Raw genomic sequence first — 72,089 nt, forward strand, 5'->3', positions numbered from 1 at the left:
ATGTCAAGATGGATATTATATTATGCATCTATCAATTGTGTGTTTTGTGTGTTTATATAATATTTTATAGTATCTTGTTAAATGGATTGTCCGAAAGTCATAATCTCAATCAAGCAATTGCATTATTTAAGCAAATGGTTGGCCAAAGAATTCAACCTAATACATGCATGTATACCATACTTCTCAATGGTTTGTGTAAAGGTAGTAGATTAAATGAAGCGTCAATGGCCATCCTTTAGATGTCCAAGCATATACTGCAATGATCCAAGGACTCTATAAAGAGGGATTGTTTTATGAGGCAAAGGCATTGCTTTATAAAATGAAAGAGAATGAGTACCCATCTGATTTTGTTACCTTTAATACGATAATTGGACCTATTTTGGAAAAGGGTGAGAATGATAAGGTGAAAGATCTTTTGCATGAAATGTTCACTAGAGGTTAAGGTTAGATACATTGCTCCAGATTTATTTTCTTGTTGGCAGTCACTTTTGTGGTGATATTTGTTGTAATATTTAACAATTTTGTCTCTCTTAAGTAAGCTTTGTAAGATTGTTATGTTCAATGCTTTGAGGACATAATGCTCTCATTACTCATAACTTCTCTCTTAAATTTTTTGCCTATGTATCCAACAGCACTTTATTTGATTTTGTCAAGAAAATCTAAAGCATATTTGTCTTCTTGTCTCTTTTCTTTTCCTTTTTTCTTGTTGCTTGCAAGGGTGATGTTTAATTAGTAGAAAATTTGACCCGGTTTTTTTTTGTTTTTTCCTTTTTCTTGTCATTGTTATTTTCTTTCAGGGTGTTGATTAATTTGAATGAGTGTTGTTTATTTTTTGCCCATGCATCCAGCAGCACTTTATTTGATATTGTCATTGCTATTTGACATTGGTGTACTGATTGATCCTGGTTGATTTTTTTTTCTCTGTGCATAATTTTTAGGCTTTGTATCAATGTATCCCCTAAAAGTCCTCCAACCGAGTCGTTTTCGGAGTCAGCTCTAGACTTGGAGCACGGTAGTAATGAAAATTGATGGCTCATGTTAGCGGTATCTGACATGGCTTGCTTTACAGCTTGTGAGGTTGCTTCGCGGGGTAAAACTCTAAACATGGATTTTTATGCTCCCTATAATAAACATCTTTGTTGCTTTACAGGCTTCACGTGAGTTTTGATTCTGTTTCGGACATTTCTTTTGTTCCGGATTTCAAGTTCAAATTTTAAGTTTCGGATTTCAATTCCCATCTCATCATCTGTCTCTTGATTTTTCTTCTCTCAACACCAATGGTTACAGACATAGTACTGGCTTGAAAACAAGTTTACACCATTTCTTCTGCAAAAACATATCTTTCTACCGCAAGACGACCGTCCTGCAAGATTGTAAATAAATTGAGTACTTTAACATTGATCATTAGGTAAGGGTTATTCTGGACCTTATATGAGGACATTTATTTCTTTTGGAGAATTTCCTACTGAACACAGTTCCTGACAAACTTGAAGCATTCTATGGTTTGATATGACAAACTATATCTTGACTCAACCTGATGATATCGCATATAGATTATATTCCTTCCTTTGTTCTTCCTTTGGAACTATATCAGGTACCAGAGTTCTTGAATGGCTAAAACTTGATTGCATGACTTGCTGTGAATTTATGCCTTTTCTTTATTTATTTGAGTTTAATGGTTACATTCCATTTTTGTTCTTCCTCGGGAACTAAATCAGGTGCCTAAGTTCTTGGATGGCAAAAACGTGATTGCATGAGTTTTTGTGCATTGAAATTATATTATTTTTTTTTATCAGTGTTCATTTGTTTTAAAAACTCCGCCTATGTTTATAGCCGGTCCCAAGCCCGGGTAAAGGAGGAGGGTTGTGTTAAGCCATCAACAGCCAATGTAAAACTTTGTTGAATCTATCATGAACATGGACAATAGACATTATAATGTTAATGCTAGGTCGTTGCCCGTAAGTAACGCGCTACATGGCTTGAGTACAGTGATAAGTGAGTTAGAGCTGCTGCATCGGCGCCCGGATGTAGTGTTAAATGAGCAAGGGCTACTGCGTCATTCTGGACGCACGCGGCTAAAGAAGTTAGTCCATGAGAGCAAAATTAGATTTGGTACTTGGAATGTTGGGACATTGAATTGTAAATCTGTAGAGGTTGTCGAGGTTATGATTCAAAGGAAAATCAATATCCTTTGCCTGCAAGAAACAAAATAGCGTGGAGAAGAAGCTAAGGATATTCAAGGTTTCAAACTTTGGTATATAGGAAAAGTAAGTGCACGCAATGGAGTAGGCATCATTATAGATAAGGAGTGGAAGAAGAATGTTGTAGAAGTTAGCAGAATTGGAGATAGAATTATTTCCTTAAAAATGATAATTGGACGTGAGACTATTAATATTGTTAGCGCTTATGCGTCGCAAGTCGGGACAGAAGCCAGTCTTAAGGAATTATTTTAGGAGGATCTGGAGGGGTTGATTCGACACATACCACAGAGTGAAAAGATTTTTATTAAAGGAGACTTTAATGGGCATGTCGGGAGGGAAGCTGGTCAGTATGCGAGGGTGCATGGTGGTTTTGGTTTTGGAGAGCTAAACAATGAAGGACAAACTCTTTTTGATTTTTCATTGGCGTATGATTTTAAGATTGCCAACACTTGTTTCAAGAAGAGAGATGAGCATCTCATCACTTACAAAAGTGGAGCCTCAAGGTCACAGATTGATTTTCTTTTGGTTAGGAACATAGATAGAAGACTTTGTAAAAATTGCAAGGTGATCCCCGGAGATGCTGTAACAACACAACATAGGGTCCTAGTCCTTGATGTGTGTATTATGAGTAAAATCCAAAAACATCGACAAGTAGTAGCATCAAGGATTAGGTGGTGGCAATTAAAAGGTGAGAAGCAAGATATTTTCAAGTGAAATCTTTTGAATAAAGGAATTTAGGAATCTCAGGGAAGTTCTAACATCATGTGAGAGGATATGGCTAAAAAGATACGGGAGGTTGCAAAAGTAGTTTTGGGAGAATCAAAAGGTTCTGGTCTGAGAGATAAGGAGTCTTGGTGGTGGAATAATAGTGTACAGGACAAAATCAAGTATAAGAAGAACTGTTTTAAAGCCATACATTTGTGTAACAATGAGGAAAATTGGGAGAGGTATCGTATGGCTAAGAAGGAAACTAAGAGAGCTGTGAGTGAAGCTTGTTCTAAAGCTTTTGAAGAATTTTATAAGAGCCTTAAGATGAAGGAAGGAGAGCAAAATATTTATAAGATTGCCAAGAGTAGGGAAAGAAAATCAAGAGATCTAGAACAGGTAAGCTGTATTAAGGATGAAGAGGGAAGAACTTTAGTTACAGATGATAAAATTAAAAATAGATGGGAGACTTACTTTTCTAAACTTTTCAATGATGGAGAAGGTTCATCTAGTAACTTGGAGGATTTAGTAACTGGTGAAGGAGAACAAAATTTGTCATTCTACTGAATAATACATGATAAGGAGGTAAAAGAAGCTCTTAAGAAAAATGGCAAATGGTAGAGCCAACGGACCTGATTGTATATCTATCGAAGTGTGAAAATGTTTAGGTGAAGAAAGGGTGAAATGGTTAACTAAGTTATTTAATGTGATTCTACGGTCCAAGAAAATGCCTGATGAGTGGAAGAGAAGTATATTAATTCCTATTTATAAAAATAAAGGAGATATTCAGAATTGTACTAACTATAGAGGGATTAAGCTCATGAGCCACACAATGAAATTATGGGAGAAAGTAATTGAGCATAGGTTGAGATTGGAGACAAGTATTTCTGAGAATCAGTTTGGTTTTATGCCAGGTAGATCAACTACAGAGGCGATTTATCGACTAAGGGGATTAATGGAAAAATATCGTTGTAAAGATAAAGATCTACACATGGTTTTTATTGATTTGGAAAAAGCTTATGACCGTATACCAAGAGAAGTGCTTTGGAAAGTGTTAGAAAAAAAGGGAGTACAGATTGCTTATATTAAAGCCATACAAGATATGTATGAGGGGGCAAAAACTAGTATAAGAACGCCTAGTGGTCAAGCAAAGGATTTTCTTATAAAGATTGGACTACATCAGGAATCATCTCTGAGTCCTTATTTGTTCAACTTGATCTTAAATGTTTTGACAAAACATATTCAAGGGGAAATTATGAAATGTATGCTCTTCGCGGATGATATAGTTCTTATAGCAGAGACAAAAGAAGAGGTTAATTGCAAACTTGAGTTATGAAGGAGGACATTGGAGTCGAAAGGTTTTCGTCTGAGTAGAAATAAGACAGAATATTTATATTGTAAATTTGGTAAAAGACTATTCGACAATAATTTGGAAGTGAAATTGGGAGATCAAATTATACCTCAAGTAGAAAAGTTTAGATATTTGGAAGCCATTATTCAAAATGATGGCGAAATCAGTGGAGATATTTCACATAGAATTCAAGCTGGGTGGTTTAATTGGAGAAAAGCTAAAGGAGTTATTTGTGACCGTAAGGTGCCTAATAAATATCGTACTGCTATCAGACCGGCAATGTTATATAGTAGTGAATGCTGGGCTCTAACAAGACAGCAAGAGCAATAAGTTGGAGTAGCAGAGATGAGAATGTTACGATGGATGTGCGGACATACACGTAAAGATAAAATTCAAAATGAGCACGTACGCGAAAAAGTGAGGGTGGCACCTATTGAGGAAAAAATGGTAGAAAATCGGTTGAGATGGTTTGGGCATGTACAAAGAAGACCAAGGGAGGCACCAGTGAGAAGAATGGAACATATAACTTTGAGTCCGATTAAGAGAGGTTGAGCAAGGCCTAAGAGAACACTCTTGGAAGTTATTGAACGCGATCTGTTAATTAATAATATTTCTAAAAGCTTAATAAATGATAGAGCACAATGGCGTCTTGCAATCTATGTAGCCGACCCCACCTAGTAGGATAAAGGCTTGTTGTTGTTGTTTGTTGTTGTTGTTTTCATTTGTTTTAAAGTTAGATGCTGCCATTCGTGAGTCAAGAAGATTCATATCATTTCAAGATCAAAGCTCTCACTTTGTATTTGCATGTCCATAGGTGAGATATGCCCCAACTGTTTTGTCCTTGGTGAGCAATTATATTTTTGAAAGAATTTGAAAGATCTTGAATTTTGTGGACTGAAAAAATGTTGGGCTCATATATCCGTGTATACTAAATAATAATTTCAATAACAAAATCATGTCCTACTTGTATCTCAAAGGTGAGATCTCATTGTTTTAGTTCCCATATGAACCCTATCAGTTACATAAGCACACATATTGCTACAGAGATAGTACAAAAGAGTTGTTATCCACAAAGAATTATTCATTTACTTTGTTTTCCTTCGCCAAAGTACTTTTTCATTACATGGTAACTGATTTCTTTGAAGTTACTTTCATATGTCACTTTGTTTTCCTCTTCCAATGTTATGAATTGTCATCATGTTCCTCCATACAAGTTATCTTAGCAGTTTTCCACTTTGGAAGGCTAAGCGAACATATGCTTTTAACTGGTAAACTCTGTTTAGAAAATGAATCATATATGACACTTTGATGAGTGATACAATGCAGAAGGATTGTTAATATTAGAACAATATTCATCGACTTCTTTTCGCATGTCATCTGTTTTTTTGTCTCTCCCACGTTGGTTATGTATGAATATATGAATTGCATTAGATGCTTTGCATATAGTTTAAGGGCTAGTTTGGTTGCAGGAAAGGATAGGAATGAAATAGAATAAAGAAATAAAGATAAAAATAAAAATATCAAAATGTGAAGGGAAAATAAGTCAATTATGTAAAGGATAATTTAGTTCATGAGATTTGGAGTAATAGTTTATAAAATTTGTGTTGGGTGTGATGATTCTTACATTTGTTATATGTAATATTATTAGGTTTTATCATAATTACCATATTAGGGCATGTAATTTAGTTCATTTGTCTTTATTCCTTTATTCCATTCCATTATAATCATTTCCAACAACGAAACAGGTCCTGAATTATTTGAGTGCTGAAGTATGATAGGCATTGACTACACAATCGACTTGAATACTGTGGGTTTTCCTTTTGACCGAAGTGAGCTTATAGTTAAGTTCATGTAAACTGATATAGTGCTCCTTTTGTTCACTTAGTCATTTTAGAACCATAAATCCTAGAGAATGCCTATTAAAGTAAAAGATGTTTCTGTACGTTACTGCCTGTAAATATTTTTAAAGGAAATCTGCTTAAATGGTTTTGCTCGGTGCATGAATATTTAGCAAGAGGTGGTGATTCATGTTTTAAGTTATACTACCAATCTACCATGAAGTTAAATTTTAGTCCTGCCAGAAGTTAGAGGAATTTCTGCTTCCAGTTTAATACAATGGCAAAGCACATGAAAAAAAAAAAAAAGCAGTTTTTCATCAAGCCTCAACAGTACTTCAATTGTCATGTAGATAGTAATTACCCAAAATTTGACAAAATTAGTTAAGTCTAATTTTGTTTCAGTCTATTGTGCTTGTTCAGTAAGAAATGGGAGAGCAAGAAAATTAGAGTAGACTTGTTTTTTTTTTCCTCCAATCTTTATTTTCAAAATATAGGGAGATTTTGGAGAGAAAACACTACTTCCAAATTTATCATCAATTACTTTTTTCTATTTCCTACCCTTGCATCTATCAATTTTATTGTATTCGGTTGTAGCTTGAAATTTATATTGTTGTATTTCAAATAATTCTGGAAATAAAATTTTGAAATAAGATAAAATAATTTGCAATTATATTTTTATTCTATTAGTAATATATAATGTAAATCATATAAATAATATGCTGAAATATTAATTTTTATTATATATAAATATTTTTTAGAAATGATAAGGTCGTTATATATATATATATATATATATTAGAAGAATAACAAGCACATCTCTATGGATTACAAGTATCATTTTCTTCAAATACTACAATTTTAGAAAGCCACATAAGATTTTATTTATAAAATTATTTTTAATTCATGAACATAATTTATTTTTATTCCATTATTTCAATAACTTCTTAACTCATATCTAATAATTTTCTAATCCCACGATTTCTCTTTTAGATATGGTTAGTTATCTAGTATTCTATCATTTTAATAACTTTATTGCTCTACAATTTAGTTTGTAATTTTTTTTAATTTATGCATATAATTAAATTTAAATATGGATAGTTATTTAGATTATTCATTATAGTAACTTGTTAACCCATAATCTAATAATTTTCTAACCCTACAATTCCTCTTTTTTATATGATTAGCTATTTAGTATTCTATCGTTCTAATAACTTTCTTCCTCTACAATTTGGTTTGTGATTTTTTTAATTCATGCATATAATTAAATTTAAATATGAATAGTTATTTAAATTATTCTATAATTCTAATAACTTTTTAGATCCATGATTCACATAGAATTTGGTGAGAATATATATATATATATACATACATATAATAGATAAATAAGAAATAATTTTTCAAGTTTGACACGCATGAGTTTTTTTAAAATATTACAATTCTACACTATCCACATCATTATTAATTTTTAAAAATATTTTTTTCTAATTTATGAGATTGTAATTTGAAAATGTAACTTCTTTCCCATGATCTCAAAATTTCAAATATAATTTCTCAACTAATTCACAATTTAAATTTTATTTTAAAAATTCTATCCTTAATATTCTCTCTCATGATCTCGAATATAACTTTTCGAATATTTTAATTTTATGAATAATTTTGAATTGATATAATAATTTTATGAATAATAATTTAAGTGATTTTATTGCAAATTAAGTCATATAAATAAACAAATAAAAAGTGAATTATAAATGTATGAATTAAAAAAATAATTACATTAAATTCTTTATATGTTATTAATTAATATAATTCTTATTTATAATTTAATTAAATATATATATGATTTATGAATTGAGTAATTAATTGATAATTTTCTAACCCTACGATTTCTCTTTTAGATATGGTTAGTTATATAGTATTCTATCATTCTAATAACTTTCTTGCTATACAATTTAATTTGTAATTTTTTATTCATGCATATAATTAAATTTAAATATGGATAGTTATTTTCATGATTCAAGTAGAATTTGGTGAGAATATATATATATATATATATATAATAGATAAATAAGAAACACTTTTTCAAGTTTGACTTGTATGAGTTTTTTAAAAATATTATAATTCTATCCTATCCATGTCGCTAATAATTTTTAAAAATAAATTTTTCTAATTTATAACATTGTAATTTAAAAATGTAACTTCTCTTCTATGATCTCAAATATAATTTTCCAACTAATTCACAATTTAAAATTTTATTTTTAAAAATTTTATCCATGATATACTCTCTCATGGTCTCAAATATAACTTTTTGAATATTTTCATTTCATGAATAATTTTGAATTGTATAATAATTTTATGAACAATAATTTAAATGATTTTATTGAAAATTAAATCGTATAAATAACCAAATAAAAACTGAATTATAAATGTATGAATTAATAAAATAATTACATTAAATTATTTATATGTTATTAATTAATATAATTCTCATTTATAATTTAATTAGATATATATGATTTATGAATTAAGTAATCAATGGATATTGAGTTAAATTCTAATATTTAAATTAAATATAATAACATAAATTCTCAATATTTTAATGTGTCACCTCGTGCAAACATGTCAAGGATAAAATGAAATTCTTATTTATAAAAATTATATTATTATATTTAATTTAAACAATGAATCAGTAGTAATTATTACTTAACCATTATAAAAATAAAAATATATTTTTTAGAAGGTTGAGCACATAACAAGTGTGTTTCTGTTGTTGAATGCTCCAAAGTAAACAATTTATAACACTCTGAAAATTATATTTTTGTTTTTGGTTCTGTTTGGCACTTCTTTTTTTCTTTTTGGATTTCAAGTTCAAATTTTAAATTTCACATTTCAATTCTCATTTCATTATCCGTCTCTTGATTTTTCTTCTCTCAACACCAATGGTTACAGACATAATGCAGGCTTGAAAACAAGTTCACACCATTTCTTCTGCAAAAACATATTTTTCTGCAGCAAGATGACAGTCCTGCCAGGCTTCTAAAAAGGTGTGTGTATTGTAAATTGTTCAATTGATTGTAAATAAATTGAATACTTCAACATTCATCATTAGACAAGGGTTATTCTGGACCATATATGAGGACATTCATTTCTTTTGGAAAATTTCCTGCTGAATAAAGTTCATGACAAACTTGAAGCATTCTATGGTTGGATAAGATGGCAAACTATATCTTGACTCAACCTGGTGATATTGCATTAAAGGTTATATTCCTTTCTTTGTTCAAAGTTTTTGAATGGTTAAAAATTGATTGCATGACTTGCTGTGAATTTATAACTTATTTTTTTATCATTTTAATGGTTACATTCCATGTCTTGTGCTTCCTCAGTAGCTAAATCAAGTACCTAAGTTCTGGATGGCAAAAATGTGATTGCATGTGTTGTTGTGCATTGTTTTAGTTCCCATATATCCGTGTATACTAAATGATAACTACGATAACAAAACTCATCCCCTACCTCTATCTCAAAGGTGAGATCTCATTGTTTTAGTTCCCATATGAATTCTTTGGTTACATAAGCACACAGATTGGTAGATAGATAGTACAAAAGAGTTGTTCATAAAGAATTATTCATTTATTTTTTCTTTCTCCAAAGTACCTCTTCATTACATAGGAACCGATTTCTTTAAAGTTACTTTCATATGTCACTTTGTTTTCCTCTTCCTACTTTTTAAAGTGTCATCATGTTCCTCCATACAGGTTCTCTTAGCGGTTTTCCACTTTGGAATGCTAATCGAACATATGCTTTTAACTGGCAAACTCTGTAGAAAACGAATCATATATGACACGTTGATGAGTGATAAAATGTAGAAGGATTGTTGATATTAGAACAACATTCATCGGCTTCTTTTCACATGTCATCCGTATTTTCGGCTCTCCCACGTTGATTATGCATCAATATATTAATTGCATTAGATGCTTTGCTTACAGTTTAAGGGCTTGTTTGATTGTGGGAAAGGATAGGAATGAAATAAAATAAAGAAATAAAAATAAAAATAAAATTATCAAAATGTGAAGGGGAAATGAGTCAATAATGTTCATGAGAAGAGGGGATAATTTAATTCATGAGATTTGGAGTTATTATTTATAAAATTTGTAGAAGGTGTGGTGATTCTTACTTTTGTTGTATGTAATATTGAATTTTATCATACTTATCATATTGGGAACTGTAATTTAGTTTATTTGTCTTTTCGATTATAATCCTTTCCAGCAACAATAAATTATTTGAGTACTAAAGTATAATAGATATTGACTACAAAATCAACTTGAATAATGTGGGTTTTCCTTTTGATCCAAATGAGCTTATAGTTCAGTTCATTTAGTCATTTTTGAACCATAAACCCTAGAGAATGTCTATTAAACAAAAGATGTTACTGTATGTTACTGCCTGCAAAGATTAATGGTTTTGCTCGGTGCATGAATATTTAGCAAAAGGTCGTAATTCATTTTTTAAGCTACGCTACTATGAAGTCAAATTTTTGTCCTGCATGCCAGAAGTTAGAGGAATTACTGCTACCAATTTAATGCAATACCAAAGCACATGGGAAAAAAAAAAGTTTTGCATCAAGCCTCAACAGTATTTCAATTGCCATATAGGCATTATTCACCGAAAATTTGATAAAAGTAGTTAAGTCTATTTTAGTTAAAATTAATTTTAAATGTACAAATTATCAGAAAAAGTACTCCCTTAGTTAAAAAAAATAAAGCATTTTTAATTGAATTTTACTCCCTAGTAAAGTAGTTACTTACTTTTAAATTAATCTTATCTTTTTATATTTATTCCTATTAAATATCTTATAATAATTATAAAGTCAACATCAACAGTGGCATTTTTGAAAAAAAGGCAATGATTACATTTCAAAATATTAAAAATGTATTGAACATTTAATTTTTAAAAAAATGCCTCACATTTTTGAACGGAGGAAGTATTATTTTTTAAAAATTTAAATATTAATTTCAGGTATACAATATTATTAAATTTATTAAAATATGCTTGCTAATTATAATATTATTAATTTTTAGTCTAAGGATCTACTTTACTATTATTATTTATTTCCCATCTATTGAAGTAGAATACATAAACGTTTTATAAGAAGCATTTTCTTTTATAATATAAATATTGATAAATTTATATATAATATTATTAAATATCTTAAATTTTATTTAACGAATAATATTATATATATATTTATAATAGTAATCATTTAATATTTATATGATAGGGGCAAAAGATGCCGCGCCTCCATGACCTATGCGAGGAAGGTTTTCTAAATGACGCAAGATAGGGTTAGTTTAGTTCCCCACTGGGGGATATATTTAATAATTTCACATTTCTAATCAAATAATAAAGGCTCAACAACTAGAATTGAAAATTGAAAGCAAGTCAAATTAGCTTATGTCTAAATGGAGTTTCTGGATCAAAAATGATTTTTCAAAACAGGAGTGTTTGGATATTTTTTGTCAAATTCATGGTTTGGGTTGATATAATTGATTATCTAAGCTTATCCAAACTGGCACAATATTGTTGACCATCTACTTCCAAATTAATTTTGAAGTCCACGTTTGTTTGTTTTTTTTCAAACTTTTCTCTGACAAAATAGGAAGATTTTGGAGGGAAAATGCTACTTCCGAATTTATGCTTAAACATTCTTATATTTCCCATCCTTTTCACCTACCAATTTTATTGTACTCGGTTGTTGTTTAAATTTTAGATTATTGTATTTTTAATAATTCTAAAAATAAAATTTAAAATGAGATAAATAATTTGCAATTATACTTTCATTCCTTTAGTAATATATATTGTAAATTATATAAATAATATGTTAAAACATTGATTTTTATTATATATAAATATTTTTTACAAATAGTAAGGTTGTTATTTTCAGTATGATATTGAATTTTTCCTTTCTCCTAGTTTTATCTTGCTTTGCTAGATTAATCAGAAAATTATAGGATTTCTTTATTATCTGTTTTTAGAACACTTTGAAAGTATTTTTTTTCATCTATTTTGTAGATAAAATACTTAAAGTTTTGAAAAATTAAAGATGCTAGAATATATTTTTTTTAGTGTTTTGTTACTTTTTGTTTTGTAATTGATGGGACTTGCTGCATAGCCCTCAAACTAATTGTAGAAGTAATCTAAATGTAATATTTAGGCCAACCCAAGGTCTTCTCATAAGGAGGTGATCTAAGCTTGTTAGGGAAGTAAACTAGGTGAATAAATTACCTAAATGATTGGAGTTGTTAACTAATTACCTAATAAATTAAACTTGAAACCTAACCTAAAGTGTGTGATGAACTTTTTATGGAAGTAGGTACCTAGTATTACATTGGGATTTAAATCATGACCAATGTGCAAGTAAGTGTGCTCTAATTCTCCTTCCCTTTCCTACCAAATTTAATAACTATTAGGAAGACTATCTCTAGCAACTCTACCTCCTCAAGTAATATCCTTAAGCCTAGGACTTTAGTGCTCAATTCAATTACTTAAGTTAGTGTTAAGTATTGGTTAGGTGTTTAGTGATTAGAATAGCTAAGTGATTCGGTCAAAAGTCCCTGTAACCTCTAAGATTATGGTTGACCACTAGTAAAGCTAACACACACCTTCCAAGATTATGATAAAGCATATGGAAGGTAAAAACATCAATGAAAATACAAGATTATGCAATTCTCATCAATAGCCAAAATACAAACCACATATCCAAACCAATCCATTAATAAATCAATCTCCATACTAATAGATGAACTTAAGATTGTGGTTGCAAGCCAATAATATCATAATTTAAGATTATGGTCTTATAATATTAAGTAAATGGAGAAAGACTAAGAGAAAGGAAAATGTTACATAAATTGAAAATCAAAATGATTCATCAAGTCTTCATCCTCATCTAAACACCAAGGGAACCTTAGCCTTCAAGCTCTATTGAAGTCTTCTTCAAGTTCTTGCTTTGATCAAAAGGCTCCATGATTTCAAGTAGAGATTAGGGCTTTTGATGGAAGATGAAATGATAGGAATGTGTAGAGAATGATGAGAGGAGAAGAATGATGATGGTTTTGTGAGGATCCAATGGCTAGATGTGAAGATGGAATGGGAGAATTCTATAAAGAAGGAGGAGAAAATGAAGAACTGTAAGAACTAGAAAGAGAAAATAAAATATGAAATGAAGATGATTGTGAATGAGTTGAGTCTGATTCCTTATGTGAAGTGAATGAAATTTATGTTAGGAAATCAGATGTGGCTTCTAAAATAATTCAAAATAAAGTTCAAAAGCTTGAATGAGCTTCACACTTAACACATATGTCCCTAGGTGGCATCTTCTTATTAGTTGGGTGGTAATTCTTATGTTAATATGAATAATTACATGCTTTACACTTAGAAAATTAGATCTATCCCAACCATTCAGCCTTACCTCATGGCACATATGATCTCCTAAGTCATCTTGCATTTCCGTGAACGATTGATGCAAGTTCAAGTGCACATGTGTCACATGTTACATCATAAACAAAATTTAATTAAATAAATGTATATGACATAATAATTCATATCTTAACACATTAAATTAATTATTTATATTGGTAAAAATAATAAAATACAAATCAAGGGCTGCCACACGTGAAAACACCATGCATACACACATACACTAAACCTTAATTAGGTCAATAAAATTAACATCTTTAAATTGTATTTTTAATTAATATCTCTCAAACCAAATTAAATTTTTAAAATCTAATTTCATATTCATTCCCTTGGGCATAAAACACAATGTATCCAACATTAATCCAAATTTTCATAAAAATTATATTTTTTGACCAAAATATCCCTAGTGCACAATTTTGCTCCTTGGGTGATTCTTTTTTTTTTCTTTTAAAACCATGAATGCACCAAAATGAAGAATATAACATGTAAAACAGGTCCTAAATGAATGCATAAATTGTGTAAATAATGTGCCTTATCAGCAATATTGAATAAAAAGCAAAAAAATTATATTTTATTAATGACACTTTTTTTGTTTGATGCCTATATGTTAGATGTCTCAATTTTTCATTAGTTCTGTTATGGAAAAGGAAGCACAAGAAACTTTTGTTTCCTCATTTTTCTTTGATAAGCTCTTTGGTGGATTCACAACTTCCAATTCAATACTAGTCTATCTCTCACTTGTTTCACCACTTTCAACTCAATAATGGTCTATCTCTCACATGTTTGGAGGTTTACTGCATAAAGAAATCTATACTTATATAAAAGTAGAACTGCGAGTAGGTGTATGGGGATGCCGCATGTCCACTTTATTTTTAAATATATAATTTATAAAACTATCACATCTTTGTATATCTCTCAATCTTCCCAACTTCTCAATAACTTATTCATAATTTCAAATTTTAAATTTCAAAATAATTACCTTTAAAATTGTTAGAATCACAAGTAAATGTTCGGTGATGCCAAGCATCCATTCTATTTTTAAAATTTATGAAATATAAAACTTTCATATTCTCAAATATCTCCATTATTCCAACTTCCCATTAATTTATTCATAATTTCAATTTTTAATTTAAAAAATAATTATTTTAAAAACAATAAGAATTACAAGCTGATGTTTGGTGATACCTTGTGTATTTTTTAAAATATAGAAAATATAAAACTACCATATCACCAATATATCTCTCAATTATCCCAACTTTTCAATAATGTATTTATAATCTCAATTTTTAAATTTAAAAAAATCACCATTTTTAAAATGGCAAGAATCACAAGTAGATGTCTAATGATGCCATGTGTCCACTCTTATTTTTTAAATATATGAAATATAAAAATGTCACATCTTTAAACATCGCCTTATTATCAACTTCCCACTAACTTAATTCATAATTTAATTTCAAATTTAAAATAATTACTTTTAAAATTGTTAGAGATTACCCGATTATCTTTTTTAAATTGTCAAAGACCATGTCCTCGAATACAAAACTGCTCTCCCGTAAAGTCACAATCTCAATTACAGTTAAAAAATGGCGTGTGGTATCTCCGTACATGATATTATATGTAACTTTCCTTCCTCTTTCTTCTCTTTTTCTTTTTCCCGTGCAGTGTCTAACAATTTTCCCTTCATTTCTATTTGTTCTCTCAAGTGGTATTTCTCTTATGTTATGTTTTGATTCTTTTTCTAATGATTCCTTCCCATTACAGATTTATTGTAGTAGGTGTATGATTATTTCAATGCTCTACATTTAATTTATGGATAAGTTTCATGCATTGATCATGCCTTGATTCTTATTTTTCTTCAACAACACGTGTCTTTTGCATTACTGTAAGTTTTTGGTAACATCACAATCAGTCCTCCCTATGTTTATTTTTGTAAATCCATCTTATATTTATAATTTCTCGGTTGTCTCATGAGATTTGAAAAACTTTTTCATCTCTTACTTGAAATAGGTTTGAAAGTTATCCTTTATCAAGAAGGGATTTTTTATCATTGTTCTTTTGTGTCTATCTTGAAAGCATGTGAGTTTTCAAGTTTTATTAAGTTATCAAGTTTTATATATTGTGCATATTTTGTTCCATAATCAAGGACTCCACTAGCATGTACTCTCTATGGTGCATTTCATTCTTCTCATTTTTCATGTTGCTACTTTCAGGCATGCTTATTAGATGGGCTTTGTTGTTTTGTATTGTCTTGTATGTTTTTACTATTTATCAACAATAAATCTGTAATGGGAAGGAATCATTAAAAGACCATAATGTTAATTAAATACAATCTACTTTGTATTAAAAAACTACTTAAACAACTGACTGAATTCCTAGACCTCTTTAATTCATGTTTTTATGCGGCCTGTTCAATTCTAGGAGATAGGGAATGATTTGTCTCATGTATTATCAAATATGTTCATTTATGTTGTTACAATTGTGCCCACCATTTTCTTTGAAATTTGGCTAGTTTTTGAGCCAAATCAATTTTAGCATTATAAAACTAAAGTACCAATATCTTTCAATTGTTTTCACATATTGTTTACGAGATAACTCCTTATAAATATTAAGTAAATGTCATTATTTATTTATATTATATTTAAAAATTTATGTCCTTGTACATAGCACGGGTGCATGCTAGCTCCTCTTAGAAGGATTACTTTTTAAGAATCACTTCAATGCCGTTTACAGTGACATTTTTGCTTTGCTTGCAATCTTTTAGCATGTTCATTTTGATGTCAAATAAGAAGACTTTCTATTGTGTTTATAATTTTTTGCCATGGTTGCTCAATAATACTTTAGCTTTTGAGACTACTTCTACTTTATTTATATATATTGCTTTACTTAAAAAAAAAAGGAACATGATAATAAAATTTCTCCAAATTATATAAACGACAATCTAATTTTTTGAAATGCTATAATTTTACTGAAGTTTTTAGAGACTTTTGTGTCAATAAATTTTAAAGTGAAAAGATTATTTTACTTTTATTAAAAATAATAAGCCTCAATTGTAAATTTTGATTAAAGAATAACAACTTTTGTTCTGTAAATCAAAAGAGTTGAATAAAAAGTCATAACTTATCAAGTGTAATTTTCGTTATTTAAAAAAATTTCAATCACAACTTTTATTTAAGAAATAACAACTTTGTTTTGGAATAGTAAGAGTTGAACAAGAAATCACTCGTCAATTATAATTTTTCTTATTGAAAAATAAGTTCTCAAAATAACAAGTTTCAATCACAATTTTTGTTTAAGGACTAACAAATTTTATTTAAAGAATCACAAGAATTGAATAAAAAATTATAATTTGTCAATAAGGGTAAAATATTTTTTGAATTTGAAATTTATTGATAGAGAAATTCCTATAGACTTCAATGAAATTATGACATTTTGAAAAATCAGATTATCATTTATATAACTGGGGATATTTAATTGTCATTTTTTCAAAAAATAATTCTTTCATTCTTAATTTCACTATTTTAAATATGTTTTTCAAAATCATGTTTCAAGCAGATTTTTTTTTATCTTGTATTTACAAAACTTGTTCTAAATTATTATTTTACAAAATTGTTTTAAAAGCTTAAAACATAAAAGATAATCAAACAAGTCATATTTTTTTTTTATTTTTCTCTCCTATTATTTTCTTTTCCTTTTTTCCAAGGCATCCTCATAGCCGATAACCATGAGATTAATTTCTTGAAGAATCTAGGTGCCATTTAAAGTATTATCATCTCCCAAGCAATGCTCTCCATATCTTTTTTATTATTTTTTCTTCTCCTTATTTTCTCTATCATTGAAGCACTGTGTTGGAATTTATTTTAAAACAATTTTGGAGTTATCTTTTTCTACCCTACCCGCTGGAAATAACAGGAACGAAAGCATAAACATATGGAATTAAAATAAAATATTGATTAGATTATTCTTCATATTAAAATTGTACAATTTATTACCATTGGACATACTAAAAATATGAATATCTTATTTGTAACAGAACATATTACCTATATTAAAATAAAATAAAATTTTAAAAACTACGTCAATTAAAATTTGTTAATAAAATATTATAAAAACATAATTTTAAAATAATTTTTAATGGAAAATCTTACTTTTTTCTTTTATTCCAAGAAAATATTACATTCAAATATATGAAAAAATTCTTATAATTAAATAAAATTAGTTATAAAAATGATAGAATTTTGAATTTTTATATTTTTTTTGAACTACCAATAAATCTTACAAACATGGTTGTCAAGCTCTCAAGTTGATTTTTTGAGTTTATCATTTTTATATTTTTAACTTATAAAATTATATTAATTCACTCATAAACTTAGATTAGATTAAATTCAGTTAAAATCGCTAGTTAACTCTCCGTATTTACCATTTTTATGTTTGTATTTTACACAAAAAAAATGTGTCACTTTACTCATAAACTTAAACTAAATGCAATCGATTAAATTTGCTAAGTTTATTGATTTTTAATTGAATTGAGCAAGTTAAGTATATACTGTGTAGAACTCATTTCATAAAAATGGTAGGACAAGGTTCAAAGGAAAAGAAAACTTAAAAAAATTAATATTAATAAATAAAAGAAAACAACAAAAATAAGTTGCCTTATTTTAAAATTTTTATGTTGAGTATAATAACCTGCCAACATAGATAAATTTAATTTCAATTATTTATATTTAAAATATATTGAAATCAACTTATAATCATATTTTATACTTTAATTATTTAATTGTATACTTTTAATAGTTATTTATTAATAAAAGTAAAATCTTATGAGTTTACATTCTTACCCTTAATTACAAGGTAAGGTAAATTTGGCCTAAATGGGCCTTGTCGTTTTGGACTCCTGCCTATAGGCTTGGTTTTCCCAACATTGATCGTTTTCTTCAATCCAACATTAATTTAATGAGTTTAGAGCCAAGCTTATAAGCTTTTTTTTTTATTTTTTATTTAAAAAATTTATTTTATTGTAATATTACATATCCTTTTTCTAACATATAAATTATGATTTTCAAAAATTAAAAATAAATGATATAGATTTTAATTTTAAATTATAAACATATATTTTAAAGTTTAAATATAATTCTAAAATAAAATTATTTTATTTTTTAGGGATAAAAAAATGAGTGTGAACATGCCATTTGAGCTCCTTTTTTTAAAGCCTAAAAGAGTAGGGCTTAGAAGTCCGGTTATACAAAAATTTCACAAAACCTTAAAAAAACAAATTTAAATAACTGGCTTGTAAAGTTTGACCCGCATTCTTGACTCTAGTCATACGATCTTCTTATTTAAATTAAAGCAACTATATATTACTCTAATAACAACAAGGAGGCCATAGATATAATATTCTCACTCTATTAACCACAATTAACCAATAAAGCTCATGGTAATCAAAAGATTAACTCAAAGAGTGATTACCAAAGTTTAATTCAAAAGTAAGGGATCTTAAGTTTTCTAAATAACAATGAGTTTAAATCAATCAAAATCCTCTATATCAGAGTAAAAATAAATTTCGAAAGTATAGGATACCTCAAAAGAGTGAAAGAAGTCAAAAATAGTTCAAAATTAAGACATGTGCTGTGATACAAGGCAATGCACCACGACTCGTGCATGCTGTGTCGCGTGTTGCTCTCTATGACAGGCACCGCGACGTGTTGCACAAAAATTCAGTAGATTTTGCTGTCATTTGACAGTAAAATTAGGGAATTTTTGACGTGACCCGATTCTCCATCCAATGTTTAAATGATATGATCTAGGTGTCTATAAAAAGTTCTTTACATGAACTAGCTAATGGCATGGGTTTCATTTCTAAAACTAGTTACACTAGGAAGTTAGATACCCAAATGTATTTTGATCACTTTTCACAACTTTCACACAAAATAGGTGTCCAAAACCCTCAACATGTGCTAAAAGCCTTTCCTAACACCTGGACTATGTCTATTAAACTCAAGACTACCAGTACAACACGTCACAAGTACTAAAATCTTAATATAACCAAAATTCACTTCTCAACCCTTTTTTTATCAAAAACAAAGGGAGAGGTAAATTGGCATTACATTTCACCCAAATCAATTAAAACATGTTCAAATTATCATTTCTACACTTGCACTAGCATTTTGGCCCTACAAACATATATATCTCCACAAACAAAACTACTCAGAGCCTAAAATATAAATAAACATTTTTAACAATGAAATAGTGCAAATGAGATGGCATGCAATCTAGAATTGGCACATATATACTATCACACAAAATAAACTAAACTAGAGGCATACAAAAAGGAATATGCTAATTCCTAGCCTCTTTAACTTTCTCTCTCTCAGCACCAGAGCTAGAACCTGAAAAGTGTTAAATGAAAGGGGTGAGTTTAGCCACTCAGTAATCAAGGTAGAACCTACCTATGCAATTATATATCAATCATAAACCAAGTACATGCATAAGAAATCAAGTAAGTAAAACACGCTCACACATATTATAACTTATCATTTCATATTTAGTAACTTCTTTATCTCTCATATACTAGGTACATTATCATTATATTCTTAAATATGTAACCGTGACCTATTATTCATATGACTTGCCACAACTTAGTATGTATGACATGTCATATATTTTCTCAAGCAATGATCAACCAACCTTATACCCTCTTTATTTTCTTAGATTGAAACTGTAGGTTATAACACTAATTAGGGCTATGTTCGTGTGACTGGACTACCTAAACTCACCAATTATGAGGTGTAACCTGGCCAAAGATTACATGACTCACTCTCAAATTATAGTTTCTCCCATACTCGAATCCTTGAGGTGTCTCATACCCTAGACTATTCTCCTCATTGAACCAGTAGAGATAGCTAAGTTCTAGTCCCCTCGATAAATTATGGGACACTTCCTCGACAAAATGTGAGACAAGGCTATACCCTTGTGCACCAGAGGGTAGCTTAAATACCATATTTATTTTTCTCTACTCCTAATCCCTAGGCAAACTCCCACCACTGATCATGCCATAATCAATACTTACTTGTTTTCACATTTTCATTTTCATTTACTCATTATCACAATAATCACGTTGGGCTCACGATCTTGCGCTACCCAAGTATGTATTCTTATCATTTTCTCAAAATCTATGAGAATAACATACATCTATCTCACTTAATCATCACACTTATTTTTCTAAAGACATATGCATGTTCATATTCAAAAACATCTTAATTAGGCATTTGCATTTTGAGCCACAATAACCTTATGAACATTCAATTTTTCATATACTCATCAAAACTAACATATGCTTTTCACATTGAAAATCAACCCATGCATACTATATTCATAATAGAAATCAATTTACAATCAATTAACATATAATACCCAAAGTAGAGTTTCTTCCAATTGCCTCAAACCTTTGAGAGGTTAAAGGTTTACTACTCAATATATTGGCTTCCAAGCTTGAATTTCTAATCTAATAGGTGACCAAGAGCCGAGCACTACAATCAACCAAATTAAATTTCATCAACATTACCATCTCAAGCATTAAATCCTCAATCTCCACTTCTAAATTGTCCAAAGTCCATTCTATAAGAGTTTGAGCCTATCCATTGAGTTTATTATCTATCTTTAGTCCCCAATAGCATTAATGAACTATTAAATTTCCATTAATGGTATCACATTCTTCTAACCACCCATATTAAATACAAATTTTAGATATTTATGGTGCCCAACAACTCAAGACACCAAAACTCATTATACGTAGGTTTAGATACTCTAATATACTCCCATTAACTCTATTTAAGTTGATAAATTTGGACCTACAACCTAGATGGATCAAAAAAATCATTTCTACTATCAAACCCTAATCATAAACTCATAAATGTGGAAGAGGTGGAAAGATTAAGGAGTATGGTATTTACCTTGTGTATTTATAGCCCTTAAAATACTCCCAATGTTGTCTACTAGCAAACCTTAACAAAGCTTGGTACATCATCTTCATTCTCTTCTTTCTCTTCTCTCTTTTTTATCACCGGTTCGCGTCTAATAAATTACAGAAAATGACCATGCGTCGCAGTAGACGCATAATGCGTCATGGCGCATGGCACAAAGAGGTCCTCTCTTACATTGGAAGTGTCTGTGCGCGATGACAGATGATCTATACACCACGGCATGTGGCACAGTAACACCAACTCTTTATTTTCTTCTCCTTTTGATGCCTAAGTGGCCCGCTTGGATACTAGACCCACAATTTCGGTTGAAATGCAATCAAGTATCATTATTAGACCTTCTTGACCACACACCACCTCAACTTACTTAATTACCCTAATTAGGTTTAATTAATCAGGTGATTAAAAACTGAGATGTTATAATAGAAATTGTAAATAATAAGAAGCATGATAAAAAAATTATGAAATATGCAAATAACAAAACAAGTATCTTGAAATGTTATACTAAATTGTGAAGTTTTTAGAAAATTGTCTGGCATTTAATATTTTTATGAAATGACATATTTGCTTTCAATATAAAATTTGCAAAGAAATACTTGTTATTTATTATCTATTATAATCATTTATTCAAACAAAATAGTTTCTCAATTATAATTAGTAAATGATCTTTAATAATTACACTTGACTCATAAATAAAAATGAAAGAAAGAAATTTGTCATTTTATTTTGTTTTAGTTAATAGCACAGCTAAAGTAGTAACTATATTTGGACTTGACTATTTTTTTTTTTTTTTGCATATTCAATTGTAAACATTTCTCCAAACAAAACAATCATTTACCAATTGTAACTAGTATTTGATTTTTAGTAGTTGCAACATAAATGGTTGAAAAATTTTATTATTTTTTTCATTTTAGTCGATAATCTAAATAAAATAACCACCCACTTAATTATAAAAAATTTATATTTTATATATGACTTGATTTCTATTTCTTTAAACTCCTTCTGTTCAAAATGAAAGACATTTTTAATTAAATTTCATCCTCCAATAAGTAGTTATCTACGTTTAAACTAATCATATATTTTTATATTTACCCATATTAAATACCCTACAATAAATATAAAGTCATTTATCAATAGGGTCACTTTTGAGAAAAAAAGGTAATGATTACACCTCAAAAGACTAAACATACCTTATATTTTTTAATATCCAACTCCTTAAAAAATATCTTTAATTTTTTAACGGAGGAAATACAATGTTTACATGGCCTTCTATTAAAAAAGAAAATAGCAACTAATTTTCTTACCATTATTTTTTATTTTAAAATTAAATGAAGAGAATATATATTATTTCACAAATTTTAAAAAAAATGTCAAGCAAGTTCTATTACTATTTTACAATTATCAATTGTAACTAGTATTTTTTTTTTGGACTTGATTAACAAAAATTTTGCAGAGACACTTCTTATTTGTTATTCACTTGTAAACAAAATAATCATTTACCAATTATAACCAGTATTTGATTTTTAGTAGTTGCAACATAAATGATAGAAAAAATTTTTCTTTTTTTCATTTTAATCAATAATCAAAACAAAATATACACCAATTTAATTATAAAAATTTTATAATTTTATACATGATTTGATTTCTATTTTCTTTGTAAGGTTTTCTATAGGCTTTGTATTAAAAAAAAAGGTAGTCACTGATTTTTTAACCATTATTTTTCATTCTAAGATAAAATTAAGGGCAACTATATTATTTCACAAAAAAAAATGCCAAGCAAGCCCTATGACTATACTACAATTATCACAATTTCATGGTAATTTTTTTTTTGTTTTTCTCCTGAAACAACTGTCCAAGTGCTTCGCCCACAGTAAAAACCTCAAAAACCATAATTCTGAGAGAACCCTCCCTAAAGCCATTCTTGAATCTGCGAGGCACATTACGCAAGTACCTCATCCTACCAGTTCATGTAGTCTATTTGTGGGTTGCCTTATATATCCTCCTCTTATCAGTAGCGAAAGCACATGCTCACAGTAACTCTTCTGTGGGTGAAAGCTATGATAGCCACACTTAATTCTCACAGATGTTGTCATGGTATGTCTTCTATAAATTTCCTTTACTTTCAACATCGTCTGCATCTTCCTTCCTGCTTTCCCTCCCTTTTGCCCTTGCTTCCAACTTCAGCTTGCATTCCTAAGGCTCAAATCCTCGTGACATTGAAGAGTCTATTGCTTCTTTCCACGTCTTGCTTTATAGGCGTCCCCGTCCCTCAATAGTACAAATTGATAAGATTTTAGGAGCTATTGCAAAGTTGAAACATCATCGAACTGTTATCTCCCTTTTCGCACTAGCAGAGTCAAAGGGATTCATGCCATCTTTCATTAGTCTAAGCATCTTTATTGATTGTTATGGCCATGTGGGTCAAATGACTTTAGCTTTCTCTGCCCTAGGGAAGATTCTTAAGGTGGTGTATCAGCCAGATACGAATACTTTGAATACACTGATGAAGGGCCTTTGCATCAATAATGATGTTGGGAAGGCCTAAGATTTTTATGATGATCTTATAGCAAAAAGGTTTCAGTTAGACATAGTTAGTTATGGCATACTTGCCAACGAGCTTTGCAAAATAAGGAAAATAAGATGTACAGTTAAATTGCTCTAAAAGATGGCTAGGGGATAGGTTAAGCCTGATTTAGTTATGTGGAATACAACTATTGATGGTTTTTGTAAGGAAAGGTGCATAACAGAAGCACGTGATTTATTTTATGAAATGATTGATCAGGGAATGTCTCCTGATATTGTGACCTACAACTCTCTAGTACATGCTTTTTGTTTCATGGATAAGTGGCTAGAAGCTATAAAATTGTTTAATCAAATGATACTTGAAGGCATCAACCCTAACATTCATAGTTTTAATATACTGGTCGGTGCATTTTGTAAGGAAGGGCGTGTCACCAAAGCTGAAGCTATTGTTGGCATGATGATGAAGAGTGGCGTGAAACCTGATGAAGTCACTTACAACTCTTTAATGGATGGGCACTGTTTGATTAATAATGTTGGTGTAACATCCCAAAATTTTAAGACTCGAATTTATTTTAAAAATAAAATAAAATATCTATAATTAAATTAAAATTTAGAATAATTTAATAGAGATCCAGAGTTTGAATTTTTACTAAGAAAAAGTTGGGTTTTATTTTATTTTTAACTATGAAAAAAATTACCAAAGTTGACTCAGGCTTTTGTGCTATAATAAAAAAATGTTGGGCCCTTGTAATTTTTCCTAAAGTTTTATATCAGCATTTTAAAGGGAAAACAAACGTAGAAATGCAGAAATGAAACAAGGAAAAGAAAGGAAACGCACGAGAGGGAGAGAGGAAGAAAAGAAGAGAAAGAGAGGGAATTAGGCTTGGATCTAGGAGGCTTTATGACCTTTGTGAACTCGGCTACACAATAGGTAAACTCCCTAATTGAATCTTCTTCCTTCCCTCTTGATTTTCTTAAATTTTTGGAAGAGAAAATTTTTAAATTTTGATCCCAAAGGCTTTATTCTTGTAAGCTTTTATTTCATTAGATCCTAGGGAAGATGTCTTGAGTTTCTATATATTGATCTAATGTTTTGAGTGGATAATTGGATGAAAAGAGGTGTTTTGGGCATAAATTAAATCCTAAGAGATTGGGTTTTACTCCTCAATAGTTTAAGCCTTTTGATTTAGTTATAATTTTGCTATTTGAGCTCAATAAGATTTAAATTAAAGTTTGATTTTAATTATAAGGGCTAATGGTGAAAGTTGGTAACACTAAGTGAAGGTTTTTAATTGATTAAAAATTATATAAATTGGAAATTAGCCTAGTGATGGCTAATAAATGGTTTGGGTGGTTAAATGGTATTATGAGAATAGTTGGTTTAATACATGGACCATTGGGATGGATTATGGCTTATAGACCCAAGTTGTGTGAGGTATGAGTTATAGTTTTCATTAATACTATTTGTCATGATAAGTGATGTGGATCACTTATATGTTGTAAAGAATTATTGGTGGAACTTATTGAGAAGTTAAGGAACAAGCCAAGTCTTATTTTATACAAGAGAAACCTTTTTGGTACCAAAGGGGTTGAGGTAACAGGGGAATTTATTTTTCTTATTGCTTTGTTTAGCTATTTTTGAGTAGATAATATCATCTAGCATGCATTACATGTTTTAAACAATTGAATGCAAATAAATGTTTTTTAGAGGGGTTTATGGGCTATTGCTTTAATAATAATGCATTTATGTTTACTATCTATTTAATATTGATGTTACTTATGGAAATAAGATTATTAGCATGCATTATGATCATAAAAAATAAAGAGTTGCACTTAACGAAGTGTAACTAAATTTGGTACCTTAGATAGGCTAAGGAACCGCTTAAGGGATGAATTATGAGTGTTATACTACCTTGAATGTTAAAGTGATCAATACTCAAGAAAGGTAGGAAAAGGTAGGAGGCATGATCTCTGTGGGAGTTCACCAATGGGGAAATGTGGTCTTATGATATTCTATGGCTCACTGTCAGTACTAAGTGTTACCTTTTGTATTGTGGGCTCAATACACTAAAGTGGTTAATAGATTGAGTGTTCGACACCTCTCAGTGGGAGAGGGAATCCAGCATATGAAGTGTAAGGTTGAGTGCTTAGGCTAAGGTAGCCTTTATATGGAGAGTAAGTCAGGCTAGCTTTGGGAGGAAGTTAGCATTAACTACTCAAGATTCACGTCGAAAGGGCACAGGCGGTTCAGTGGATTAGATTATGCCTTAGTTTATATGTTGTGCTTGTGGAGGTACAATAGGTACAAAGTTTACCTATAAGTTAAAGAGTGCCAAGGGGCATTCTATTGGTCAGGAAATGCTATATTGGCCTATCTCATGCATTCAAGCATTTTAATTGGTTAATTATATGTTATTTTGAATCTATTATTTATTTACTTGACCATGGCTTTCCTTGTAATAAGGAATATTGATTTCTCTGTTACTGAAACTGTGGTTGTCTCATCCCTTTCTTTACAATATTTACAGGTCCAGGTGAAAGATCCATAAGTGGACAGGGAAAAGAGTTAAGCTAGGGGTTTGCTTGTGATTTATAAAGAATTGCAACCCTTTTCTTTTGAGCAAGTACATTATAATATATTTAGGATTAGGGTGCCAGTAGGATATGATTATGTATATGTGTGTGAGTATGTGTGGATTGTATGGCTTGTGTATGAATTTTTGTTTGCTTGTAGACTTGTGGCTAGGAAACTTAGCTATGGTGTGTGGTTTTGATGGATTTATTTAGTAGACCAAGTTTTCACTACAAGCAAATATTTATTTTGGTATATATGTAATTCTACAAGCAAATACAAAGTGGTTGCATTGTAAATGGTGTGCTATGGGTAAACATACACCTTGGATAGAGAGAGTAGGTGCGTGGGCCCCACAAAGATCTCTGAGCTAAGTGAAAACGTTTAGCATGTGTATTCATATGTCTATATGATATTTGAAATAGTTTTTGGCCACTTTTGTGTGATTTGTGCATTTTAGGGATTTAAGGTCCATTTTAGAAAATGGCACCCAAGTGGTCAAATTTTGGTATAAAGGGTTTTTCTATCATTTAAATGTTCTATCAAATGTTTTTAGTCCTATTTGACATGTCTAAAGTGTTCCCACAAGTTTGTGGCCATTACGATGAGATTTAGACAATTTTAAAAATGGTTTTTACTAAAAAAACTGCACTTTTGCATTCAAGTGTTCAAATCTTAATCCAACCATTGAATTTCTCTAAAATTTAGGTCACAAGTAAAACCTTTTATAAGCTTTGTGTGGGCTTTAGAATCACGTCGATCGGATACCAAACGGAGAAACAGCACACTCTAGAATTTGGTCTGGAGGAGCTGTCATGACAACACTTTTGCTATCATGACAGCAACATTGATAATGTTACAACATGCATGAAATTCAATTCGTCGATTGGATCTTTCCAAAATTTGGTATACTAATATTACTATTTAAAAGTGAAATGTGGGCTTTAGAATCACTCTAATCAGAGGTCGAATGATGAATGGTGCACCCCGGAAGTTAGTCCGGAGGTGTTGTCATGACAGCTTTTTAGCTGTCATAACAGCAAAAATGACCAAAATTTTAACATGTCTAATTTTTAATTTGACCGTTGGATCTTTTTAAAATTTGGTACGCTTATAGTACCCTTTGAATGTGACATGTGAGCTTTAAAATTACTTCAATCGGAGGCCAAACTGTGAATCAGCACCTCTTAAAAATTTTGCCCAAGAGGGCTGTCATGACAGCAAAATTAATGCCGTCATGATATCAATTAACTGCCCCTGTTTGCCTTATTTGCTTTCATGCGCTACATATTAATCCTTTATACTTTTATAAGAGGTTTTATACGTGTGTTTTGCTATTATGTAAATTGTTATTGATTTAAATGATTTGTTTCCTAAATTGATTTTAGGATTAACTCCTTAACTACACTTAGTTTATTTGAATTGTGTGATTTTTGAATAACACTCGGGGCAAGTGTTACAGTTGGTGAGTCAAGTGAATTGTTCAATAAGATGGTCAAGAGTGGCTTGGCTCCTAATATTATTTATTATAGTATTTTAATTAATGGATCATGTAAAATCAAGATGGTAGATAATGCCTTTGATCTCTTTAAAGAAATGGAGCATAAAAATTTATTTCCCAATATTGTCACCTATAGCTATCTTGTTGATGTTTGTGCAAATCAGGGAAAATGTCATATGTTTAGGATATTATTTATGAGATGCATGCTAGTGGTCATACCCCAAATATAATATTTTGCATATCTTGTTAGATGGATTGTGCAAAAGTCATCATCTTGATTAGGAAATTCCATTATTTAAATGAATGGTTGATCAAAGAATTCAGCCTAAGATATGCATGTATACCATACTTCTCGATGCTTTGTGCAAGGGTGGTAGATTAAATGAAGCACAATAGATTTTTCAATATCTTTTGGTCAATAGCCATCCTTTGAATGTCTAACCATATACTGCAATGATCAGTGGACTTTGTAAAGCAGGTTTGTTTGATGAGGCAAAGGCCTTACTTTATAAAATGAAAGAGAATGAATGCCCACCTGATTTTGTAACCTTTGATGCAATTATTAGACCCTTTTTAGGAAAGGGTGAGAGTGATAAGGCAAAGGATCTTCTGGATGAAATGCTCACGAGAGGTCTAATATAGGAATAAAAGAAGGTTAGAAAGTTTTCTTCACATCTATTTAATTGTTGATAGTTGATATTCATATTCATGATGAAATTTCTTGTAATATTTAAAAAATTTGTTACATTTAAGTAAATTTTGTGGCTTATATAATGGACGGCTTCAATTGCCCATGTTTTGTTTAAATCTTATGTTTGATCTGTGTGTGTGTGTGTGTGTGTGTGTAATTTTGATTGTTTGTGATTTCTAGTTATCAATTTTTCTTCAGCTTAACGTGACTTTTTTCCTTCTTCCTTTACTGTTAGTTATTAATTTGATTTAACAACTTTTTGGCATATCTCAATTGTTGTCATTCATGCATTGTTTCTTTATTTATGTTAACTATAGCTAAGGTGATGTTTCTTTGGATGTTGTCATCTGAAATTATTATCCTTTTGGGAATATGACAATAACATTTTTCTAAATTAAATGAAAAAGAATGAGCATCATTGAACTACTTAAAGAACTTGACAACAAACCTTGAGTGTGTTCATTGGCCTCTGTTCCTGTCTGTTAGTGTGGCACACCTATTGGGCTTTAGGCCAAAAACCCTAAATCAATAACTAGTTTAATTAATCTAGAAGTCAACATCGTTTATAGGTCTGTTAGGATCAGATTCTTTCTTTTTATTTTTCTCTTTCATCTTATCCCTATAATATTGGCTAGATCCTCTAATCCTTAGAATCTCGATGAGATCCTCTCTTGTGATTAAGGGCCTCTTGTATCTATTTATTCAGTTGCTTCTATAAATAATATACAAACTTTTACGGCATCACAAATTCATTCACTGTCATAAGTAAGTAACGACAAGACTTTAATCTATTTAATTTTATATGCTTCTATAATATGCCTCTGAATTGTTTAGTCAAGTTATGGAAGCTTCCACCCTTGTGGGCAAAATCATGTTTTTCATTATCTTCTCTTTAATCATTTATGAACATAGACTAAATGTTTTTAATCATTTAGTATAGTTGGTAGCTGTCTGCTGGGTATTTTTCTTCTCTTCACTAGTTTTTTCTCATGTGTACTCATCTAAATTAGGGATAATATAGTTTTCTTGTCAAATAGAACAAGTATACCACTAAATCATAAAGGTGTAACTTCTTGGACACTTGTTTGCTTGAGTTTCATCCTCAATTCTTGTGCGCTTTAGTTGATGTATCTAGAACTTTGAGCTATTCCATATGAATGCTTTAAGTCATTTTGTTTATCAATATGGTGCATAATGTGAGATTTCAGAAGAAAGGTGCTATTGTATTGGACATGGATTTGTGTTTTTGTGTAAGCTATCATGCTGATGGTCTCCAAAATTCTACATTTCTTTTTCTTGTATGAGTCTTCTTGGAGTAAAGTAATTGTCTTTCTATTTGTGAGATTGTTATGCTCAATGCTTTAACGACATAATACTCTCATGACTCATAATTTCTCTCTTAAATTTTTTGCCTATGTAAGAAACAGCACTTTATTTGATATTTTTAAGAAAATCTGAAGTATATTGGTCTTCTTGTCTCTTGTCTCTTTCTTTTTTCTTTTTGCTTTTTAGGGTGATGTTTAATTAGTAGAAAATTTGGCCTCATTTCTTTTCCCCGTTTTCTTTTCATTGTTATTTTCTTTCAGGGTGTTGTTTAAGTTGAATGAATGGTTGGCCTAGTTTGGTGTACTGATTGACCCTGTTTGATTTTCCCCCCTCTATGCACATTTTTTGTGGGCTTGCATCCCTTAAAACTCCTCCTTACAAAGTCAACTTTAGACTTGGAACACAGTAGCAATTTACATTAATGGCTTATATTAGTGTCATCGCTTTACTTTGCAGCTTTGGAGGTTGTTATAGTTATCCGATCATTATATGTCTTGAATGCTCTAAACGGTTTTTTATGCTCCCTGCACTAAACCTTCTCATTACTTTATAGGCTTCACGTGGGTTTTGGTTTTGTTTTGGGCATTTCTTTTGTTCTGGATTTAAGTTCAAATTTTAAATTTCAAATTTTGATTCCCATTTCATTATATGTCTCTTAATTTTGCTTCCCTCAACAACAATGGTTACAGACATTATACTAGCTTGAAACAAGTTCACACCATTTCTTCATGTTTGCATTGTAAATTGTTCAAGATTGTGAATAAAGTGAATACTTTGGACATTCATCATTAGGTTAGGGTTATTCTAGACCATATATAAGGATATTTATTTCTTTTGGAAAATTTACTGCTGAACACTATTCATAACAAACTTGAAGCATTCTATGGCTGGATATGATAAACTATATCTTGACTCAACCTAGTGATATTGCATTAAAGGTTACATTCCTTTCCTTGTTCTACCTTTAGAACTATATCATCTGCCAACGTTCTTGAATGGCTACAAATTGATTGCATGACTTCTGTGAATTTATACCTTTTATTTTTTCATGAGTTTAATGGTTATATTCCATTTTTTGTTCTTACTCGAGAACTAAATCAGATAGCTAAGTTCTTGGATGGCAAATGTGTGATTGCATGACTTGTTGTGCATTAACATTATATTATTTTTTTGCCAATGTCAATGGGTTTTAAAGTTAGATACGGCTATTGGTGAGTCAAGAAAATTCATATGGTTTCAAGAGCAAAGCTCTTAGCAAGTCAAGAATTTGAAAGACCTTGAACTTCATGGACTGACAAAGTATAGGGCTTATATACAAGTCCGTGTATGCTAAATGATAAATACAATAACAAAACTCATGTCCTACCTCCATCTCATAGGTGAGACCTCATTGTTTTAGCTCCCATATGAATCTTATCAGTTACATAACCACACAGATTGGTAGACAGATGGTACAAAAGAGTTGTTGTCCATAAAGAATTATTCATTTACTCTATTTTCCTTCTCCATGTACTTTTTCATTACATAGTAACTGATTTCTTTGAATTTACTTTCATATGTCACTTTGTTTTGTTCTTCCTACTTTATGAATTGTCATTATATTCCTCCATGTACCTTTTCATTATATTCCTCCACTTTGGAAGGCTAATCAAATATATGCTTTTAGCTGGAAACTCTATGTAGAAAATGAATCATATATGACACATTGATGAGTGATACAATACAGAAGGATTGTTAATATTAGAACAGCATTCATTGGCTTCTTTTCACATGTCATATGCATTTTTGACTCTCCAACGTTGACTGTGTATCAATATATTAATTGCGTTAGATGCTTTGCATGTAGCTTAATGGCTTGTATGGTTGCAGGAACGGATAGGAATGAAACAGAATAAAGAAATAAAGATAAAAACAAAATGATCAAAATGTGAAAGGGAAATAATTCAACCATATTCATGATGAGAGGCAAGCATAACAGGACATCTTGCAGAAGCTTTTATTGTTCAAAATATAAGATACTGAATAATTTTTATAATTATTTTTTTAATTATACTTTATTATGAATTTTTAAAAATGATAAATTTTAATTGTCATTATCAAAACATTTATACAAAATGTTAAATTAGAGTATAATTAGAAATATATAAAATTTTCTTTAGAGATTGAGTTTTCAATTAATTTTTTTTAAATATCCATAAACTAGTTACCAATATATTATCTTGAGATCTATAGAGAGTATATAAAGAATTATATATGTCTAATTTTTTTATTTATTAAAAAGACAATTATCTTGAAATATCATAACATAGTCCTTTTATCTTTTTACTCGTTATCTATTTTAATATTATATATTATCAAGCAAAAATTGATTTCCGTCACAAGCTTGAGATCTGTTATTTTATTATGTCATAAATTATCAAGCAAAAATGATCACAACGTTGTCCTTTTATCTTCATACTTGCTACCTTATGTTAATTCTTTTGTTTCTACATTGTTGTGTATTTGTGAATCCATGGATGGGGCTTTTAAGGAGACAAAGTGACTATCCACAAAATTAAGGGAAGACCACTGAGGGCTTGTATGCATCTTGGTTGATGTTATACCTTCTGTAATAGTAGATGTTTTTTGTTTGTATTTAACATTTTCTTAGTAACCTTTGTGCTGTGTTGGTTTTGAAACCTTATGCAATGGTGGATTTAAACGTTCTGTGATTGGTTTTGTTAGTTTAATTTATTGCATGGGAGTTAGAATCTAGTTTAAAAATAAACAAACATTAGGTTGACGATATTGTCGACCATCTACTTGGGATTGGAGGAAGAGAAAAGTGGGGAGAAAACTATATTTTTTTCCCACGTGGCTAAAGAAGAAAGTGACTAAATGAGAGAGTTAGAATTTTTTTTTTCCCAACTTGTCTCTCAAAAAAAAAAGAGATAGAGATATTTTGGAGAGAAAACACTATTTCCAAATTTATCCTCAAACATTTTTCGATTTCCCATCCTTGCATCTATCAATCTTATTGTATTTGGTATTTTAAAATAATTTGCAATTATATTTTTATTCCATTAGTAATGTAAAATGTAAATTATATAATAATATGTTGAAATATTAATTTTTATTATATATAAATGTGTTTTAGAAATGATAAGGTTGTTATTATCCGTATAAAATTAAGAATTTTTCTCTTTTTCCAGTTTTATCTTGCTTTGCCAGTGTAATGAGAAAATTATAGAGTTGTTTGATTTTCTGTTTCTAGAAATTTTTTTTTGTTTTAGAAAACAAAAGGTTAAAAAAAAAAGTAGTTTGAAAGTGTTTCATCTGTTTTGTAGATAAAAAAGTTTAAGTTCTGAAATATTAAAGAAACTAGAATTTTTTTAAATTTTTTGTTATGTTTTATCATGCAATACTAAAAAAAAAAAGCAGAAAAAAATCATATCCTTATTAATGACAATTTTTTTTTTTGTTTGATTGCTATTTTTGGAAGTCTCAAACCTCTCAATTTCTCATCAGTTTTATTATGCAAAAGCAAGCACAAGAAATTCCTTTTTGCTTATTTTACCTCATTTGTTTTTTATATGCTCTTTGGTGGATTCACAATTTTGCAACTCAATAATAGTCTATCTCTCAGTTGTTTGAAGTTTTTACTACATTAGAAATAAATTCCTCTTGTTATCTTTCAGCATATCCATTTTGATGTCTCTACAAGAAGACTTTCTTTTTTGTTTAAAGTTTTTTGCCATGGATGCTTTAACTTTTAAATCTTTTATTTATTGTAATTAGACTACTTTTACTTTATTTATTTTATATATATTGCTTTACTTCAAAAAAAAAACTCTTTCATCCTTTATTTCACTGTTTTATATATGTTTTTTAAGATAATGATCAAACAGATTTTTTTCTGTCTTGTATTTTCAAAACTTGTTTTAAAAAAATACTTTACAAAATTGTTTTAAAAACATGAAAACAGAAAACATAATCAGACAAGTCATATGTCTCTTACTTTTCTCTCCTATTTTTTTCTTTTTATGTTTTTTAAGGTATTTTCACAGTTGATAATTACGAGACTAATCCCTTGAGGTTTATAAGTTTCATTTAAGAAGTTATCTTTTCCGAAGCAGTGTTCTCCGTATTTCTCCTATTATTTCGTTTCCCCTCCTTGTTTGCTCTTATTATTGAAGCAATATGTTGGAATTTATATTCAAGCAATTTTGGAGTTATCTTTTTCTAACCTACCCTCTGCAAATCAGAGGAGCGAAAGCACAAATATATGGAATTAAAATAAAATATTGATTAGATTATTCTTCATATTAACATTTTACAATTTATTACCGTTGGACATACTAAAAATATGAATCTCTCATTTTTAACAGAACATATTACCTATATTACAATAAAAGAAAATTTTAAAACTACATAAATTAAATTTTTTGTTAATATATTATTGTAAAATTGTAATTTAAAAATAAAATATCACATTTTTTTGCAATGAAAATTTTACATTCAAATAAATATACAAATATTATAATTAAATAAAAATTAGTAATAAAAATGATGAATGTTCATTTTTTTTAAAACAACCAATAAATCTTACATAGAGTGAACAAGTAAGTTCAACTTATATGGCTTTGTCCTATTGGACTTTTGCCCATAGGCTTAATTATTTTAAAATTAATTATTTTCTTAAGTCTGACACTAATTTAATGAGTTTAAGGTTAGGCTTGTAAGCCTTTTTTTTCCTATTGTTTAAAATTTTTTATTTTAAAAAAATTAGTTTTCTCAGTATAATATCACATTTTTTTAAAATATAAATTATAACGTTTAAAAATAAAAAATTAAATTTTAAATTATAAACATATATTTTAAAGTCTAAATTTAATTTTAAAATTAAAAATATTTTATTTTTTAGAGATAACGTGTCACTTGAGCTTGTTTTCATGAAGCTTAAAAAGTAGGGCTTAGAAGTTCGGTTACACAAAAAATAAAGCAACTACGTATTACTCCACTAACAACGAGGCTATGGAAATTGTAAATAATCATGAGCATGACAAAAAAAATCCCGAAATATGCAAATAACAAAATAAGTATCTTGAAATGTGATACTAAATTGTGTAGTTTTTAAGAAATTGTTTAGCATTTAAATTTTTTGTGAAATGACATATTTGCCTTGAATTTAAAATCTGCAAAGAAATACTTGTTATTTAATATTCGGTTATAATTATTTTCCCAAATAAAGTAGTCATTTCTCAATTATAATCAGTAAATGATTTCTAATGGTTACACTTGACTCATAAATAAAAATGGAAGAAAGAAACTTGTTATTTTTTTTATGTTTTAGTTAATTGCACAACTAAAATGGTTACTATCTTGTTTTTTTGTTGGACTTGAATAATTTTTTTTTTTTTACAAAGAGCCACTTGTTATTTGTTATTCAATTGTAACATTTCCCCAAACTAAACAATCATTTCCCAATTCTAACATTTATTTGATTTTTAGTACTTCCACTGATAAACATAAATGGTAGACAAAATTTGTCACTTTCTTCGTTTTAGTCAATAGCCCACACAAATTGATCGCTAAATTCACTATAAAAACTTTATAGGTTTATACATGACTTGATTTCCATTTCTTTGTACACTTTTTCCACAGCCTTGTATCAAAAAAAAATTAGTCACTGATTTTTTTTTTAACCATTACTTTTCATTTTAAAATTACATTAAGGGCAAATATATTATTTCACAAATTTTCAAGGCTAAAATGTATAAAACCTTTTTAAAATTTGAGACTTAAACATTTAAATTAATCCCCAACTTTTAATTTTGTTTTTAAGAACTCTCTACCATTAATTAACTATTATTTTATTAATATAGTTATTGCCAAGTCAGATTAATGCAATACACATAGTACATGACATGAAAAAATATTTTTATTATTTTTAACACAATTCAAGGAAAAAAAAATTATAATTTAACTTATAACATATATGATGATGCTCTCATTTTTTTAGTTGAGTGACACTATTCTCATTGTTCATGGTAACACAATTTAAGAGAAAAATTATAATTATATTATTCTTTATCAATTAAAACATTTTATATTAAACAAATGGAAAGAAAAATATCTAAGAACTATCATTAAGAATAATATAAATAAAAATTTATCCTTTAATATGAGAAAACTATAATATTTTACTTAGGATGTTATAGAATTCCCATATGTTAATAAGACATTTGGTCTCACATGTTACCTCTTACATTTTTCAGGTGAGGGTACCAATTAGGCACAAGGAAAGGTGCCATAGAACTGAGCCTATGGACTTTGTTTGATAGCTTGGCACATGTTGTTTGTCAGTTATTTGGGCTTGTTTGTTTTAACTTATTTTATAAAAAAAATCACTTATTTTTTTGGAAAAAATATATTTTATGAGTTTTTATTATTTTATTTAAACTTTTAAAAATAATCAGAATCCAAAAAAAAAAAAGCAAATTTGTGATGATTTTCATAAGCTACTCAACTTCTAAAAATAATTAAAAATTTTTTTGGAACTTCTAAAAATAATTTAATGTGATAGATGATATTATTTTGCCATGACCTGGGAAGATTTTAATATTTACTTGGCTTTAAAAAACTTTAAGTAATTTGATTATGCTTTTAAAAACATCTATATCTAATTTGATGCCTTCATGAGATCACTTATCCTAAGTCCAAGGATCCTAGATTAAGCTATTAAAACCATGTGCAACACTTAACACATGGATTCCTAACTTTTCTCACTCATGTCAACACTTTCTCACTCCATATTTCTTGAAACCAAGGTATAGGAGTAGATAAGAATGATGAGAAGCTTACCAAAGTGTGTGACAATCTAAATCCACCTCCAAGATTGTAACATCCTCCAATTTAAACTATGAAAGTTAAGTGTTAAGAAGGGTAGATCGGTAAAATTGAGTGAATTATAAGGTAATAATGTTTTTGGATTACTAATATAGTTAATGGGCCGTTGGCCGTTGGACAGCCTTAAGAGAGGGCATAATTGGAGTTTGAGCAGATTAGGCATCAGGTGAGGCCCAAAACCCATTATGGGCTTCACTATGCCATGTGCCATGGCAGATATGTCATATGCTATAGCGAATGTGAAAAAATCTACATAAATCAAATCATCGCATGAGCTGAAAAGGAGGGAGAAAATAGAAGAACGCAAGAGAGACAATAAAGGAAGGCTTGAGGTCTGCTAGGGCTTCACATTGAGAGTAATTTTGAGATAATTTGAGCTAGACACACACTTAGGTAAGCTTCCTACTACTCTCCTTTGTCTCTATGCAAATTTTCTTTAGATTTGGGTATTCTTAGGGCTTGATTTCATTTTTTATTGGGTTTTGACAAAACCCATTGGCTTACTTAAGGTCTTGAAAAGTTAGATCAAGTTTCTAAACCTAAGTTTAAGAATTTTGTAGTGATTTAGAATTTTTTGTTAGGGTTTGGATGATCCCTAAGTGAAATTTTGATATTGGGGCAATGTGGGCGGAAATTTGTGTTAATCTAAGTGTTTGAGAGTTAAATAAATTAATGGAGTATGTTGAAAGTGTTATGGTGTTAAATTAAGATTTTAAGTATAATGGATACTAAAAATTAGGCTAAAAGTGGGTCTAATTAGAGCTATAATTATTGATTAGTGTTTAATCTTATAAACTAACTATTGATTGTGTGTGTTGAGCTAATGGATATTTGTAAAATTGAAAAATAGCCATGATAACCCTTTTTGTGACAAAAGAGTTGAGATAATCGGATAATCTAGTTCTTTTGCTTGTATATTTGAATGATTCTAGGCTTGAAAAGTTGTAATTAAGTATTTTATATGAAAAGTTGAATTATGTGTGATTTATTGATTTGAAAAACTTGTGAGAAGTGATATTGAACTAAAGTTTTACTCTATGCATGAAATCCTTTTTATGTGTTTTTATACAAATTGTGAATCAAATAAAAATATGAATTGTCAAGTAAACATTATATGATTATCCATGAGATATGTGTATGATTGAAATGGTATGACCATGATCACTATGAGAGGGTGGGATTTTACCCTAGAGTTGTTAAGGGATATTTGTATGAATTCATATAGTATATTGGCACCGTGGAGGCCTCGATATATAGTCCTATTTATGTTTAGAAATCCCAATACTATTTGAGATAGATTAAGCATATGAAACCTTAGATATTTGAGGAAAGAGGGAATCAATAGTCCATAATGGGCAAAGGAACCTTTGGCTGAGACTGCCTCCTATGGTTGGTGAGCTTAGACTTGTCCAATCACATGAACTTGATCTTATTGTATTGATAGCCCACCCAAATTCAATCAAAGGAAATAAGAAGGATATAAAGTGGAGAATGTTGATCATGCATTGTATGAAATATTGCATGATATCATGTGTTTAAAATGTATTCGATAACTTGCTTTACTTGCTATTTCACACACTTATATAATATTCTTGTATACTTATGGATAGATTAAATTATTTGTTTACTGAGTCTTTGACTCACCCCCATGGTTATATTTTTACAAGTGAAGGCCGATAAGGGCAAAAGAAAGGAAGGGACTACTGAGAATTGAAAAGCTAAAGTTGTATAGCTCTTTCTCCCTCTTTTGGTATTATAACAAATATTTTATAATAATTATGCCAACTTAGGATCATACTTTGATGTTTAGGTTCACTTACATGAGAATGTATAATTGGTTGTATCTCAACCTCGAGTGATGTATTTGTCATGAAAATGATGTTAAAGGTCGAGATAATAGTACAAGTGACATTATTATGATATTTATATGTGTATGGATGATTGTGGCTTGGTTAAGTGTGTTATTGCTCAGGCCCCTTAAATTATGTGAATTCGAGGTTTCGATGGGCAAATTATGTTTGAAATGCAGTTATTATTGTATGATTAGTTAATCAAGTGCATTATAGTCTATTGAATTGGTTCAAGTAGTTTTAAGGTTATTGGCACTAGGTTGGTGAGTTGGACACCACTGTGTGTGTTTTGGAAGGAAATGGAAAATTTTGTATTCAAGTGCCTAACTTTTAAATGGTTAAGTATTTGGTTGTGGAACCGGTGCCAATAGTTAGGTAGCTTAACGGACATTTGAATCACTTGAATCAGACATCGAATGGCAAAATGGCGTACTCTTAAAGTTGGTCCTAGAGTGCTATTATGATAGTAGGTGTGTGCTATAGTGCAAGACATGTGCCCCACGGTACACTACATAGCAAGGAAACTTATCCTTTGATGCCATCTGCTGCGACAAATGACACATATGTTATAGCGGATGGGGTATTTTAGGAGAATGCCCATTTTGGCCTTTTAATTTTTAGATGTGCTTTAATGTATTTCCATGCTTCCATTACTCTTTTATACTTGTTTTAAATCATTGTTTGCTCAAACATTATTTTAAAAAGGGTTTGTTCTTGGGATCTCAATCTTTTAAACTATTTTTTCAAACCCTTGTATTATGATAACCTAACATAAAAAATTTAATTAATACTGGTCATCATAATAGTGTTTCATGTTTGTATTTTGTGTCTTGGTAATGTCAAGGTGGGCATTACAAAGATCACCTCAAGTATTACCCTAGTACAGCTCCTCTTTTTCTGCGCCATGCTCTTTAAAAACAAATTTTCTTTTCTATTTTCAAAGTTGATTTATGACTTATTAAGGTTGGTAAATGGCCATGTGCCGTAATATAGCATACACATGTAATAGCATGTGACATTGTGAAAAAAAATTCTCACTTGTCTCATGTCATCCTGTCTCGATCCAATCCAAACTTAGTCCTAGCCTGACCTTAAAGCTGCCTAATGGTTCAAAACACCCATTAGCAATCCGAAAACATAATTAATTAAATTAATCCACTTATTTACTAATTCTATCTTTAGTTGGTAAAAAGCCCTAGATTAAAATTTAGGATGTTACAGAATTCCCATATGTTACTGAGATGTTTGTTCCTAAAGGTTACTTCTAACATTTTTCAAGTGAGGTTACCAATTGGGCAAAAGGGAAGGAGTCGTAGAACTAAGCCTGTAGGCTTCGTTTGATGGCTTGGCACAAGTCGTTTGTCCATCATTATTTTTCCATGATCTAGGAGGACTTTGTTATTTACTTGGATTTGAATAACTTTTAAGTAATTTGATTAATTCTTTTAAAAATGTTTATATCTAATTTCATTCTATCTTGAGGATTTAAATTGAATAGTAGTTGAAGTGAGAATTGAGCCCCTATATAATATCAAAACCTTTTTCAAATAATTTGTTATGTCATTTGACTAATTATATGAAGATAATTTGAGCTTTAATTATCCTAGGTTACTTGTTTGTATCTTTGGTATTCCAATGTTTTATCTTGAAAAGTTTTTTTATGCTAATAATTTAATAAAAATGTTTTTAAGAGAGGGTGTTACACATTTCTCTACCTCTTCCTTGCCACCTGTGCTTGTTCTTGTTTTGACTTGGTTTAGAGGCAACTTAATTAAGATGCTTTGGGGATCTAGTTTAGTTCAATTTTTTGTGTACATGACCCTTAAGGGCACCGATGCTTGTTCTTGTTCTGACTTGGTTTAGAGGCAATTTAATTAAGATGCATTAGGGATCTAGTTTGGTTCAATTTTTTGTGTACATGACCCTTAAGGGCAAGGGTCTTTTGGGGGAGGGGTATTGTTATGTAATTATAATAAATATTGTTAAGTAATTATAATAAATAAAAAATAATTAAGATTTAAGTAGGTTTAAATAGATTTATATATAATTTATAATTTAAATAGAATTTAGATAGGGTTTGATATTTAATTATATTATTATTATATTTGTAAGATTTGGATAGATTAGGATATATATATTCATATGATAATAATGCTTATAAATAAAAGGCAGTATAATACCTAATTTCACACTTTAATTTCCAATGAGAATTACATATTCAAATTTGCTCTCTTTATCTTTTTTTTTAGTGTCTCTATTTCCCTTTTTCTTTTCTTTCTCTCTCTTTCCAATCTAAATTCTATAATAGATTTAAACATTTTGTGATTATCTTTGTTAGTTTAATTTGTTACAAAGGAGTTAGAATCTAGTTCTAAAATAAACAAACATTAGGTTGACAACTTGTGGACTATCTAACTAAGATTGGGGGAAAAGAAAATCAAGGAGAAAATTGCATTTTTCCCCCACATGACTAAAAGAAAAAAAAGGAGAAAAATAGAGTCCACATGTTTTTTCTTACTTTTTAAAAAATAGGGAGATTTTGGTGAGAAAACACTACCTCCAAATTTATTGTCAAACATTTTTCTATTTCCCATCCTTATTTATAGCATCCTAAGTTTCAAACTTTGAAACTTCCAGTGTTTAGGAGGGCAAATTAGTCAAAATAAGCAAATTCATGATTAATGATGTGTTTTGTTAGCAGCCTTAGAAGAGGGTTATGTAGGAGTTCAAGCAGATCAAGGCATAGAAAGGGGCCTAAAAATCATATTGGACCAATCTGTACCATCTGCCATGGCAAAAGCACCATGCGCCGCAGTGGATGGACAAATCTACATATGCCAAATTCACAATCTAGACATATAAACAAAAGTGGGAAAGAAAGAAAATGAGAGGAGCGATGAAGGAAGGACTCATGGCTATTAGGGCTGATCTTCAACACCATTTTGAAAGCTTTGAAGCTTTATTGTTGGGTAAGCTTTCTATCTTCTTCCTTCCTCCTATATGCAAATTTTATATGCTTTTGGGGTGTTTGAGGCTTGATTTCAGTTTTTCTTGGGTTGTGACCGAACCCATTACATTGGTTAAGATCTTGGGCAGTTAAATCAAGATTCTAAACCTAAGTTTATGGATTATGCAGAAATTTAGAGTTTTTAGTTTAGGTTTAGACGAACTCTAACTAGAATTTGGGTGTTTGGGAGTAATATGGGTAAAGGAGTGGTGTTTATTTGAGTATTTGGGTACTAAATGGAATTAACAGAGTGTGTTGGGAAAGTTGATGGTGTCAAAGTAAAATTTTTGATACAGTGGGTTCTTAAAATTATGCTAAAAGGGGTTAATTTCTCTAGGTTTAATAACACTAATCTTCTATCCACATTGCTCTTAAACTCTCAAATTCCACTCAAGGTTTATCCAAACCCTAACTAAAAATTTCAAATCATTGCATAATCCATAAACTTAGATTTACAGGCTTGATTTAACTCCTCAAGACCTTATCTAAGGCAATGGGTTCGATCACAACTCAAGAAAAACCAAAATCAAGCCCACGTTACCCCAATGATATAAAAATTTGCATAAAAGGGATAGGGAGAGATGTAAAAATCTTACCTAAGGATGAATCTTGTCCAAAATGCTTCCAAATAGTTCTCAAGGTCAAGCCCTAACAATCCCAAGTTATTCATCATTACCCTCTTACGTTTCCTCTTTCCCTTTTCTATTTTTCTATCTAGTTCACAAATTTGATATGTGCAAATTTTTTCACATCCATCACGGTGCATTGTGTGTCCATTGTGGCGGATGGCACAGTGAAGCTTAAATTAAGTTTAGGCCTCACTCCGAGCCCTGTTATGCTCCAACTCTGACCTAGCCTTCTTCTAAGATTGTCCAAGGATCCAATAACTACATTAGTCTTTTAAAAACATCATTCATTAAAAATTCACTTAATTTATGAATTTATTCTTCTAAACACTTGAAATTTTAAAATTTAGGATGTTACATGAATTACTCAAATTAGATGTTGGATGGCAAAATGGCACACTTCGAAAGTTAGACTCAGAGTGCTGTCATGATAGCAGTGATGTGTCGCGTCATAGGGCATGTGTGTCGTAATGCATTGCACAACTAAAGCCTTAAGCTCTCTATGCCATTCACCGCAGTGGATGGAGCACTTTTCAGGTAACTTGAAATGTCTCTTTTAGTGCTTGCTTGAGATATTATATGACTAAAGTGACTTTATTGCTTTTGCTATATTGCTTAATAGTTTTTAACAACTTTTTAAAAAAGGGTTTTCTTAGGATTCTAATTTCTTAAACTCCTTTCTAACCCTTGTGGTATGATAACTATAACATCCTGAATTTCTTAATCTTGTGATTAGTTATTAATCATGGGTAAAGTGATAATTAGTAAAGGATTAGAGATTTAGATGATTACTGGATAATTTGACTCATTAGGATGTTGAATGAACATATAAGGTGGAAGGATCGCGTTTTGGGTTGAAGCAAGTGTGCGTGGTGAGAATTCTTCTTAATGTGCTATGCGCCGTGTCTGATGCTACATGCATCGCAACACATGGACTAGAAAATGACCTTATAAATTGTGAAATTAGGGTGAAGTTTAGAAGGAAAAATTAGAAAAAAAATATGAAACGGAGAAGAGGAGAAAGGCTTGGCTGCTAGGGCAAGAAATTTTAGAGCAATGGAAGGCACTTTCGATTAGTAACTTATCGGGTAAGGTACATATAACTCTTACCTTTCATTCTACCTAAATTTCTCTGAATGAGTTATAGAGAAATTGAATCAGTAAAATTTTAAGGGTTTGTTTCTTAATCAATGGTAATGAAAAGGTTCTTTGAAGTTAAATTAGAGCTTTATGACTGGTTTAGAGTTGAACGATAAGGCTTTAAACTCATAAGCTCGATTTGGCCTTAAATTAAGGAAATTAGGGTAAAGATCATGTTTGAGTGAAATGAGACCAGTTGAGGTAATATAAAGTGATAATAAGTAGTAATGGACTTAAAACAGATAAATAAAAAAGAATAGATAGCTAAATGTAGCCATAAGTAGTAATTAAATAGTTTTAGTCCATTTAGACCAAATGACTAAATGGTGCAAATTGTGTGTAGATTGGCACATTATGTGTGTAAGTTGAGAAAGAAAGCTTGTGATGAGCTATAGTGATAGTTGAAATCCACAGGTAACCTTTCTAGTAATGGAAGGGTTGAGGGAACCCAATAATTTTCTCTGTTTGACTATTTAGTGTAACTGTGTATGAGTGTGCTATCTATTACATGAAATTGTTTAAAACAGAGCATGTTTTATAGCATTGTGTAAATGTTACATGAAAATAACTTGTTACCAAATAGATGAGCGAAAATATGTGATTTCATACTTTATATGCACACACACACACGCTATATGTAGTGGAAACATGTGTGATCGGGAACCTCAAATTGGTTCGAAAAGCATGATCATAGGGGTGGGAGTTCACCCGTGTGAAGAGTGGTAATAAGACTATATGGCATATATTTCTTAGTGTTTGACGGGGTACGGTGTTAGAGAATTATATCTCCTTAGTGTCTTTTAAGGTGCGGTATTGGAGATTATCTCCTTAGTACCTATTAAGGGACAGTATTGGAGATTTAGACTTCTTAGTGTCTGTGTAATACAATGTTCGAGTCGACAACACCCCATTGTGTGTACTAAGAGAAACCATAGTCCAAAAGTGAGATAGAACACCTTTGATCAGGTAATTCTATCACTAAAGGTGAGCTCAGAGCTAATAAGAGTGTTTATTAGTCTAAGGCGAGCCTATGGTTTCAAGTCAAGGTGATTTAGAGGTTCGGTCGGTAGTGATCATGCTATATAAGTGAAAAAGTGATAATGGAAAAAGTGATGAAATAATTGGTATAAGAAATGGGATGATTTATATTGAAGAATTTAAAATGAAACATGTGATATATGCTATGTTTAATGATATATTATGCTATGCTTTCATATAGTTGCATGTGATAGTTGTCAGTAGTGAGTTATTCTATTACTGAGATTTTTATCTCACCCTTGTGGTTATATTTTTACAAGACAGAGCAGTGATCAGGTCAGGGAAAAAAGTCTGCGCTAACATAGTAGTGCTGTGTTCATATGAAAGCTCTAAGTTTGTGTAATGAACTAAATTATTGTGTATATAAGTTGTCATAGAGATTGCATGCATGCTTTGAGTAGTGAAATAGAGAAAATGTAGTGATTCTATGAAATCTTAGCCCAATTGTGTATATATGTGGTGAAATGAGAATTAAGAGCTAAGATTTAGTTGTGTATGTGTTGTGAATGTTTGAGTAATGAACTTGTGGTAATTTTTTGGTGAAAAGGCTAAGTGAGCCAAATTGTGACAAGTTAAAAAATGTGAAAATTGATCGTTAGATAATAGGATCGACTTGAGTATTTGATACGTGAAATTCTTTGAAAAAGTGACTTTTTGCACCCCAAGTGTCCAAATTTTGATCGAACCATTAGATCATGTTCAAACTTGACTCATCGGTTAACTTATGAGTTAAGTTTCGTGTGAGCGCTTAAATCAATCCAATCGGACGTCGTATGTGAAAATGATGGACGTTGGAAGTTTGTCATTTTATTGTCAAATGACAACAAAAAATTCAGACTTGTGCGTAAAGGCGCATGGTGTCTCACACCATGGTGCATGACACAAATGAAAACTGGGTGTGTGGCTCTGTGCCACATGGCTTGCACACCATGATACATTGCCCACATTGTAACTTGACTTCTTTGTTTTTAAGGCATGTATTGTTTGTTATGAATGCATATAATGTGTTTCCACTGCGTATTGTTCAAATGTATTATGAATTTGATGATTTTGCAAAATGAGTTTCAGGCCCACGCTTTTCAAACAGAGTATTTAATCACAGTTATATGTGAGTAGGGTGGTAATTTAGTTAATCTTTTCCTGTATCTAACGGATATAGGAGAGGATTACAATAACCATATATAAGAAAATTTAATTATATTGGTTATCGTATTAGTGTCTCATGTCTTGTGTTTTGTGTGTTTGGTAATGTCAAGATGGACATTACATTATGTATCTATCAATTTTAGAGAAATACTAAGATAGAACGAGTGCACCACATTATCTGTGGCCTGTCCAATAAAAACATGACATTTAAATGACATTAAGTATAAATTGATTTTGATATTAATGATATTGAGAGAGAAAAGACAAAAAATTAAATGTACATTCTATTATAAAAATAAAATTAATTTAAAAGATATCACACAAGATTTTATTTAGATTATTTGGAGTATTTTAATTGGACAAATTATAAATGATGTGGTGCACTCGGTATACCTAAGTGTTTCTCATCAATTTTATTGCATTTGGTTGTAGTTTAAAATTTTTACATTATTGTATTTCTAATAATTCTAGAAATAAAATTTAAAATGAAATGAGATAAATTGTAATTATATTTTTATTCCATTAGTATAATATAATGGAAATTACATAAATAATATGTTAAAATACTAATTTATTATAATAAATATTTTTTTACAAATAATAAGGATATTATTATTGGTATGAAATTAAGAATTTTCTCTTTCTTCAGGTTTTATCTTGATTAGCCACCATAATGATAGAATATTATGTGGTTGTTTGATTACTTATTTTCAAAATAATTTTTTGAAAATATGTTTTGCATCATTTGTTCTGCAGATAAAAAGTTAAAATTCAAAAAAATTAAAGAAACTTTTTGTTTTGCAATATTAAATAAAAGGCAGAAAAAATCATGTTTTCATTAATGATAATTGTGTTAATAAAATAAAAATTTATTATTTGTTTTACAATTTTAAATATGTTTTCAAAATAATAATTGCAACATTTTTTAAATTTTTGTTTTCAAATTTATTTTGTAAAAAATTACTTTAAAAACTGTTTTAAAAATAAAAGCAGGAAAAAGAAATCTTAATAAACAAAGCCATATATTTCTTTATTTTTCTCTCCTATTATTTTTTTCTCCTCCTCCACCATCTCTTACCATTGAAGCAGAATGTTGGACTTTATATGAAAACAATTTTGGAGTTATCTTTTTCTGCCCTACCCCCAAGCGGAAGCAAAAATATATGGAATTAAAGTAACATATTACATATATTAAAATAAAAGAAAAATTTAAAAACTACATAAATTAAAAATTTTGTTAATATAATATTATAAAAGTATAATATAAATAATTTTTTCCATTGTTAATCGTGTGAGATATATTTTATCAAAAAAAATTTAATGGAAAATATTACATTCAAATATATGTAAAATATTATAATTAAATAAAATTTAGAAATAAAAAATAACAGAATTTTGAATTTTTAAATGTTTTGAACAACCAATAAGTCTAATAGAGTCAACAAGAAATAAGCAGGTTGGACTATATGGGCTTTGTCCTATTGGACTTTCTCCTATGAGCTCAATTATTTTAAAATTGACTCTTTTTTTAAGTCCTACCCTAATTTAACAAATTTGGCATAAGGTTTTTAAGCCTTTATTTATTTTAATTTTTTTAAAAAAATAATTTTTATATTACAATATTATATTTTCTTTTTTCTAAAATAAAATTTATATTGTTAAAAAAATAAAAAATAAAAAATATAAATTTTATTTTTAAATTATAAGCATATATTTTAAAGTCTAAATTTAATTTTAAAATTAAAAATATTTTCTAGGTGTAAAATAAATACAGACCTCAACATGTCACTTGACCTCAATTTTACATATAAAAAGACTAGGCTTAAAAGTTCGGTTACACAAAATTTTTTAGATTTTGTAAACTTTAACCCTAAAATAAGGGTTTAAATGGGTGGCACATCAAGTTTGATCCTTATTTTTGACACTAGTTATATAATATTCTCATGTAAATTAAAGCAACTACATATTACTCTAGACAAAAGTGACAAGCAAGGAGGCCATAGAAATTCTAAATAATAGGGAGAATGACAATTTTTTTTTTTGAAATGTGCAAATAACAAAAGAAGTATCACAAAATATGATAATTATTGTGGAGTTTTTAGGAAGTTTTCTAGAAATTTAATTTTTTTGTAAAATGACATATTTGCTTTCAATTTAAAATTTGCAAAGAAACACTTGCCATTTAGATATAATTATTTTCCCGAAATCAACAAAAATTGATCTAGTTGATAAGGATTTCGCCCATAGCCCAAAAAATTTTGGGATCAAATTTTACTATTAATATCAAGACTTTGTTAGTGGACAATCACTAAATACTTTATAAGCACTATCTGAATTTGAAGCATGTCGTAACCTTAATGAGTCCCTGAGACTTAATTTACCTAAATTTTTTGTCATAAAAAATTATGTTTCCAAATAAAGTAGTAACTTTTCAATTGTAATTAGTAAATGATTTTTAATGGTTAGACTTGATTCAAATAGAAATGGAATGCAGAAACTTGTCATTTTCTCTTCTACTTTAGTTAATAACCCAAATCAAGTAATTACTATTTTTTTGTTGGACTTGACAAAAATTTTTTTGCAAAGAGGCACTTGTTATTTTGTTATTCAACTGGAGTTTCTAGCGCATCAACTTTCAGTTGTTATATAAAGGAATAGAGAAAAAAAAAGATTTTAATGAGTTTAATTTATAAAAATAAGTAGAAGATTAAAATTTCTAATATAGGTAAAATGTAAAGAAGATGAGTAAATAAAATTACTTACAAATTTTAAAGCACACTTATTTATATAATTATAAAAATTATTGAATACTCTGTATTTTAAATCAAGTAAGATTTTTAAAAAAAATATTTTATATCATGACGTGGAATGAATATCTTTTAATATTGATCCTAAATTCATCATTCATTTTTTCCTTGTGGGTCCCATACCCACCTTATCATTGTGTCTTACAATCTTTTATTTTTATCTACAATATAATAATTTTAAAATTTTCTATAAAAATATATATAAAAAAAAAGGTTGAATCCAGCAACCATTCCACACAAAATACAATAGACCGGAGATTTTAGTCACTTACTAAAAAAAAAAGAAAATCATTCACATCGTATTTATAACTAGTTATTGATTCTTAGGAGTTACATTGGTAAACAAAAATGGCAAAAATGAACTTGTTATTATTTATTTTGTTTTAATAAATAGGCCAAACTAAACCGTTACACACCTATTGCAAAAACCTTATTATTTTAAAGATAACTTGATTTCTACCTCTTTTCATGCTTTTTCTATTACCTGGCATTGATTTTTTTTTATTTGTTGTTTTTCATTTTAAATTTTAAAATGAGAGCAAATATATTTATTTCACAAATCTAAAAACACTAAAATGCAAAGCATACAACACCGAACACTTCCTGAAGCCATTCTTGAATCTGCTAGGCACACTATGCAAGTACCTCATCCTATCAGTTCGTGTGGTCTTTTCGCGGATTGCCTTGTATATCCTCCTCCGATCAGCAGCGAAAGCACATGCCGCACAGCGACTCTTCTGTAGGTGAAAGCTGCGACGGCCACACTTAATTCTCACAGATGTTGTCACGGTATGTCTTCTGCAAATTTCCTTTGCTTTCAACATCGTCTTGTCACGGTATGTCTTCTGCAAATTTCCTTTGCTTTCAACATCGTCTGCATCTTCCTTCCTGCTTTCCCTCCCTGTTGCCCTTGCTACCAACTTCAGCTTTCGTTCCTATGGCTCAAATCCTCGCAACATTGAAGAGTCCATGGCTTCTTTCCGCGCCTTGCTTCATAGGCATCCCCGTCCCTCTATAGTCCAAATTAATAAGATTTTAGGATCCATTGCACGGATGAAACATTTTCCGACTGCTATCTCCCTTTTCGAACAAGTCGAATCTAAGGGATTCACGCCATGTTTGGTTACACTGAACATCTTGATTAATTGTTTCTGTCATGTGGGTCAAATGACTTTAGCTTTCTCTGCCCTAGGGAAGATTCTTAAGGTGGGGTGTCAGCCAGATACGATTACTTTGAATACACTGATGAAGGGCCTTTGCATCAATAATGATGTTGGGAAGGCCTTAGATTTTCATGATGATCTTCTAGCAAAAGGGTTTCAGTTAGACGTAGTTAGTTATGGCACCCTTATCAACGGGCTATGCAAAACGGGAAAAACAAGATGCGCTGTCAAATTGCTCCAAAAGATGGGTAGGGGGCAGGTTAAGCCCAATTTGGTTATGTGTAACACAATTATTGATGGTTTTTGCAAGGAAAAGTTCACAACAGAAGCATGTGATTTATTTCATGAAATGATTGATCAGGGAATGTCTCCTAATGCTGTGACCTACAACTGTCTAATACATGGTTTTTGTCTCATGGATAAGTGGCCAGAAGCTGCAAAATTGTTTAATCAAATGATACTTAAAGGGATCAACCCTAATATTCATACTTTTAATATATTGGTTAGTGCATCTTGTAAGGAAGGATGTGTCAACAAAGCTCAAGCTATTGTTGGCATGATAATGAAGAGTGGCGTGAAACCTGATGAAGTCACTTACAACTCTTTAATGGATGGATACTGTTTGATTAATAATGTTGGTGAGTCAGGGAAAGTATTCAATAAGATGATCACAAATGGTTTGGCTGCTGATGTTTTTAGTTATAATATTTTGATTAATGGACTCTGTAAACTCAATATGGTAGATGATGCCTTTAATCTCTTTAAAGAAATGAAGAGCAAAAATTTGTTTCCTGATATTGTCACCTATAACTCTCTTGTTGACGGTTTGTGCAAATCAGGGAAAATGTCATTTGTGCAGAATATTATTTATGAAATGCATGCTAGTGGTCATGCATCAGACATAATATTTTATAATATCTTGTTAGATGGATTGTACAAAAGTCATCATCTTGATCAAGCAGTTGCATTATTTAAGCGAATGGTTGACCAAAGAATTCAGCCTGATACATGCACTTATACCATACTTCTCAATGGTTTGTGCAACGGTAATAGATTAAATGAAGCGTGGTTCATTTTTCAATATCTTTTGGTCAATGGCCATCCTTTGGATGTCCAAGCATATACCGTAATGATCAGTGGACTTTTTAAAGCCGGTTTGTTTGATGAGGCAAAGGCCTTACTTTATAAAATGAAAGAGAATAAATGCCCGCTTGATTTTGTAACCTTTGATGCAATTATTAGACCCCTTTTAGGAAAGGGTGAGAGTGATAAGGCAAAGGATCTTCTGAATGAAATGTTCACTAGAGGTCTCCTATAGCAATAAAAGAAGGGTAGCAAATTTTTCTCCACATCTATTTAATTGTTGATAGTTGATAGTTGACATTCATATTCGTGATGAAATTTGTTGTAATATTTAACAAATTTGTTGCATTTAAGTAAATTTTGTGGCCTATATAATGGTCAGCTTCAATTGCCCATGTTTTGTTTAAATCTTATGTTTGATGTGTGTGTGTGTGTGTGTAATTTTGATTGTTTGTGGTTTCTGGTTGTTAGTTTTTCTTTGGCTTAACATGACTTTTTTCGTTCTTCCTTTAGTGTTAGTTACTAATTTGATTTAACAACTTCTTGGCGTGTCTCAATTGTTGTCACTCATGCATTGATTTTATTATTAATGTTAACTATAGCTAAGGTGATTTTTTTTTTTTTTGGATGTTGTCATCTGAAATTATTATCTTTTTGGAAATATGACAATAATATTTTTCTACATTAGATGAAAAGGAATGACTGAACTTCTTAGGAAGATGGGAGTAGGAGCATTGTTGAACTACTTAAAGAACTTGACAACAAACCTTTAGTGTATCCATTAGCCTATGTTCCTGTCATAAGTAAGTAATGACAAGACTTTAATGTGTTTAATTTTATATGCTTCTGTAATATGCCTTTGAATTGTTTAGCCAAGTTATGGAAGCTTCCACCCTTGGGAGCTGGTGCTTTGTCTCTTACTCATGCGTAATTCTTTAATAACTTAACTGTTTGATAGATATTTGCTAGCAATGAAAGAAAGCAAATTTGAGGGTAGTTTTTTGTGAGATATGGAATAATATCATGATGGATTTAGCTTGGTTCTGTTATTGTGGGATGCTAACTTTGGGAAAATGAATATGCCATAGTTAGTCAATTTGCCTTGCTTTTTTGTGGGCATCAATTCTGTGAGTTATGAGGAAAGGAAGGTGCTATTATATTGGACGTGGGTCTTGGCTTTACGTTGTTATTTGAAGTTGTGCAACACCATGAGCTTGTTATTATCATTTTGAAAATATGACAATAATATTTTGCTCGATTAGATGAAAAAGAATGACTGAACTCAGGAACATGGAAGTATGAGCATTGTTGAACTTCTTAAAGAACTTGACAACAAACCTTTCATGTGCCATTAGCCTATGTTCCTCTCATAAGTAATGACAAGACTTTAGTCTGTTTATTGTTATATGCTTCTGTTATATGCATCTGAATTGCTTGGCCAAGTTATGTAAGCTTCCACCCTTGGGAGCTGATGTTTTGTCTCTTATGTGTAATTTTTAATAACTTAATCATTTGATAGATATTTGCTAGCAATGAAAGAATGCAAATTTGAAGGTATTTTTTTGTGAGATATGGAAGAATATCTCAATGGATTTAGCTTGGTGCTGTTATTGGGGATGCTAACTTCGGGAAAATGCATATCCCATAGTTAGTCAATTTGCCTTGCTTTTGTGGAAAGGTGCTATTGTTTTGGACGTGGGTCTTGGCTTTACATTGTTATTTGAAATTGTGCTATCAGTTACACCTAATTGATTATTGATTGTAGAATAGTGTAAGTGGTTATGTGGTGTCTATTCGTTGATCACTTGATAAAGTTGCATTTGGGAGTGCCGTTGATGATGCATTGGGTGCTTGTGTTCTAGGCTTGCTTTTGGAGGGTATACTTGTTATGGTGAAGAGATCAAGAATGGAAGCATTGAAGATGAGGGCATAATCCAACATGAGTATATACCTCCCCCTTATTACATGTTTCATTTTGTTGGTGATTGAGTTGGGGTATGCAGCAGCAATTAAATTTTTGGTGGGAGGTATGCCTCCCAAAGAGGTGTTTGCAAGTTGCCAACTAGATTAGTACGGGTCAAAGATTTAGGATACTAGGGCGAAAGCTCAAATAGAGAAATATTAATAGGTGGAGAATAATTTGTGTTAGCTTCCTCAAATGCTTGCAAACTCTTTGTTTTTCTAAGCATGGAGTTTTGATCCTGAGCTCTGCTCATTCATAATTCTGTCTCTTCACCTGGATTAAGATGCTAAACTTTTCTATGGATGAAACTTTTTTAAATTCCAACCTTTCCAAACCATTTTTCCCCATTGGAAAGAGACATGAGAGATGCAAGTGTGTCTTTTACAAATTTGACGTTGTTGAAGAAGACATGGATGAACATGCGTTTGACTGACAAGGGTTACAGTACCCATGTCCTGTTTCTAAAAAATATAGGATGCAATTTTCTCCTTCCTTATTTGTGTTCCATTTCATTATGAAATATTAAGTTTCTTGAATCTACTCAAATTCACTGTGATGATGCTTGACAAAAGTCACAGGAATCTTCACTTTAATGCTTCCTTTCTATGGTCATCATTACGATTTATTATTCAGTGGTCTCGTACAGTTTGACAACTGAGTAAAAGGTGAAGTGAGCTATGTGAATGGCTCTCTCCAGTCCTTATTATGAGGACCTATTAACTTCTTAGATTAAGAAAATTAGTTAAAAGAAGTTCAGAGTCAAAAAAATGTGCAAGTTTTCAAAATTACCTTCAGTCAAGTTGAGATGAGGTGGATGATAAGAGAGGTGAAGGAATGATGTTTCTGGAAAAGAGTTGCAAAAGTTTCATTAATTTTTATTAAAAAAAAGTATTGAATTAAGTGCCGCGAGGATGAGCCATAAATTGGACCTGTCCATTGTTAATGATAAAAATATATCATGTGCTAGCTATCATGTTGGCTGTCTCTTAGCAAAATGCAGGTATATGAAGTTTGAATTATGGTCTCTTTTCACTGGCCCTTACAGTTGATTATAAGTTGGGTTAATGAGCAATACATCTCTTAAAGTATTGCATGAATAGCATCTTGAATTTTAAATTTGTAAACTGTGCAAAAATTTTTATCAACTTTTAAATTCTGAACATCTAAAACTCTGTTATAAAATAGTAGAAAATGACTATTATTTTTTAGGTTGTGAGGTCCACTCACACGTTGATGTCTCACTCATGAGAATAAAACTAGAGCAATCCATGAGCAAGCAAAAGTGAGGAACCATCTTAAAAGAGATAAACTGATGGAATATTAGTTGTTAATCATGATTAATTGTTAGTTAATCATGGTTAGTTTTTCTCATATGCCTATATATATGGTTGACAGATAGGCTTGTATGTTCCTCATTTGTTTCTCCCCATAGTTTGGGGTTGATTCCTTTAGTTATGGGTTGAATGTTGTAGTAAGCTTGTTGCTCATGGTTGATCAATATTATGGTTCAATTTCATTCGTTATTTTCTTCTTCTCAATTTGCTTAACATAGTAACATGGGTAGGCTATGATTTAGGCCGAAGAATTGTTGTTTGAACCAATAATCAATAATGGGCCCAATATTCAAGATTTATGACCCACTAAGAAGACTTCTCTCATCATCCAAGAAACTGGGCCAAATAATCAGGACCCGCTTACCCACAAAAGGATCCGAGTAGAACCCTAGAACCATGTTCATTGCATACGAGTTTGGTATCGCGTCTTAGCCTTCTATGTTTTGTCGTTGAAGAAATCCTGATGGAAATGACAGCAAAGGATGCATTTTCGCTGGCGACCGAGACAGAAAAAGAGCTCTTCACCAACCATAGTTTTGTTTCAACATGTAAGATTTACATCAAGTAAAAATCAAAATTAACTTTTTTAATGATAAAATATTCAATGTATCATTTTTGAATATTTAAAAAAAAATTATATATAAATTTAGAATAACAAATTCTCTTAAATAAATAGTTGAGTAGTAAAAATGTCCTTTAACTTCTATATATATATCTTCTATATATATATATATATATATATATTTTAAAGAATTGACTTTCTTCCCCTTACCTATCTCTTTGCCTGCTCTCATGTCTCCACTTAGCTTCTTAACTCTTGCATCTGAATTTCAATGATTAAGATTTAATGTATTATAAAATTATTATTATTATTGTAATATTAAATAATAAATAAATAAATTTAAACTGTTAAATTTTATAATATGTTATTGAAAAAAATAAATCTACAAGTCCTTCTAATTCTTTGATTTTAACTTAGATTCTTGCAGTTCATTTTATTTTAATCAAATTCTTATATTTTGATCCATGGAAAGTTAAAATTCTTGAACTTCTCATTTTTATTTTTATTTAAAGGTTATATAATTTTTTAAAGGTTATATAATTTTAGAATTTATATAATTAGGTTATGTTTTCTAAATAATTTTTATTTATTTATAATTTTATAAGAAATTAATAAAAATGTAAATATTGTATTAAATTAATTTCTCTCGTTTTTTCCCTAAAAGTATTAAATCGCGTTTCATAAATTTTAAAAGTGCTTTTGTTTTGACAAAGTGAACCACTTATTATTAATAATTTTAATCTTTAAGACTTGTTTGGTTTTTTGAAGGATTAGAATGGAATAAAATAAAAAAATAAAAACAAAAATAAAATGATGAAATATGAAGAAAAGGTATATAAAATATTTTCATGATGAGCAACAGATAATTTAATTCAAAAAACTGATAGTCATGATTCAAATGTAATGATTCTCACTCACAAATATAATATGTGATATGGGATCTTATCATATTTACTACAATGGGAAAGATAATTTAATTCATTTTTCATTCTTTCTTTATCTTGTTTCATTCTCATTCTTTCTAGTAATCAAACACATTACATGATTGAAGCAAAATAACTTATAAAAACTTACTTCAAAATCAAGAAAAACTAGGACATGCAAATTAATTTTCACTATATTATTTAATATTATTATTATAAATAAACTTATTGTTTAATAGCATAATACTAATTTTATAAAACATTAAATTTCAATTATTGAAATTGAGATCCAAGAATGAATAAGCCAAGTGCCAAGAGGAACATGAGGAAGGTTAGGTAGGTACTTTTATACAATCACGGCAAAAACTTGAAACATTTCACCGAAGTTTGATTTCCTTACTGAATTGCCAAGTCACAGTGAAGGAGTTTATGGTCACAATCAAACACCTAGGTTTCGAAATATAGCCAATACATTAAAGGATGCAGAGTAAACTTATCCCTTGGAAAAAAGGAAAAGTTCCTAGATTATCAATACAAAATGACGACTGGGAAATAGCCGAAAGATACAGGAGTAAAAAACATCATCGACGAGCACCTCAGTTCAGAATACAGTTTGATATTAAATAAATTGTAACCCATAGATAACCTACCAATTTTAAGGAGGAAGTGAACCGGTGAAAACGAGATAACTAACTATACTTGTAGAATACAAAGAATTAAATAAAATTGAGTCCAGGAAAACTACAAAGTATCTGGCAGGCTTCATTACATCACCATAAGATTAACACAAAGTTATGTTTAGAGGAGGATATGATCACCCTTTACATCATTTTCTCATCTACAGTCAGCATTTTACAGGTGTCAGAAATAGCCATAAATCATTCTAACCTAACTGACAAGTTAGAAAAGCCAGGAGCAGCATAGCCTAGTGACAAAGCCATAATCAAAATAAAAGTCGTCACTATGATAAGAACGCTAAGATCTAACTGGTCAGATTACATAAGCCATATCAACATGTTCCCAGAAAGTACTGTACTGGAATTAACAGCAAATAATTTGCGACTGCAACCAAAAGCAAATATTCCATTAGAATTCCATGCATGAATATTATTTATTGAAATAAACCATGAAGTTTTATGGAGGCCATTCACTTTCTCCCTCATGAAAACTTCAGACTATCATAATCGGATCTTAATGCGTTCTGTAAATTGTTTCTTACATTATTCAGCCATTTCCAGAGAATTAACAGCACACAGCGAAACCATGTTAAAAAAGATCACACAATAGATCTTTTGACTGATTTTTTTTTCTTTTGGCCAGAAATCATTTGATTGAATTTAAATGATGAGTCTATGAAACTGATAATGATCAGAAAAGATAACAGAAATCATAGGAAACATAAGTATAAAAATCTACCAACCATATAATTTTATCCGCTTCATGATCTTCTGAATATATGATGACGACCCAACACTTCTGGTATCCCCAATGCTGTGATGCTCTCACAGCCAAAGATCTCCCGAAGCTTTGCATCACATATTATTGTCATTGGATTCCGCGGATCCTATGAGTATATTGCAGAATTAACTCAAAAAGTTGATTCCCAACAATTTTCACCCGAAATAATTTGCAGTTTATCCATTATAAAACTTATCCCCCAGGCAATCTTGGGAAAATCAAATTCTTGCATGATCCTTCACTCATCATAATACTCACCTCTAGCTGATTGACCTTTATATACTCCCAAATACGTCGCAAAACCTCAGACTGAAGCATTTCCCTTCCAGTAGTGCCAAAAAAGTTAGCAAGTGTATCTGATATAATTACAGAGAGTGGAGCAGAGTCAGCACTTTGTGTTCCTGACTCCGCATCTGCCTTCTGCTTCTTTCGAACTGGCTGTTCTGAAAGTTAAAAAAAAAAAAAAATGAAGAATTCAAACAGTGGTGCTAATGCACAATTTCATGAATATATACCCATGATATCGATACCTACTTGTTGGTTCCAGGGGGATGATGTGTTTAGCTAGCAACTTGTTCATCTTAAACATGTCAGTACAATCTGTCTCAAACACCACACGCAACTCATCATTGCAAATAATTTTCCTTTTGTTGCTAGGGTCTTGGAGATTGTTTTTCCTTATGTAAGCCCACAGTTGCTTCACAATCTAAACACAGCCATATTATAAATTAGTAATCTTGCTAGAAACGTATAAAAAATGAGAAAAAAAGTTAATGAAGAACTTCAATAATATTAATATGAACCTCAGTCCTTGGTAATGCTGGCTGGCCAACAATAACCTGCAGTTCAGGGGAAACGCCACAAAGTTTGTTGAGACCTCCCGGACCACCTCTTCTCTTTGTTTTAGTTTGCGTACTGCAAGAAGAAAGAATCCATTACTTATAAACCAGTCAATCATCAAAGTCATGTTTGATCATTATATGATAGATCATGTAAATGGACACAACTTTGAAAAGCTGTTTATAGATAAGAACAAATGATTTCCATCATCAGTAAACTTGACACGATTAGAAAATTGTTGAGAGGATTGTGCGTTATTCTGAAGAGAAATATCACCAGCAATAAAGTTTAAATGCATCTGCCAACTTCAATCATGCTTCTAAAAATACATTCCAAGCGCAAAACAGAGAGTTCAGACAGCAATAGCAGTATGCTTCAACAGAAGAAAAGCCAAATTTGAGACTATTGAGATCCAGTATAGAAGAGAAAAACTAATATAACATTATAACCGACAAAAGAAGCATTTGAGCTGTGATAATCTTTGTCTTATTTTCATTAACTATCCTCCAGAAGAGTTAGATAAAGAGTAGACAGATGCAATGATACTCCAAGAGACAGGAACTGGGATAAATTTCACACAACTGACTACAATCACAGGTATCAAGCAAAGTCTGCTATTCGATGCTGTAACTAACGTAATTAAACACTCAAAATCAAAAGCAATTGAGAGTGAAGTTATTTTCTTCACTGCGTACTTGATCACAGACTTAACTCTTTCTAACAGACCCAGTGGCTTACGAATTCTTAGAAGACACAATAAGATGCAGACAGGAAAAAATAGATGACTTCAAAATTAAATTACACCACACATTAGCAGATCCTATCCCTGACAAGCAATGAACTGACCCTCAGACCCACTATTGAAGCAGAATCAGTAACCCTAATCCCACTAGAGTTCACTGTCACTTTTTATTATATTTACTTCAATACTCTTCAAAATATACGAACAGCAACAAAATGAGAAACTGAACCATTTTTAAACCCTACCTCTCCTTGGGGGCCTCGGTGCCCAAATTACAGGGAGGTTCGCGACCAGTTCCATCAGCAGCTTCGGGTTTAACCGGTTCAGGGTGGGAGGCGAAGCTCTGGAATGCAGAAGTTACTGGAGCAGGAGGAGCGGTCTGAAAGTTAGGGTTTTGAGAAAAAACGATGTTGTCCTTCGAAGGGGGAAATACGAGTTGAGGACGTTGTTGCTGTAGTAAGGGCCTTGCCTGCTGCGGTGGCGGCGGCGGCTGCGGGCGCGGTGGGTAAGATCTGGAAAGAAGGTTGATTTGTTCAGTGATGAAGTCGAGCTTGTGGGTGAGATCGTGGCCGAGCTTGGCCTGAAGCTCCTGTACAACTTCGTACAAGGTGGAGAAGCTTCTTCTAGGGTTTGCATCCCTGAAGAGGGATTGTACGGCTTGAGATATTTCCTGGTCTGTAACCATTTTTCCTGCTTTTCAGTTTTCCCTTTTTAACTGAAATTAACGGATACTGCTCTCTCTCTCTCCCCTCTCCCTCCTTCCTCGTCTCTGTCTATCTCTCTCTCTATCTCCAAGCTTCTCTCTTTCTCTCTCTACACTCTCTGCCTTCTCTCTTTCTCTCTCATTGTCTCCGTTTGACAAGGATAATGACACAACCAATTTTTCGTAGTCTTGGGACACAGCGAGAGGATCATTGGTTGGAAAAGGTTCAATGACACATCGCCACGTGTCCCATTGAAAGGGGGTCCGTGACCAGAAAGGCTGGTTTCGTTTAAGATTTAAAAATAAGTAATTTTTAAATAATTTAAAAATTTTTATAAAAAAAATTTAGTTCATAGAAATTTTATAAAAATATTATTTTTTCTTAGTTACGATAATAAAAAATAATTATTAATTAATTATTTTTAAATATTATAATATTTTTTAAATTTTTATTTTTAAAAAATAATTTATTATTATATTATTTTAAAACTTTTATAATATTTTGTGTATCTCAACTTTTTAAAATGCTCTCTTTCATCTACAGTGTTAGATTATTTTCATAAGTAATTTATAATAGCTTTTTAAAATAATTAAAAATATATTTTTTTTAGATTGTAATTATTTTTAAAATTTAAACAAATATAATAATAATTCACAAAATAATTTTAAAAAAATTAGTAATTTTTTTATAAAATAAGTTAAAATAAATGGGCCTTAGAAATTAAACCTCCACTAGCGATATTTATCCTCCGTATCCCTGTTCATGACATCTAGAGCATTGAATTAGAATAAATAATTTTAAAAAGAATTGAAAATTAATACTATCAAGTGTTATTTGATATTTATAAAAATATTTATATTATAATTTAAAAAAATCATGCCCATAAAAAAATGGAGAGGATGAAAGTTATAAAATATATTTTTTCTTTCAATAAATTAAAATGACTTATAATTTTTCTTATCTTTTGTTGAATATCTTTGTACTTCAATATTAGTTATGATTATGAAAGAATTTATTTTATATTTTTATATATTGTTTAAAAATATTAAATTAATTTTAACAAGTCTGACTCAATTATAATCTAATTTTGAACCCTTAAATTAATGAATGCAGAGGGAAGTACCATTAGTAGATGTAGACATCTAGGTTCTAAAGAAATTACTACCAATCCTTTTTAATGAATATCTCTATACTTTTTTATTACGGCTTAGTTACTGCAGAGTTCATTAATATTCTTCATATTCAATATGCTTTGCTTCCTTGTTAGTAGAGGTGTTCGCGCGAAGGGACAGGACTGGGATATCCCTATCCTGTGTCCCGTCCCAAAAAATGATTAGGACTCAAATTTTGTCCCATGTCTCATCCCGTTTCAGAAGCCGTCCCATCTTGAAAGGAGTTAAGACATGACCAAGATGTACCGAGTCATGATGAGCTTAGTTAAATTTTGTGATTCAATCATTAAAGATCTTTCAACATAAATCAAATACTATAAATACAAGAAAAATTATAAAAGGTATCATTCAGAAGCAAATTATGAGAATAATGGTAGTGAAAAATACTACTTCCACTAAAAGCCATTAAAGTAGGAGATTGATGAAAAATTAAACATGCACAATGAGTCCCACACATATGGCTTGAATTAAAGAATCTTGTATATATTATACGTACCCTTCCTTTTTGGTGGCATAGGTATAAAATATGATGACCAATGAACTCAAGAAGTGTGAACTTGTGATGAAATCACCTTCCCTTTCCACCAAATCAGTGACAATAGCATTGAAAAAAGAAAAATAAGAAGAATAAGAAGGAGGCAAGTAGAGATCAAAGGCGAAGTTGAGACAGAGATGAGAAGGAGGTGACGCGTGATGGAGAGATGAGGCAGAGAGGAGAGGAGTTGAGACAAAGATGAGATGAACTGAAGGAGAATGATTGAAGCCCGATACCATGGTGGTCGCAAAACTCACATCATCTTGTGTGGTGGAACTGTGTGTGACTATGAAGAGTAAAGGTTGGATCTGGATGACTGGGAAGGAAGTGTGATAAGGTTGGGAAAGTGGGAAAGTAGGATTTGGGATAGTAGGAAAGTGAAATTCAAAGGCTAAGGGAGAGGCTGCAAGCAAACTAATGAACAATAGAATTTAAAAAGAAAAAAAGATAATATAGGTACTAAAACTAGGATGAGACGGGAAGTCTTGAAGGTGGACTTGAGTCCCATCCTATCTCGTGCTTATTTCTGTCCTATCCCGTAAAAGTCCCTCTCAATCTTTTTTAGGCCAAGATAGACCCGTCCTGATATAATCGAGAAGAGTTTGGGTCGATTGGGATGGGTCTAACTTGAACACCCCTACTTGCTAGGTAACTATCTTGGAACGGTTGATCCTGGATATGACAATCCTCTCATTTCCAAACATTTGTTGTATTCCCCAGTCGAGCTCAATTAGAGTTGAGTTTATTCAAATCAAGCTTATAGTATCAGACATTTTTAAAAATATAACCAAGCCCGACCCTAACATCTTTGGGATTTTTTAAGCCCCCCTGAATACCTAGAATTTTTTAAAAATATTTTTTATTTTTGAACCAATTTTAATTTTTAAATAATTTTATTAAGCATAAAATATTATTTTAACTTTAAAAGAATAAAGTAAAAAATAATAACTTATCAACTTTATACTTAAGTAGCTATGTTACTGTTTTGTTGTATTATATATAACTTATTCATGAATGTTTCTTTTACTTATAAATTAATGTCTTAGTTGTTTAAATATTGCTCTTATCATGATCATATATAAATTATTTTATATATTTTAATTAAATTATATTATTTTAATTATAATCAAGTTGATCTCAATTCAATCACGGTTAGACCTAACTTAAAATTATTGCCCCAATTAGTTCAAAGTTTTTATAACTTTTAGATAAATTGTACTTTTATTTTTAAGAATATGAGAAAAATAGCCATAATATGATATAAAACAAAATCATTTAATTATGAGTAAATTACTATTTTTTTGAATTTTTGTAATCTTTATATTGTTTAATTTATACATATAAGGGGTATTTACTCTGGTTTATCCTTAATTTTTAATCAAGTTTGGCATGGACAATAATCAAATAATTATTCAAAATATTATTATATTTATTATGTTTATCTAGTAGTAGAACTGGGAATTCATACAAACTTAAATTTTATTTTTAAAATTATTTTAAATTTTATTTTTACTTTCAAAATTAATTATCTTATTTTGTAAAAATATATAATATATTTTTTTGGATATGAAAATGATGTATAGGACTCAAAACTTGTTTTAAAAAAAATTGGGTCTTAAAATATTAAAATCGATATTAGAATATATTTTAAATGTTATTTTGAGATATTTTATTAAGTAACAATAATAAAAATATGAAAATATAAATATTTTTTATTTTTTTAACAAATAATGATAATAATGCACTTATATATATGGTATTTTAATATAAAATGAGATAAAACTTAAAAAATTAATTTATATTTATTTTACATATTTTTTAAAAGTAATTTTTTATTCAAGTATTCAAGTTAAGCCCGAACCGATCAGGCTTGGCCTGAATTTTTTCAGGCCCATTTGGGCCAACCTGAATATTAAAAAAATATTATTGTATTGAGCTTGGCTCTAAATTTTTTAAGAGGGTCTGGGCTGACCTGCCGAGCTTAGTTTAAATTGCTGACTCTACCATTGATAGAAGAATTAGTTCATGGAAACTCGAGATGTTGTCCTAGGCCTCACAGCTAACACTAGTCAAATATGTTCTCTTAACTTCTAATATTTATATTTTTTTTTTTGCATTAAGATCCTGAAGCACCTTTACAACATTATTGATGTTGAAGTGGTTGATTTCTTTCGGGGATTTAATGGTGATCATAAGGAGATTCATTTGTTCATGAAGGACTCACTTTTACACCCTATCCACTCATCAAGTAAATTTAGCCCTTTTTGGAAAACATATTTGGAGAGTACTTAAATTAACAACCTATATAACATCCAAAAATTTAAACTAAGCTTTAATATAAACTAGGAATTAATTGGAATTAATATGGGTGTGGGAATTAGAGTTTAAAATTGAACTTAAGGGAAAAATGAAAATATGGTGATGACCCTAGTGGATGAAGACATAATGTGGTGTCTCTATCCACGAAGGGACCTCACTAGAAAGTGTTGTCTTTTCTATTTACATTTGCCCGCAAATGAATTCTTTAGTAGGGATGACTGCTCGCAAATGAAAATAGAGGCAGGAACTTATTTAAGTGAGGTCATCCACGAATGGACAAACTTACAACATGCTATGACAACTCACGAATGAACTATCAGTTGCATTTTAAAAACTTGAAACTCAACAGAAAATAGAAAGAAAAGTGGGAGAATAGGAGAAGTCGATTAAGGCTATGCTAAGGCAAGGACTTTTGGCCTATTGGGAGTGCTTTGAAGCTATAAATCACTTGGGGTAAGTTTCTAATCTCTTCCTCTTCCTTTCTAGCTAATTTTTTTAATGAAAAGATGTTTTATTAAAGCTAAAAAGCTATAAAAAAATACAAACCTAATAAAGGTTACCTTTCACAACCTACCCTCCCTAACAACAGAGTGGGTTGATGGTAAAAGGTTCCAAAAGAATTAGAATTAAGTAATCCTAACTTGGTAACATCATTGACAAAAAAAAACTCTTTCTAGCTAATTTCTAGTTAGGTTTTATTTATGATAGATGGATAAAATAGAGTAGTTGAGAGTGTATAATTGTTGCCAGAATAATGGGTATGAATTATTTGGATATTTTACCCTATTTTTGTTGATTTGAGCAAACCCTAAGTTGTGAATTGGTAATGTGAGAATTAAATTAGTGGATAATGTAACATCATAAAAATTTAACCCTAATTAACCAAGTCTAATAAGGGTAATTAAGTGAGTTAATGTAGTGTGTGGCTAGAGAGGTCTAATAAGTATGTTGTGGTTGTGATTTTAGCCTTAAATTCAGGTCCAAAGTAAAGTTGAGTCACCCAAGCATCCAAAAAGAAGAAAATTTGAAGGGAAAGATTCTGTGCTATACGTCATGGTATGTAGTACATCTGCCATGGCACACTTGTGGCCATCAGCAAAGGAATTACTTCTCTATGCCATATGCCACAGCCTGTGGTGCATGTGCCACGGCATATGACCAGTTTTTCTAATAAGTTGTTTGAGAATTAGTTTGAAAATCAAAAGAGATAAAAGGAGAAAATGAAGAGCATGCCATTTGCTCTAATAGGACATAAGTTTGAGGGCTATTTGAGATATCTTAGAGCTTCCTAACATTAAATATAAGGCCATTATGCCCTCTATTTCCATCCTCCTTTTATTTTCTCTAGATTGGAGTTAGGGTTTATGTTAGAATGGTAATTTTTACTTCATAAAATCTATGGGTGAAAACTCATTGACTTAAATAAAGTTAATAGGAGTTTTTTAGGTTATTTAAAGCTAGTAATCATGATTTTACACCCTCTTGGTGGTTGGAGGTTATTAATGGCCGAATTTGGGTCATAATGAGGGTTATTGAAGATGTTTTTAAGCTATTAATGGTGGTTTAATGGCTCACTAATAATAATGTGAGTTAAAAGAACTTAATAAACCCAATGGGTATGCGCAAAAGTGAGGTGGTGATTTAAGTTGGGAATGTAGAGCTAGAATGTTAAAATTTACCCAAATGATGATGTTATTGATTACCCTTGTAGTTATATTGTAGACTAACCAAAATTTAGCACCATTCAATCTAATCGGAGCTTTGGAAGTGTTTGTTTTAAGATATAAACCTTTTGCCTTTTAAAAGTTTGAGGTAATTAGGGAAAATTTTAGTTTGTATGATTGCTTATTAATTAATTATTTGTTAAATTAATTTTTTTAGAACTTATTAGGTGTTTATAAATCGTTGATGCAAATTTTGGCATGCTATGTGAGAGGTGAAATATTTGAAACATGCAAATGAAATGTATATTAAACATGTATGTTTGAGGTTTGAGTAAGCGTGTATATGTACTTAATTGATATTGAGATGTGTAGAGTATGATAAAGTTGATTTGTGATAAGTATGACATGATATAATAGTTGTCATTAGCGTTGCGTACTATATGTCAATGTGTGCATGGCATGATCATGTTGGTGAAAGTTCACCTAAGGGGAGGAGTAGTGCTAAATCCACGTGGCAATGATGACTTACTGTTTGAATCAAAAGTCAGCTGATTATCAACCATTGAAATTGAGAGATAGGCATTGTCCTATTATTTATTAGGAACTATCCTAATTGTTCTTTAAAAGAATAACCTAACTAGTCTCCACCAATTTATAAGGAGGCTAGATTAAGGGTACAAAACCTTATGGTTGTTAGTCTTAGGGGAAACTATAGATCACAAGTAAGTGAGGTAGCCTTGGCTAGGTAACTCCTCATAAATGGAAGGCTTGGTTAGTTTGAGTTTGAATACAACCACTATATAGCCTATAATGTAACATCCTGAATTTTTAATCCTGCGTTAATGATTGGTTAATGAATGAATTAGTAATTTAATGTAGAATTAGGTTTTTGAGTAGTGAAGTGTTATATAGACTCATTAGAATATTATATGAACAGATATGAGTAGAAGAACGGAGTTCCGAAGTAGAGCGTATAAGCATAGTGAGAATAGCGGGGTATAAATGCGCCATGGCACATGGTGCAGAAAGCAAATTAATAAAGATGTGCCAGCTCGTGAAAATAGAAAGGGACAATATAAGAGGAGAGGTCTGGTGTAAAGAAGAGCAAGGGATGTACTAGGGTAAGTATAATTAGGAGCAAGGATGATGTCTCTGACCTGTTACTTATCAAGTAAGTCACGTACTGCCTTAACTTCTGATTTTGCCATATTTTTTCTTAATTTTAACTGGTAAGAAATTGAATTCGGGAGTTTTAAGGAGTTGATTTCTTACCCTATAATAATAGAAAGGTTCTTCGAAACTAAATTAATACTTTGTGACTGGTTGGAGTTGAAACAATAAAATTTTGAAGCTGTAGGCAAGAATTGTCCTAATCTAAAGAGAGAGTAGTGAGAGAAATTGGCTAGAAATGTTAAAGCTTGAAATGAGGGATAACCAATGGTAAAGCATGTAATCGAGTATGAAATGTAGTTATGATAGTGATTAGGTGCTTAAATGTGACATTTGGTACTTTTTGTCAATAGAGAAATTGACTTGGATTGCCAATTTTATGTAGGTTCTAGTGTATGGCACACGAATTATGAGAAAGGAGCTTGAATAGGGTTGTTGAAAACACGAGTAACCCTTTGTAGTAAATAGAAGGGTTGAGGTAAGCATATAGTTTATTATGTTTCTTAACTATTATAACTGTATAGAAGGAAACATCAAATGAGAAATTATAGTTTTATGAGTTTTATGCATGATTTGTTATTGAAAAAATAATTTTAGCATGAACATTGATTTGTGAAATACAATCTAAAAGGTTAATTGACTTCAAATTATATATATATATATATATATATATTTATATTTATTTATTTATATTTATATGTTATGGCAATATATATGTGGAAATGTAAAAGAAAGTAGTGGAAATTGTGAAAGAGCATGATCATAGGGGGTGTGAGTTCACCCAAGATATGTGGGAGTCTGTGTATATGGAGATATGTGAATGAAAAATTTATATAGTCAAGCTGACACCATAGGACATTCGGTGTTGCCTATTATGGGCTGGTACCATAGGTAATCCGATACAGCATACTATAGGACTGTTATAATGGGGCATCTAGGTAGTCTGGCAACTCTCTAGTGCCCGTTAAGATGTAGTTAGGAGTCAACAACACCTCTATCATAAGTATGTGAAAAGGAAAAACCATAGTCTATAGGTGGGTTAGATTACCTTTGGCCAAGCATTCTTACCACTAAATTGCACTTAGGTCAACAAGTGTTTGATCTAGGAGAGCCTATGGTTTCATGTTTGGAGATTCGGCGGCTAGATGATCATATTAGTGTGTATTTATGTGGAAGTAGTCTTGAAAAGATGATATTTCTCCATACTTTGATATATATATGATATTACTTTATTTTTGTTACTTTAACATGGTTATTTATGGTAATAGGCATTAAATGAACTATTTTGATTATTGAGATTTTTATCTCACTCGTGATTATTTACATTTTTCAAGTTCTGGTGCTAGTGGTTCAAAGGGAAAGGATATAGGCTAAGTTGACATCTCTCACCAAAATATTTGTAAGAATTGGTGTAATGAATTTGTTATCAGTAGTTGTGAATATGTATAAGTTGCCTTAAGACTTGAGCATGTGCATATTATGGTATTTGATGATTTTAAGCTCCTTAGCCCTTTTATATATGTGAATGATGAAATGACTAGATGAGCTAGTGGATGAATGTATATGGATATGAATATGAGATATGTGAAGAGTATATGTGATGATTTGGCCATGTATGAGATTATAGAAATGAAAATGTGATTTTGGCCCAAAGTATAAAATAGGTAATTTACAACCCAAATGTGTGTGTGTGTGATATATTGTGCATGTGTGTGGTCAATCAGGTGTGTATTGTCCATTTGGACTTAGTCAAGGCCTAAAAAGTGGCTAATGACATTTGGTTTCGAATTGAGACACTTGAGTGGCAAGATTTTGGCAAAAAATGATCAAAATATACTTTGGTATCTAATTTTTGATAGAAATATCGGATTGAGTTGAAACTAATGTCATTAGTTAGATTTCAAAACAAGCTTCGTGTGGGCACTTGAACCATGCCAATCAAATATAGTATGTGGAAATGGCATGCATCTAAATTTCATATCAGAAACTGCCATTTGACAACAAATTCATGTGTGTGTGTCACAGTACATGTATCCGCACACCATAGTGCATGGCATAGAGCAAGCAGTTGTGGCCTCTGTACCACATGCCCTGGTGCATGTGGCATGAGCCGCAGCACACGGTGCCAAATTTCACTTAATTTAGTTAAGATGCATATGTTTTCTTGGACTTGAATGTACCCTTAGAGATTGCTTCCGCAGTATATAAAGTTTTATACTTGAGTAAGTTATGAAATAATTATTGAAAATCTTTTCTTGGGATCCCAAAGCTTTAAATGTTTTCAAACTAAATTATTTTGAAGTGATTAGATTAATTGTAATGGAGCGTATGGTAATGTCGATAAAGGGCATTACATATAACATCCTAGATTTTAAACTAGAATAAATAAGCCCAATCAAATTAATTAAGTATATTAGCGAGGTGTGTGGCCAGAGAAGTCTAATGAGCGTGTTTGGTTTCAATTTTAGCCTTAAAAGTGGGTCGGAAGGAGAATCAAATCACCTAGAGATGAGAGAGGAAGAAAGTCTAAAAAGGTAGATTTTATGCCATGCATCACGGCTTGTAGACAAGCTGCCATGGCACATGTGTGGCAACACACTCGGGAAGAGCTCTTTGTGCTATGCGCAGCGGTATATTATGCATTCGCCACGGCACATGGTCACATTTAGGCTGTAATAAGGTCATTAAACTAATGCAACAAAAAAGAGAAAAATGAAGAACATGAGGGAGAGGCAAAAGAGCAGTGCTAGGGCTTGTAGAATCTAAGTATTGGGAGTATTTTAGAGCTTCTAAATATCAAAGGTAAGCTTTCTTACTTAAATATTTCTCTCTTTTTCCATTTTCTTAATGGTAGAAGTTAGAGTTTGATTAATTATAGTAATTTTTAATCCATATAGGCTATGGGTCCAAACCCATTTACTTAAATAGAGTTAATAGCAGTAGATTGAGGTAAGTAAATTTAATATTTATGATTATATGATGATTGGTGGTTAAAGGACATTAAATGTCTAAAAATCCTCATAAATATGTTGGTTGGGAATATTTTGGTCCCATTATTGATCATTAAAGAGTTCAATGATGATAATGAGGGTTAAAGGAAGTTAAGAAACCCTATGGGTACTTTTATAATAAGCCAAGAATGAATCTTGAGTATTAAGAAGTATTGAATTATTAGTGAAAATTTGCCCAAATGTGAATATTGATGATTTGTATTGTAAATACTTATAGAGTGACTATTATTGGCACTATTCAAGCTTCTTAGAAGCCTTGGGAGTGAGTAATTAAGGAATAAAATCTTTAACCTCTCAAAGGTTTAAGATAACTAGGGAAATTCTATCTTATATTTTTAAATGTTAATTAGTTTATCGATCAATATTTGATAATTGAAATTGTATGAGATTTTATTGAAATGCGAATGTGGCTTATTTTGTTTGAAGAGCCACTATTGAAGTAGTGATTTAATATTGTCCAATAACTTCCAATAAGTGAGGTACAATGATTATGAAAATATGTAGTATAATGATTTCTGTAAATAGATAGTTCAATGATTTGAATTGTAAAAAGTTCAATGATTTTAAAATTTGTGGAGTTCAATGATTGTGAATGTGTGAGGTACAATGATTTTAAAATTTAGAGTTCAATGACTTGTTTGATTTGGAGTTCAATGAAAATGTATTTAAGGAATTCAATGAATTGTAAAATGGTGAAATTTAATGAAATTGGTTATGTGGAGTCTTAAGAATTACGTTAAATGTGAATTATTGCATGAATATGCATTGCGTGATCATAAGAGGTGGGAGTTCACCTAGAAAGAGGAGTAAAGAATTAAATCTATGTGATAGGGCTCCCATCCGAGTTCATGGCTTGCCCAAATTAATTATATTCATATTATCTCACTTGTTCAATAAGAGACTATCCCACTGGTTCAACGAGAGACTTGAACCTAGTTAGCTATCAACTAATTCAACGAGGAAGCTAGTTTAGGGAGAATGACACCCTATAGTGTGAGAAAATGGAAGAAACTGTGTTTCATAAGTGAGTTAAATAAGCTTTGGCCAGGTAATCCCCTCACAAGTGTTTAGGCTAGGGAAGTCATGGATTATAGACTATCCCAGTATATTATAGCCATAGTTCCGTGTCAGAAGAATAAGGAGGATATAAGGGAGGTGTAATTATGATATAGTGAAAAAAGGGCATATGGTTGATATATTATGACCATAGTGAATTAATGCACTTAGAAACCTTGTTGATTATATAAGGGAATTAATTTGTTTGACATTCCGTGAATATGAATCATTGCAAATGTATGTGGATATTTGTTCTTGAGACATGTTTACAAATTTATTTTTAATCACAATCTCATATGCATGTCTTGAAGATGATGGGAAGGTTGAGTTAAGCCCTTGAACATGTCAATACTTTGTAATCACTTTTAATTTGCCATTTTCATTTAAATTAATTGACATGCATTTGTACAAGTTAGTTAGACCTTAGTTATTGAGTGGTTATATTCACTTTATTACCTTTAATATTATAGGAAATAGCTCAAGAGGATCGAATAGAGGAAAACAACCAGAGGCTTAGGACTGCAATCCTAATTAGTAGGCCTCTTTATTTTTGAGTCTTTACATGTATGTGATAATTAAAATTGCCAACTAGGGATAGTCCATTTAATCCTTACTTGCATTATGTGTTTTGTAAATTATAAGTGTATTTTAGGCCTTAAGGAGTAAGTTTGTGAAGTGTGATATCTGTGATAAGGCCAAAATACTAATGCAAGTTAGAGTTGGGCATGGTGTTGATTATGAAATATTTATTAAAAAGTGATTTGAAATCTCCCTCGTATGTTTTTGAGATTGAGGGGTTGAGTAGTGAAATTGTGACCTATAACTATTTAATGTGATATGGTACATTGCACAAGTTAGTTTTGATATTTTACATGTGGTCTAATTAGTGTCAATGGCTATTGGCTTTCGATGATTGAATTGGACACTTAGTTTTGAGAAAAATGTTGAAAAAGTATAAATTTTAAAAAGAGTATTCAAATTTTGATTGTGTAATAATTTGATTATGAATCTAAAGTTGCCCTAAAAGCTATCAAATTAATAATAGAATTTACTACCAAAGTTTGTGCAAATGCACTGCAGTATAAGGTGCCACGAGCTGCGGTGCATTGCATAGAGGCAAACATGCTACGACGCACATTCAATGAGCCGTGGTGCATGCCCCTTAATTTTACATTATTATTCTATTTTCAAATTCTTTGGCAACTGCACCCATATTTGAAACGATCTCATACTTTCACATATTTGTAAACTCTAATTTGTCTATTTTAAAGACTTTGAAAATGGTTTTAATTTTGCAAACTTAGAATCCCAACTTTTTACCGATTGGTAATTTGGTTACGTTAATTATCTTAATCCAATCTCTTTATTACTTGAGATTTGGAGTTAATCATGGGTTAGAAAGAAGAGGATATTACATAGCCACTGGCTTCTCAGTGGAGGTATAAGGAGGGTATAAGGTTGATATCAATCATATATTTCATATTTTGGCCACACAATTATTATTAGTATTGTGATCCAATGTCATTTGATAAAGGCACAATGTTATTATTGTTGTGACCCCATATATGAATTTGTGCATGTATGTGTTGAGATAGTAAATGTTGTGCCCCAGCTACATGGTTGTTAGTACTATGATTATGGAAACTCTTTTGAAAACCTTATAAACTTTGTGAAAAAATTATTATTGTCATTTGTATTTATAATTAATTGATGTATAATTGTATAGGCTAGATTGACTAT

General features: G+C 30.6%; 2 protein-coding genes across 3 annotated transcripts; one reads left to right on the forward strand and one right to left on the reverse strand.

The window, feature by feature from the left end:
- The first annotated feature begins 24,233 nt into the window (after positions 1–24,233).
- On the forward strand, positions 24,234–51,566 carry LOC129302649 (pentatricopeptide repeat-containing protein At1g63400-like). Its single transcript, XM_054941558.1, has 2 exons — positions 24,234–24,576; positions 49,429–51,566. The coding sequence occupies exons 1-2, from the start codon at positions 24,234–24,236 to the stop codon at positions 51,129–51,131; spliced, it is 2,046 nt and encodes a 681-aa protein (XP_054797533.1). The 3' UTR covers positions 51,132–51,566.
- Positions 51,567–56,416: 4,850 nt separating this feature from the next.
- Positions 56,417–59,562, reverse strand: LOC129302002 (upstream activation factor subunit spp27-like). Of its 2 annotated transcripts, none has more exons than XM_054940658.1 (6): positions 58,964–59,562; positions 57,940–58,051; positions 57,671–57,842; positions 57,395–57,579; positions 57,099–57,242; positions 56,417–56,516 (listed from the first exon to the last, which is right to left on the reverse strand). In XM_054940658.1, the coding sequence occupies exons 1-5, from the start codon at positions 59,401–59,403 to the stop codon at positions 57,117–57,119; spliced, it is 1,035 nt and encodes a 344-aa protein (XP_054796633.1). In that variant the 5' UTR covers positions 59,404–59,562; the 3' UTR covers positions 56,417–56,516; positions 57,099–57,116. The 2 variants fall into 2 exon arrangements, with proteins under 2 accessions (XP_054796633.1, XP_054796631.1); XM_054940656.1 differs by having other exon boundaries at positions 56,417–56,740; positions 58,964–59,561.
- Positions 59,563–72,089: the final 12,527 nt, after the last annotated feature.

The sequence above is a fragment of the Prosopis cineraria genome, unplaced genomic scaffold (genome assembly GCF_029017545.1).
Source record: "Prosopis cineraria cultivar Desert tree isolate PC_DT_omini unplaced genomic scaffold, ASM2901754v1 PC2, whole genome shotgun sequence".
Taxonomy (NCBI): Eukaryota; Viridiplantae; Streptophyta; class Magnoliopsida; order Fabales; family Fabaceae; genus Prosopis; species Prosopis cineraria.

Coding starts and splice junctions, on each gene's coding strand:
- LOC129302649 (XM_054941558.1), top strand. CDS start 24,234: ATGTGGAATACAACTATTGATGGTTTTTGTAAGGAAAGGTGCATAACA. Junction 24,577..49,428: donor CTCTTTAATGGATGGGCACT/GTTTGATTAATA, acceptor TAATTCTCACAG/ATGTTGTCACGGTATGTCTT.
- LOC129302002 (XM_054940658.1), bottom strand. CDS start 59,403: ATGGTTACAGACCAGGAAATATCTCAAGCCGTACAATCCCTCTTCAGG. Junction 57,580..57,670: donor CATCCCCCTGGAACCAACAA/GTAGGTATCGAT, acceptor TTTAACTTTCAG/AACAGCCAGTTCGAAAGAAG. Junction 57,243..57,394: donor TAAAGGTCAATCAGCTAGAG/GTGAGTATTATG, acceptor ATATACTCATAG/GATCCGCGGAATCCAATGAC.